This window comes from Martes martes, assembly GCF_963455335.1.
Source record: "Martes martes genome assembly, chromosome: 9".
NCBI lineage: Eukaryota > Metazoa > Chordata > Mammalia > Carnivora > Mustelidae > Martes > Martes martes.
In genome coordinates, this window is record NC_137896.1 from 82,111,466 (window position 1) to 82,183,337 (window position 71,872).

At 42.2% G+C, this 71,872-nt stretch overlaps 2 protein-coding genes across 6 annotated transcripts; one reads left to right on the forward strand and one right to left on the reverse strand.

The window, feature by feature from the left end:
• The first annotated feature begins 745 nt into the window (after nucleotides 1–745).
• CEP68 (centrosomal protein 68) lies at nucleotides 746–26,841 on the forward strand. Of its 5 annotated transcripts, none has more exons than XR_013967384.1 (8): nucleotides 746–903; nucleotides 11,681–12,068; nucleotides 13,742–15,256; nucleotides 16,640–16,762; nucleotides 19,389–19,485; nucleotides 22,700–22,872; nucleotides 22,965–23,074; nucleotides 23,826–25,572. XR_013967384.1 is itself a non-coding variant. In XM_080813025.1 (8 exons), exons 2-7 carry the CDS (start codon nucleotides 11,724–11,726, stop codon nucleotides 23,844–23,846), a joined length of 2,274 nt encoding a protein of 757 aa, XP_080669151.1. In that variant the 5' UTR covers nucleotides 746–903; nucleotides 11,681–11,723; the 3' UTR covers nucleotides 23,847–23,892; nucleotides 26,540–26,841. The 5 variants fall into 5 exon arrangements, 2 of the variants coding, with proteins under 2 accessions (XP_080669151.1, XP_080669150.1); XM_080813025.1 differs by lacking the exon at nucleotides 22,965–23,074 and adding an exon at nucleotides 26,540–26,841 and having other exon boundaries at nucleotides 23,826–23,892; XR_013967385.1 differs by lacking the exon at nucleotides 11,681–12,068.
• Nucleotides 26,842–26,959: 118 nt separating this feature from the next.
• RAB1A (RAB1A, member RAS oncogene family) lies at nucleotides 26,960–58,752 on the reverse strand. The gene is made up of 6 exons (XM_080813029.1): nucleotides 58,353–58,752; nucleotides 41,746–41,818; nucleotides 35,864–35,959; nucleotides 31,181–31,276; nucleotides 29,022–29,153; nucleotides 26,960–28,789 (listed from the first exon to the last, which is right to left on the reverse strand). Exons 1-6 carry the CDS (start codon nucleotides 58,373–58,375, stop codon nucleotides 28,592–28,594), a joined length of 618 nt encoding a protein of 205 aa, XP_080669155.1. The 5' UTR covers nucleotides 58,376–58,752; the 3' UTR covers nucleotides 26,960–28,591.
• Between the last annotated feature and the right edge of the window lie 13,120 nt (nucleotides 58,753–71,872).

A 71,872-nucleotide genomic window follows, 5' to 3' on the forward strand; every position in this document is an offset into this window, starting at 1 on the left:
ACATTGTGACTCCCCTCCCCCACACCCAGACCAAAGGTAGTTCTCTATGCTCCAGGATTCCACAGGGCAGTGAACGCTAAAGAGCTGGGTCATTACGGGCTTCTACGTATCACTGCTGGCGGGGGTGATGGTGGAAAGGGACAAGCATCAGAGCCGTCCACCCTCGGACTCCACCGCAGATTCCCCACCAGACCGGGCTGCTCACAGAGCCTCTAAGCGGCTCCCGGCTCATGTATCCACACGCCTCCCATCCTTTACGACACTGCGTAAGTCCCACCTCACCCCTTAAGTTTTCCCCAACCACTCCTGCGCTTATGCCGGCTGGCACAAGTCGCGCCTCGGTCACACGCCTGCGTGTTTAGATGCGAATGCGGACGCGAATACGCAAAGACCGTGGGACCGCCTCCCGCGTGGCGGCGCTCCTCGAACGCTACCGCGTGCCCTGCGCAAAATGAATGAACGAATGCATGACTCAGCGCGCGATCTAACACGCGAGGAGAGAGCGCCCTTTCGCACTGCTCCGGGACACGCCCTCGCAGGACCCCGCTCTTCCGAAACAGACAAACGTGAGCCGCGAGCGCGGAAGGCGAGGACGGACGGCCGAAGAAGATCCGGCCTCCTATAGGCCAGAACGGCACGAGGGGTGGGCTCTTTGGGGGCACCGGTCGTATATTGGTCGAGCCTCCAGTCTTAGGGCTGGGACTGGCCGCGCAGCTCCAAAAGCCGCCTCCGCGCGGAGGAGGGCGGGCCCTAGGGGCGTGACCGGCGCTCGGTTCCGCCCCCGGCGTAGCGGGCTCCGGCGTGAAGGCCGCGGTCTTCACCTGGGACCCCCGTGTCGGGGCCGCCGCGTCGGTGTGCTGTCGCCGCAGGCCTGGTCGGGGCCTTCAGAGGGCTTGAGGCGAGGTAGGTAGCCTCCGGCGCGCGGGCGCGGAAGTCGAGGCTTTGCAACCCCCGCCCGCACGGCCCGTTCCCCCTGCCCAGCAGCCTCTCCGGGTCTACGAACGGGGCGCGTCGTCGGGCCCCGCGTACCCCGCCGGGAAGGGCACAAAGGGCTCCTGGGGGCAGGGGGGCCTCGTGCCTTCGCCTCCATTTTGCAGGCGGAACGGCGGGGGCCGGGCGCGGAAGTGAGAGGCCGGGGTTGGAAGAGCCTGAGCGCGGGGAGGCCGGGCCGAGGGGGGCGCGCGTGTCCACGTATCCTCCTGCCGGAGCAGCTGCGCGGCTCCGGCCGCGGACGAACTCACTTTCCCTCGCGGCCTGTCCTCGGGCGTGTGCTGTTTACCCTGCGCTCTCGCCGGGGGCCAAGTGGCCCCGGGAGTCAGGCACTGGCGCTGCTTGTGGTCGGTGCTAACGTGGAGACCCTCTCTCGCCAGCTCAGGGTCATTTCCACGGGGAAGATGGAGAAGAATGATGCTTTCTTGGTGCCGTGAATGCAGCAGCTGCCGAGGGGGAAAAAGCACAATGTCTTGCTTTTTTGTCTGAAAGAGCCACCCTTTCCAGCTCTCATCACCGGATCTGTTCTCAGCAGCCTAGGGGTACATGCTCTGGTCCTTTGTAATTATTTGGTTGGGCTCCGTGTATTGTTTGTAATAATGAGCGGAAACCTGCCAGTGCCTCAGCAGATTGAACCTCACTGGGAATTCAGTGGGGAATGGGGCCTGCGCGAATGTTGGTAGTATTCATAAATACTCTAACAGCTCCTAGATCTAGGGTGGGAAGGATGTTGCTAAGATGCATGACAAAATCTATAGGTCATTTTGCCTAGGGCTTGGTTAAAAGAAGTAGAGGTCACCACTTAATCCTCATTCCTTGCGGCACCTGGATCAATTCTAGGCTATTCAATACTGAAGAGTAAAGAACTCAGTTTCACCTCTCCTGAAAAACTTTTAAAGCTCTCCCCCACCCCACAGCTAATTAATCGCGTCTTCCTTCAGGTTAGTTTAGGTTAGTTTCTACTGCCTCTGCTTTAAACATCACATTGTAGTTTCCCCAGCTCCTAGCACAGTGCTTGGAACATAGTAGACACTTGATGACTAAAGCCAAAACAAAACAAAAAAACCAGCAGTGTAGCCAAAACTTGACAAAACAAAAATTTTCATTCCTTTAAAAAAAATTTTATTTATTTATTTATTTATTTGACAGAGAGAGAGAGAGAGAGAGAGAGAGATCACAAGTAGGCAGAGAGGCAGGCAGAGAGAGGGGGGGAAGCAGGCTCCCAGAGACCATGACCTGAGCTGAAGGCAGAGGTTTAACCCACTGAGCCACCCAGGCACCCCTCATTCCTTTAAATTTGTTGGGCCAATTATTTTTACAGATTAGGGATGCAGTTTACTTCTGGCTCTTAGGTTAAATCGAGCTTTATCTGTCATGTTACTAACTCTGGATAAGTTATTTAATTTCTCTGTGCCTCAGTTTCCTTATCTGTAAAATGGGAGTTACAGTAGTACCTACTCCACGGGTTCTGAGGATTAAATAAGATATTGATATAAAGTGCTTAGATAGTTCGTGGCTCAAAGAAAATGTTTAGGAGCTGTTAGCAGTTATTAGGATAAAAATAAACAGATACTTGAATAGATTTACTCATGTTAAGTATCTGTGTATACTTGACCCTTCAGGGTCTCTCTGCCTGTTAGTCCTTACCTGTTGCTTGATTTACAAAGTCCTTAAGCCTCTTTTTTTTTTTTTTAAGATTTTATTTATTTATTTGACAGATAGCGATCACAAGTAGGCAGAGAGAGAGAGGAGGAAGCAGGCTCCCTGCTGAGCAGAGAGCCCGATGTGGGGCTCGATCCCAGGACCCTAGGATCATGACCTGAGCTGAAGGCAGAGGCTTTAACCCACTGAGCCATCCAGGTGCCCCCTTAAGCCTCTTCTGACTCCCCCACAGCGAAAATATTCCATTGATTATCTGTTATTCATTTAGAGTCTCACCACCTACTATAAATTAAGTGCCAGATAATAATTTGGCCAAGTATTATAGTAGTAGTTGATACACTATTAGTGTGGTCTGATACTCAGAATGGTCCTGCAAGAGCAGAGAAACAGATGGGGCCTATTGTGGCTAATAAGAAATCTTCAGGATGATTGGTTCAGCCAGAAAGGCGGAGGTTGTGGAGATGAACTTGGAGTGGCTTTTCTCCTTATAACTTAACTGTATTCTCATGAAGAAACTGTCTCCTATCTTTGAAGTTATTCACAGACATTGTGTAAAGTGGAAGAAGTCTTCTCGTTGGCTTTAGACCTGTTGGCTTGACCTAGAGGTGGCAGATAGAACCTGTAGGGGATGTTGCCTCACTTCCAGGTTTTCCTGTACCACTTTCTGGGGGCAGGAAGCAGGCTAAGTTGTACATTTCCTTCCAGCTGTAGGCCCCCTTGACACGTCAGTTTCTCTGAAATTATTTGGAGTCTCCAAAAACAAATACCTTCTCCTTTTCACTTGTAACTGTCACAAGAATTCTGGTCTCTGATTCTGTTTTTAATGTAGCCATAATGAATCCTGAATCCTTTCTAGGGAATACGGTTCTTTCTGGGGTCTCCTTTCCAGATCTGATATACTATAATTAGCTATTAAAAACCTGTTACAGGGTGTGAACTTTCTCTGGTGTCCTGTTGCAAAGACTTTAAGGGCAAGGACCATAAATTTCCTTCTCAAGTGTGCCTGGCATAGGATAGGCACGCAGTGGAGTGTGCCGTTGGCTCAGTCTGTAGAGCGTGCAACTCTTGACCTTGGGGTTGTAAGTTTAAGTCCCACATTGGCTGTAGGGATTACTTTTTAAAGATAAAATCTTAAAAAAAAAAGGGGCACCTGGGTGGCTCAGTGGGTTAAAGCCTCTGCCTTCGGCTCAGGTCATGGTCCCAGGGTCCTGGGATTGAGCCCCGCATCGGGCTTTCTGCTCAGCGGGGAGCCTGCTTCCCTTCCTCTGTCTCTGCCTGCCTCTCTGCCTGCTTGTGATCTCTGTCTATCCAATAAATAAATAAAATCTTTAAAACAAAACAAAACAAAACAGTGAATGGTTGTAAAGCCATTGTAGTAGTTATTTCCAGTATGCCAAAACAGACTTACTGACTAACCTGGTGCTTCTGAAACATTACCAGTCACTTGGAAGTCTTGCTCAAATGTAAATTCTGATTCCAAGACTCTGGTAGGGCCGGAGAATCTACATTCCCAGCAGGCTCTGAGGTGATGCCCATGTTGCTGGTCTTCAGACCACACTTTGAGTAGAAACGTGCTAACATAAGTATCTGCATTTGGTTTTTACTTTTTTTTTTTCTAAAGATTTTATTTATTTGAGAGAGAGAAAGCACAAGCAGAAGGAGCAGCCAGCAGAGGGAAGGGGGACAAGCAGGCTCCCCACTGAGCAGAGAGCCTGATATGGAGCTTTACCCCAGACCCTGGGATCATGGCCTGAGCCAGAGGCAGAACACTTAGTGACTGAGCCACCCAGGTGCCCCTGCATTTGGTTTTTAGAAGTACTGCTAAAAACAGGTTTTGTTTTCTTATGGTTTTGAGATAAAGTCTTGAATTTATGATCTTTTTAAATTTATTATGTTATTCTATTTTTAACAATCTTATATTTTGTTCCAAAAAACTATTTGTGAAATCATTCCAAGATACTTTCCATATAACAAGATTTTTAATAGAAGAAATTGAGGCAGATAGTTTGAAAGAAAAGTAAGATGAAGTCAAGGTTAAGATTAGTATAAAAAGGTGAGTGCCTTTCAGTCGTAAGCTTTTTGCTTGGATAGGATTGCAGATTTATTGCTGAGTTTCCTAGTAGTCAAAGCAAAGAGGAAAATTTTACCAGTTTCGCCAGTACCTTTCAAGTAAAAACAAACTGGCTGTTCAGTGAAACACTTGTTTTTGTTATGGAGACCAGAGAATTCTCTGGTGCCTTCTCCAAAAGAGGATCCTTTGGTACCGTGAGCAGCGTTCTTATCAGTAAGATTCTTATCGGTCTTCATACATGTAACCCGACTGCCTCATAGAAAACACTCAGTACTGTAGTACAAGCAGTGGCTTGTGGAACAGCAGTCATGGTTCCAGGACGGGCTTGCTCAGACAATAGGAGAGATTTTTGTTACAGGAAAGCTGTTTTTCTGCCTTGCTCTTTGGTGGGAACAGACGGTATGGTTATTAACGTCGAGTCCTGAGCATCCTCGTGGTTTGAGTTTTGTTGGATGGGGACAATCTGCTACGGAGACCAGAGAGCTCGTGGTTAAGTGGACAGGGGGCTGGAAGCTCAGCCAAGCTCCTTGTAGATATGGCAGTGGCATCTCTTTAAAGGCCTTTCATAGACCTGCGTGATGAGTTAGAAGACCAGCCTTCCTGCGAGGCTGTCTGGGGGGTCCCAGTCAGTTGCCAGCCAGCCTGTGAGTGAGTGAGTGAATGAGAAAGCAAGAGAAGCAGCCTGGCCACAGCCTTCTCACCATATTGATTTAGAGGGAGCCAGTGGCTCCTTCCCAGGTGCTGGAGGATTCCTTCTGACTCTAAGCAAAACATAGGGGAGTAGCCCGAGGGGAAGGAAAGGGGCTGCTGGTGCCAGAGCTTTCTGAGGATGGCATTGGCCTGTTACCAAGCCATGGGAAACATGTCTACCCTCTGCAGCTTTGAACCTCTTCTTCCTTTTCACTTGGCTTTGACCTTCCTTTTTACTTGGCTTATTCCTTTTACTTGGCTTTGACCTTCAAATAAAAAGGTGGACACAGCACCCAGTGTGACCTGCCCCACAGGAAAAGACAGGGTCAATGTGGAAGACTAAGGGACTTGGGGGCTTCAGTAGCCAGGGAGGGAGCAGGTAGAATGGTGGTCGCTCTTGGCTATTGACCTCCCAGTCTCAAACTTCCAGCCACAGTATTCCTGACACCCACCCAGCTCTGAGGCAGGCCCTGGCCTCTTGTGACTGTCCCTTTTGTTAGCTTCCCCTGCGTATGTATTTACCCCCTATCACGCTGCCTCCCACGCCTGGATTGGCTTCTGCCTTAAGTTCTTTCCCACAAATATCGTTCCCCGCCGAAGCTTTCCAGGAACCTGAAAATGTTGGGTCCTACCCCGCCCCCTCTCCTTTTCCTTTGGGCAGTTTCATGTTTTTAGAGAAAGAGCAGTACTGAGAGCCTCTTTGTCTGGTTCTCTGGTCAGATTCCGCCACTATGTGTGAATGGCATTCACCACCCATACCTGTGGCCTCCTGTGATACTCAACCCGGGGAGTCTGAGGCATTTGGCCCCTGCAGTGGTAAGGCTTGCTCTGTGAAGTGACACCTGCCCTGTGTAGCTGGTATAGGTGGCTGGCTGTGTGCTTGGGGACAGAGATGGGCCTTGCCCCAGCACAGCTTCCCTGACAAAGTTGGTATAAATCAGATTATTTTGTACGGAGGTGGTGATTTAACAGATCCTGGAGATAGTGCTCAGTTTGATTAGAGGAGGATTGCTCGCTGGTTGGTCATTCATTCCTCTATCCGAACGGTTTATTATTTATTTATTTATTTTTTGAAGATGTATTTATTTATTTATTTGACAGAGAGACAGATCACAAGCAGGCAGAGAGGCAGGCAGAGAGGGGGAAGCAGGCTCCCTGCTGCGCAGAGAGCCGATGCGGGACTCCATCCTAGGATCCTGAGATCATGACCTGAGCCGAAGGCAGAGGCTTAACCCACTGAACCACCCAGGTGCCCCCATCCGAATGGTTTAGTTAGAGGAATATCCTCTCTCTCCTAACGCAGCCCTCCTTTCCCCCTCCTGGATAGGAGTGAGTGGGAGGAAGTGCCGGCAGCTGTGATGGGGCTGCACTAGGCGGGGGCAGCTAATACCACGAAGGGTCAGGTGTCCAGGCCTGCAGAGTCAGCGTTGCCACATAGGTGACGTGGGAGCATATTTTTACTGTAGGGCAAGCGGATACCAACCCTCCCTCACTCCTAATTATATGTATCTGGTAGGTCATATGGCCTCTGCGGGAGACTGATAGAGAATTTTAATAGCAAAGTCCAGGTGGTTGCTAGAATATCCTGAAGCTTATGTGGCTTGTGTCTTGGTTTGGCCAAGGACAGGGCAGTTCTGGTGCGTATAGACATTTTCCAGATGGAGGGTGGAATTTACTGTTTGTTTTCTGCGCTCCGAGACCTTCAGGCCCTCACTTCAACCTTGCGGTACTTCCCTGTTACAGAGGAGGCCTCTGCTCATCCCAGAGCCGCTAGCCTGTAGGAACATTGTGAGGTCTGTGATCTCTGAGCAGGAAGGCCCCACATAGAGTTATAGGTTCTGTAAAGCTGTTTGGCCTGGGAGGCAGTGTTGGTCCAACATCACAAGTCCTTTTCATCATCAGGAGCTATCCATTGGAAGAGGAGTAAGTTGCTTCTCATTTAAAGTGTCTAAGCGGGATCTGCAGCTCCACCCTCACCTCAGAAGGTTAGAAGGGATGATGTGTAAGATCTAGAACCTACGGAAATTAGGGCTGGACCTTCATGCCGATGCCCGCCTGGCAAGGGCAGACGGGATTGAACTTCAGAAATCTAAAACTTGTGCATTTGCTGGGCCACTTCATCAAGACTGAAGTTTTAAAAATGCTTTTTTGCCTTCAGCAGTCACTACTTCGAGGAGTTTTCCCTGCTTTTTTCTATCCTTCGTGCTCTGTAGCATCTTATATACAACTTGGAACTACCCTCATGGACTTCTTTTCATTGTCTTCCTTCACATGTGTCTGTCTTCCCATAACTTGTGTAGTTGGAGGGGCATGATTCGTCAGGCAGATTAACAAGTAAGATTGTGAAGAGACTGTTTATCCACACAGAGAAAATAAACCTGCCTTTTCCAAAGCACTGTTTCCATGAAAATCATAATTTCAGACCATCTTAACCTGTTGCTGAAGGGCCTCTGGGGACAGTGTTAACCTAGTTCCTAGTGTTAACCTTGTATGCACACTTGAAAATTACCTAGAGGTGTGTCCTGAATAAGTTATAATTCTAGCTCACTACTGCCTACCCCCCAGGATAAATGGGTACCTTCTTTTTTGAATGAGTCCAGACAAGATATAAAAATTACATCATCAAAACAAAGTGATCATTTGTTTGCACCCTCTTCTTGTCCCAGCATCATCATCTTCCTGCTAGGTCACAAGACCACACCCTTTAGTGGATGGGGAAAGCGGGTAGAAGGGGAATTAGCCACCCATCATGGCATGACTGTAGCCATTGAGAGAGTTTCTAGGACTGGAGCAAGAAGTCGAAATTGGGGTCTGCAGGTTACACTCTTCCAGCTCACAGGCTCAGCTTACACACATTTTTGTGTGTAGCTTTTTAAACAGCCACAAGGTGAGGCTGTGGCTCCATGGAAGCCTGTTTCAGCAGGCCTTGGTCACTCATCTGTCTGTCCTGTCTCTTCCCTCTTCTCCATGTGCTGATCTGCTCTGTAACTTGTTCCCTTGATGGTTCATAAAGAGCTTGGGTTCTGGAGTCACAGCGTCCAGGATTTGAATCTCTCTCAGCCTTGGTTTCCCCCTCTGAAGGTAGATAAGGGACCTGCCTCCCTTGGGAAAACAGCTCGCAGACTGCTGGGGGGGTGGCTTGTAAATCGCTGCCACCCTTAGAGGCCACTTGGTAACACAGGCGAAGGACGTGCGGGTGCATTCCCCTCAGCTGCTGAGCTTCTGGACGCCGGTGCTGTGTGCTCTGCCCGCTTCTGCCTGGTCGGTGGTGGTTCCTGGCTGCCTTGCTTGTAGTGAGGAAAGATGGGGAGTAACCACAGGATCCCCCCATAAGGGACCCGTGAAATAAACCAAAAGGCACCCTTCCAGCAGAATACAGTGCTGGGCAGTGATATGAAAGAAAGGAAACTCTCTCTGTGTATTGCTGAGGAAAGGTCTCTGAGATAATTGTTTTTTTAAAAAAAGGAAAGAAAACGTTCTGAAAACAGTGCGCTGCTTTCATGTAAAGAGGGAGAAGGATGAAAGATTTTTGTGTTTATTTGCATATGCATCAAGAGGTGAGAGACATACACACAAATTACTGAGACTCTTCACCTGTTTTTATGGGAATATCTAATAATAAATATTCTGCCTTTGTTCTCTGAAACATTGGCTGTTTTTTCTCCCTCTGTTGGATTCCTTTGTGGCTTGCAAGGTGACTTGTTGGCACTGATTCGGTGCCCCACACCCCCCACGACGCTGATGACCCCTGCTGCCACTCAGTATTCACTGGGTGTGGGCCAATGTCAGCTCGCCCTATGTGCAGTAGCTGGTTTTAGTGAGGGATGGAGACAAGGGCAGAGGGAGACTTCTGCAGTGCATTTTATATTACAACTACCTGTTACCTGTCCAGAAACATTGTTCTTTTGCCCCACCCGGTGGTTGTGAGAAGTAAGAGAGTCCGTGTGAAGTGTGTGTGCTCTTCTGGGGTCGCCTCAGATTGGACCTGGAGCCTCACGTGCCCAGGCGGACAGAGCACTCTCAAGGGGCAGCTGTGCCCACCCAGTTTCCCAGTGTGCGAGCTGAGCCCTTTCCATGGCCAACCCCACTTTCTCAGCTTCCCCTTTGCTCCCAGCACCTCCTCTTGCTATCCCTCCAGCCTCTGGTCTCTGCAGAAGCAGGACTATTTTTGTCCAGGTTCTAACTTTGAGGTTGGTCCAGTGCATTCCGGGTGGCCTCTGAAATCCCAGGCACTTAGGCTTCCGTTGTGCCCCTTGCAAATCCTCCAGGAGCTGTTCCCCTCCCACCAGCCCCAGCCCCATCCACCAGTGCTCCCAGCCTGGACTTGTTGCCTGTACCCTTAGGCTCAGGGGAGGGGGTCTCTGTTATCCTTGCAACTCTTAAAGGAATGGTTGTTATTTTTAGGTCCAGTTCCCACATTGTTCCTTCTTCCCCCACCAAGTGCTCACCCTGGTCTCCCTTGCTTGCCTGCCAACACGTGCATGTGCATGCATGCTCGTTCGCGTGTGCTCTCTCTCACTGTCACTGTCACATGCATACATGCTATGTGGCCATTGTCCTTGTTACCCACCTGCATTTCCCCACCTTCCCTCAGGTGCCAGTTCATCATACCCCAAGCTAGTGGGAGAAGAGTTGCTGCTTGCCCTCTCTCTGGTTGCTGGCCATCCTCGGAATGAGAGGTGGCCACCTGCCTCACAGCCCGAGGTGGGGTCTCTGTGTTTTGAGAGGATCCTTCCCCCTCCGCTGGGTACAGTGTGCACTGGGGGAACACCCCAGGCACAGCCACGGCTGGAGCCCTGACCTGCTGTTCCCTGGAGCAGAGCGGCCAGAACCAGGCCAGAGCAGCCTGCCGACAGGAGCATTGCAGCAAAGGAACTGTGGCTGGCCTGGCATAGGGAGGGCCCCAGCCAGGCCCCATACCCACTGGGGCCCAGACGAAAGGGGGGGTGTAAGCCTTGGCTCTGATTGGGACCTGCATTCACCCGCCTGGGCACCTGCTGCTGGGGCTGGTGCTGGCCATGTAAAAGCAGAGGACATAATGGTCTGCTTGTCTGTCCCCTTCAGAAAACTCCAGGGCCAGGGAAAAGCCAGACCTGTGTTCTCTTCTGAGGAAGTAAACACCATTTATTCTTTATTTTCTTAACAACAACAACAACAAAAAAAAGTCTTTTTTTTTGGACATATTGGTTTCATAAGTACGACATAGTGGTTCCACAGTTATACGTGTCACAAAATGCTAACCACTGTAAGTGGGTAAGTATAGTCACTATCTGTCAGCGTACAGTGTTATTCCAATATTATAGATCATATTCCCCATACTGTGCTTGTTTACTTTATACATCCCTGTGACTTATTTACTTTATAACTGGAAGTTTGTACCTCTTAATCCCCTTCACCCACTTCACCCATTCCCCACCCGTTCCCTTCCGGCAACCACTAAGTTTGTTCTCTCTGAGTCTGTTTCTTTTTGTTGTTCTCTGTTTTGATTTTTAGACTCCATGTGTAAATGAAAACATATGGTATTTGTCTTTCTCTGATTTATTTCACTTAGCCTAATACCCTCTAGATCCATCCGTATTGTCAGAAATGGCCAGATTTCATTCTTTGTTTCCATATTCTTCAGCTGTTTCCGTATCTTGGCTGTGGTCAGTAATGCTGCGGTGAACAGGGTGGCATAGATCTGATCAGATTACTGTTTCCCTTCTCCTCCGGGGACGGTCCACGAGTGGGCGAGCCAGAGCACACGGCACTGCCAGTTCCCCTGTTCCTCCATACCGTGTGCCATGGCGGCTGCTCCGGTTTCGGGAATTTACCAGCACTCTGTGGGGCTCCCTTTTCTTTACCTTGTCGCCAACACTTCCCATGTCTTGTCTTTTTTATTTTGGCCATTCCGACAGATGTGAGGTGAGCTCTCATTGTGGTTTTGTTTGCATTTCCCTGATGATGAGTGATGTGGAACATCTTTTCATGTGTCTCTTGGCCCATCTGTGTTTCTTTTTTGGAAAAACGTCTATTCAGGCCCTCTACCCATTTTTAAAAATCAGATTTTTTTTTGGTGTTGAGTTATATGAGTTCTTTATATATTTGGATAGTAAACCCTTATTGGATACATGATTTGCAGGTATCTTCTCCCATTCAGTAGGTTACCTTTTCTTTCTGTTGCTGGTTTCCTTCATTGCAGATGTCTGTCTTAATCATTAAAAAGCAAGGTTTCCTGGACACAGATGCAGAGAATATATCTTTTTCTTTTCCTTTCCCATTTTGTAGAGAGCTGAAGGCTTCAGGGGAACCCTGACCTAGGGACATCTCCATGGCCTTGGGAGAAGAAAAGGCAGAGGTGGAAGCATCCGTGGACACAAATGGGCAGTGGAGCTGCAGGGAGCAGGAGGTGGACATCCTGGGGCTCGTGAGCAGGGAACAGGAGCCACCACTCTGCCTGGAAGCTGAGGCAGGGCCTGCCTCCCCTGTATGGGGAACAGAGGGGCTGTCTGCCCCTGCCTGCTGTGATGGGGCTGACCCCAGCCCCTCTGCAGCCTGCCAGCCACAGGCCAACACCAGCAGCAGGGAGCCAGTGGCTGGTAGACTTGCTCTTGGTTGCCTGCCTCCTCCTGCTGGCACGGGGACTAGAGACCTTTTGCACTCTGTGGGAAGCCAGGTAGGTAATAAGGCAAATGGGACTGTAGGTTTAACTAATGTGGTCCTTTGGGATTAAGTTCTAGCACTTTCTTACCATCTTACCTGCTTTCCCAGCCCCTGTACAAGGTGGGGAATTGGTGGGCGGAGGGGGGATGTCTGGGTGTGATGATTTCTGTTTAATAGGCTCACTTGGAGAGCTGGGCCTTGGAACCTGTGGAGGACTCTGTCCACACATGTCCTGTTCCTTAAGAGTGTGACTGGTGACCTTCTGAAGACTGGGGATTCTCTGGCCAGGACCTAGTGCCCAGAGGACTGGGCCAGAGGGAGCCGGGTCCTATTTCTGCCTTGGTGATCTGAACTCTTCCGGGGGGGGGGGGGCCTGAAGAGACTTGGGGAGGGAGGGTCCGGGGTTGTGGGCTCCTTGAGGTTCTGAGACTGTATCCCCTTGGGACCCAGGGAACCTGGCAGAGCCCTGGAGCTGCCCTGGAGCCCCTGTAGTGAGCGGCACTGTCCCTGGGTAAGAAGAATTTCTTGGGCCTTGCTGACTGCAGGGAAGCCTTGCCTTGTCAAGTCACAGGGAGCAAGCAGTCCTGCTTGGCTCTGTGAATTCAGGCATATCACCAAATCTTTCAGGCCCTCAGTATAATTGGAAAGGTGACCTGAATGATACTTCCCAGATCATGAATGTCCTTCCCAGCTCTGACATCCTGTTATCTTCTGCTTGCCAAGGCCTCCCACAGGAATGGCTTTGGTCTCTTCAGTATTTCTGTGGCCTTGGCTGCTGCAGGCTGCCCCCATGTGGTTCTGTCCTGTGAGGATGGGCTCAGCATGACTGTCTGGGAGGAAACAGCAGCCGGGCCTATCTGCCTGGGAGCCGGGGGTGGTGGGAAGCCCAGGGCACCTGTGAGTCAGAGGTTTGGTGAGGTAGGAAGCAAATACGCAAACCTGGAAGTAGCTGTTTCATGAGCTTACTACAAATGGACTTATTATTGTGGTACCTGTTGTTCATCGAGCTCTTACCCTGTGCTTCTCACACCTGAGTTCCTGTAATCTTCGTGTCCTGAGGAAGAGGTACTATTACTATCACCATTTGACAGACCAGGGAAGGGAAGCCCAGAGTCCTCTGTCTGGAAGGTGGCAGTTGGGTTGGCATAAGTCTGTCTGGTTCCAAAGCCCATGCCCCTAACCACTGGGTTGTCCTCCCTTCCTTGGGGGCAAGTTCTTCATCAAACAGACTGGAAACTCAGTTGAAGAGGCTGAGATGAGGGACTCACTGTGTTCGTTTATAAGAGGCATGAGCTGCGCAGGTGGGGCTGGTGGGTCCCCTGCCTCTTGGGTGTGGATATATCTCAGGGCAGGGGTTTCTGCTGCCCAGGAGATGCTTCTCCGCCGTTAGGTGGTATGCCCCAGCATGACAGCCAAGCGAGCTGTGCCTGCTGTCTGCTTGCATGAAGACTGGAGGGTAGGAGTGGTTTGGGGACCATGGTTGGCTTCCCAGAGCACGCGGAGCTTCCATGCTGGCCACTTGCCACACGCTGTCCAGTTCTCGCATCAGATGGCAGACTCTGCTTGCGAGAGCTCTCCTGAGTATCATCTGGGTCCCCAAGGAAAATTCCACAGCTGTCCTCTGAGAAAGACACTTAGTTTACTTATTTTCACCCGAGTGCTTTTTCTTCCCTCTTCTCATTGCAGATGGAGGAGACCAGGCTTTCTGCCTCAGAGGATCTACCTCAGACTCTCAGTGTTCCCAGAGCCACAGGCCTTTGCTCAGGACACGACGCAGATAGCGAAGATGACTCGTCCCCGGTTGAGTCGCCGCGAGCGCCAGACCTCAGCCAGCAGCCCCACTACTCAGGTTTCCCTTTCCCACCAAGGTGGAGGCCACTGGCGAACCAAGCTGCCCCTGCTCCTCAGTTCTCCAGCTGCAGCGTCTCTGCCTCCTCCCTGGGTAGCAGTCTCCAGGGTCACCGAGAGAAGGCAGAGCCTCCAGGTTGCTCCATTGCCAAGGTCTCCTCCTCCCTGCAGCTGATCGTCCCCCCGCTGGCCCCCTCTGTGGTGGGGCCAGGGCTCCAGTGGTCACCACAGCCCGCGTCTTCCGGGGTTGATGCTCCTGGGCTGGGCAGGAGACGCCTCTCCTTCCAGGCCGAGTACTGGGCCTGTGTGCTGCCAGACTCCCTGCCTCCTTCCCCCGACCGCCACTCCCCGCTCTGGAACCCGAATAAAGAGTATGAAGATCTGCTGGACTATACGTATCCACTTAGGCCCAAGCCTCAGCTCCCAAAGCACCTTGACAGCCACACGCTGGCTGACCCTGTTCTGCAGGACTCAGGTGTAGACCTGGATAGCTTTTCTGTTTCCCCAGCAAGTACCCTGAAGTCCCCCACTAATGGCTCCCAGAATTGCCCATTAGCAGAGGCTTCCCTGCCATTCTCTAGGCCCAGAGAGCCAAGCCTTATGCGGTGGCCCTCTGGAGTACCCCAGAAGCAGGGCAGCCTGGGACTGGCATCTTGTAACCAACTCGCATCTACCCCCAGAGACCCAGGCCGTAGGGACGCTCCTTGGGAGAGCAGAGAGCCAGCCCTGAGGGGTGTGAAGGACTGGCTCCCTGTGGACAGGCACCTTGAGGTGGGATCTCCCCAGCTGAAGACATGGGACAGAGGGTGGCCCTTGCCCAGGACGGAGAGAGAGAAGGGGGCCAGCCACGGTGTCTGGCACCCTGCCTGCACAGAGTCCAGATGGAAATCAGAAGAGGAGGTAGAAAGTGATGACGAGTATCTTGCCCTGCCCACTCGGCTGACGCAGGTTTCTAGTTTGGTTTCACATCTAGGTTCCATTCCCACCTTGGTGACCCTGCCCACCGGGGCTGCCAAAGGGCAGACCTCCCTGGACGCGTCAGACAGTGATGGGCCAGCTTCCCTCCCATCAGACTCGAGCCAAAGCCAGCTTCCTTTGGGGACTGTCTTCAGAGGGCCCAGGGGCCCCGAGGGTCAGAACCACTGTTTGCTGCACTCCTTCGTCCAGGCAAGGGGCCCGGCAGGAGACGGCAGTCTGGGGAGCAGCCAGGCGCTGGGGGTCTCCGGACTGCTGAGAGCACGCTCTTCCTTGCCAGCTGTGTGGGACCAGCGCACGTGCTTGGACCCAGATGCTACAGGGCAGCCTCCCGGGAAGGGAGAGCAGAGAAAAGAATCGCTCGTGCAGTGTGTGAAGGTAAACAACGTTCAAGGGGCTTTGCCTAGAGGTGTGTGTTCTGCCAGTGCATGGAATCAAACGTAGTAACCTGGAGCACTTCTTACGGGCCAGGCACTGTGCTGTGCCTTCTCTTACTGGATTCTCACAACTGGGCCCAATAAGGACTCCTTTGGTCTTTTCACATGTGGAGAAAAGGCAGTGAGGGGTTAGGTAAGCTGCCCACCCGAGGCGGGAGCCTGACTTAACCACCACTCCAGGCTGCTTCCTAGGGCTCTCGACCTTGAGGATTGAGAGTTATTCTGCACAAGAAACGTCCGTGCTCACGTGCCCTTAGGAAATACTGAACTGAACGAAGGTAAATGGTTTTCTTTCTGTAGATCTTCTGAGAGCTTCAGTTTGATAAAGTGGTGGAGCTGCTGAGTTGAAGTCATGGAGGCACTGTGTCCTGGCCATCTTGGCCACCAGACCTCTCGTAGACTCGGGGCTGTCTGGAGGTAGAATTCACAGTCTGTGGAACGGGGTCGCAAGCATCAGACAGGTCTGAATTTGAATCATGGCACTGCCATATTTGGAATTCTGGCTCAGTCTTGAGTTTGCTCATTTGTGAAGTGTGGAGCCTTGCCTCCTCGGGATGGTGTGTGGATCACATGAAATAATTCATGCTGAGGGCTTTGCATAGTCCCTGACACAAGGATGTTCGGGAACGTGGCTCTCCGCACACACAGAATCCACACGTGGCCTCGGGCCCTGGGTGGGTGCACGGACACTGCACACACGCAGTAGTAGGCTGGGTGGCGAGACCCAGAGCCAGCACAGCAGACATTTCCTAGCATATGAGGGCTTGAATCAGCCCTGTGATGTCCACGTATGATTCTGTTTGTCCTGGGAAACAGAAGGACAAATGTTAGCATGTGCCTCTTCTGTGGTAAAATACTGAAGGCAGTCTTTGAGGCAAATGCAAAACAGGGACACACAGTTTTGATTCACTTGTTTCCTGCCATGGGTTCCAATTTGTCACAATTATAGTCATTTATTTTGTTTTCCTCAGGGACAGAAAGTTAGCAGTGGTGCTCACCCAAGAATCGGTTCGCATGGCAGGCGTGCCTGGTCTGGGCTGGTCCCTGTTCTCCCGTCAGCTGTTCTCCCCTCATGCAGGGCAGGCTTCTCTCAGCCTGTCATTTTTGGTGTCACAAAGGCTGAGGGGAGACCGAAACCATATTGCCCTCACGGAGGTCTGGAGTCATGGGGTGGGGACAGGCATGGGAGGAGGAAGAGACTGACTCCTCAAGGGAGGGAACGCTCAGGAAGGGTGCACTGTCTGTCTCCCACAATGCCCTGGCTTGAACACGTAACCCGCAGTTTGGTCAGTAACACCAAACTTGTGTTCTTTTGTCTACACAGACATTCTGCTGTCAGCTGGAAGAGCTGATCCGCTGGCTGTATAATGTAGCGGACGTTACCGACCACTTGATTCCATCCAAGTCCAATCTTACAGGTCTCAAGTCTTCTCTGCAGCTTTACCGGGTAATATGTGGTCCTGGCTTCTGGCTGTTCACTCACCAGAGTGGTGGCTAAGTACTTGATTACAAAGTAAAAGCTCAAATAACTGATACCCGGTATGTGATGGCGCAATTGACTGTTTTACCTGAAATCTAATCAGAGGCCCTTTTCAGATTTTTACTGCTGAGAAACTAAAATGTAGGAGCTATTTCCCAGGCCAAGCAGAGTTTGGAGAAAATATATTGATCCTCAATCAGATCTACTTAAGGGAATTTGCCATGTAATTTTGCAGATGTCTCGGGGTTAAATGTAGAACTGCACTACTACGAGTCACTAGTCACATATGGCTATTTAAATTAAGTACAATTAAAGATTCCTATTTTCCAGTTATACTAGCTACATTCCAAGTGTCCAGGCATCATATTTGTCTAGTGGCTACCATACTGAACAGTGCAGATAGTACATTTCCATCATCATGAAAAGTTCTGTTGGACAGCCCTAACTGGAACCTGCTTCTCAGTGTATTTGGTTTTGGGTTGGGGGGTGTTTGGGTGTGGGTTGTTTTTGTTTTTGTTTTTTGTGGGGTTTTTTGCCTCTTTTTCATTAAGGTTTTATTATTTTTAAAATCTCTTTAATTATGAGTTCTGGTTAATTTGACTTTAGGTGTTTGGTGTGATAGTGTGTGCCTGCTGTTCTGGAATAGTTGTCGATAGGTCCCCCTTCATTTTCAGAAGTGTTCTGAGATGTATGATAAATTGTACAATTACCCTAAGTATAACATTAACCTTGACTGAACTACCCACAGACCTCTAGCATGTTTGGTTGGCCAAGCATTTCTAACCTCTTTTGAAGGAGCACAGGTAGTGTGTGGGGTCTGAGCCCGTGAGGCTAGTCTAGAAAGGGTTTTCTGAGACAGTTCTTTGGATTTCTGTCACCTAATCAGTTGCCTTTAGAGGCACCTTAGCAGAGCAGCACACCCCAGCACCCCCCCACACCCTGGCAAGAGAGCGAGCCTTTGTTTTCCAACGTGGCACCAACTGAAATGTTAGGGCAGGGCCTTCCCTGAATGGGCCAGCTGTTGTACTTTAGTGGGAGTGCTGTTTACTGCTGTGTGGAGAGGTTGCCCTGAGTTCCCTGCCCAGAGTATGCTTGAGGAAAGAGAAGGTTGAGTGGGACAGGGTCCTCCGTGTGTAGCTTCCGAGTGTGTGTGCAGAGCTGAGCAGGGCCCACTCCTTCAGGGCTCAGGGGCAGTACTGCTGTGGGGAGAGAAGAAACTGCCTGGAAGTTGCCCAGAAGTGTGGGCCCAGTGTCTGAGCTTCATCCGCATCAAGGCAGGTGCCAAGTAGAACAAGTCCAGTCCCTCCATTTTAAGTAGAACAAGTCCAGTCCCTCCATTTTATCCCTCACTCTGTCCTTCTCCCCATCACCGTGCAGGCTAGCCAGAGCAGCTTTCTTGCTTTGTGGGTAGAACTGAGATCTGAGCTGGGCGTTATCCTCACAAGTCAGTAAGACTAGCCCTCTTGTGTGTCACCCACACAGCTATGTCACAAAGTGGGACTGCTGTCGGCCCCTTCCCCACACAGACTGGTGCATGCCGCATGTGTGTGGGAGAGCTAACTTGACCCCTGCTGAGATGATAGCTCATACAAGCATGTCTCTGTGTGTGTTCACATATTGTCAACTCTTGACTCCATCTCATGTACTTTGTGTCCCATAAACACAGTCGGTTTATGGCAGCATATGAACTACAGAAAATACTAAAGAATAAAATAATAAGTACAGGTATTAGGGCAGAGGAAAACTAAAGATAGGAATATAGTTAAATCTACGATTAAGATTTTTTTTTAAAGATTTTATTTATTTATTTGACAGATCACAAGTAGGCAGAGAGGTAGGCAGAGAGAGAGAGGAGGAAGCAGGCTCCCTGCTGAGCAGAGAGCCTGATGCGGGGCTCGATCCCAGGACCCTGGGATCAAGACCTGAGCCAAAGGCAGAGGCTTTACCCCACTGAGCCACACAGGCGCCCCTAAGATTAAGATTCTAACTCCAGAATGTGAACCACCAAGTTCTGTTCCCTGTACTAAAGGTCGTCATGGATTTGACTTTACACATCTTAGCAGCTAGAGGAACGTCAAAAACAACTACAAGGCTTGGTACCCACAAGGGGAAAACAAATCAGCCATTTAGGAGACTCACAGCTTCCCTGATGCTTTCCCGAGGCCCAAGGTCTGCACAGAGTAGGACACTGAGGGAAGAAGTGGGTGGGGGTCCCTCTCTTGTGGGTCTTACTAGGTTCGTCAGAATAGAAGTGTTTTGAGAATCCGGTAGCCTCGTGAGTTTAAAGAAAACCCCGTGAGATACGACAGAAAGAAACCTGGACTCCCAAGCTGTTCATGAACCAGGCTCTGTCGGGGAGAAGAAAACTCTTATTTGGTCCGACTGTAAATGGAAAAAAGGATGGAGTATTTACTTTGGGCTCATAGTAGGTGAAGTTAAACTAATGCACTGCTTACTTGGGGAATTGCGATGATTGGGTGGGTTTGTCTTCAGGTTAGAGGGGAACTGAGCTACTACTCCACAAAGGATCATTTTGAGTAAGTTTTATCAAACAATAGTAACAAAACTTCTTTCTTTTCTGATATGCTTTAAGCAATTCAAGAAAGATATAGATGAACATCAGTCCCTGACGGAGAGTGTCTTACAGAAGGGGGAGATTCTTCTTCAGTGCCTGTTGGATAACACCCCAGGTGAGATGCTTGAAGTTTTGAATCGAGCCGGCACTCACTCCCTCTCAGCAGCAGGTCCAGGGGCCATAGGGTCACTGGTAAGGATCCAGCAGTGCAAGAGCACCACCCTCCCCCCACCCGCACCCCCCCCCGGCACCCACTGCCTTAGATGCTGATGGCTGCCCACCAGCCCTCACCTCATCACTGTCCCTGCAGCCCAGCAAGCCGGTCACCTAAAGGTAAGTGGAGTCAAGCCTGCGAGGAGGACATTCTTTTTTACCTTCCCCTGATACTGACCTGCATGGGAATGCTGGTTTTCATCCAGTCATCCTTGGTTCTTTAATAGGATGTTCACAGTAGGGGGCCCTCAGGGGTTCCCCTCCTTTCCCAGCACAGGCTGAACCCCTCTCTGGTTATCTGCTCTCTGGCATTCTGCTCTTCAGGAAGTATCCGTTTCCGTATTTGAAAGCAGTCCATTCTAAGGGAATGGGCTGAAGGAAGAAGTGCGCTGATGAGAGGGGACAGGCTCGAGTTCATTTTGCGGGGTGGCTTACCAATTTAGGAGAATGTAAAATCAGACTTTGATAGTACACCTAAGCATGCAGGGTGCAAGATCGGTGTTGCACCCTCCAGATCGGTGTTGCCCTTGCTGTGGACAGATGGGACATGGAGGATGAGCTCGGAGAATGCTCGGCTAAAGCAAAGAATGATGGATTGCCAAAAGCAGCCCCTGATTTCCCGTAAGACTAAAAAGCAAGAGCGAAAAGATCCCCTTTATATTCTGCCTCTGTCTGGAGTGAGGTGGGACTTCTGCTGGAAACAAACCACAGAAGCAAAGCTGGGCCGGACCCTTGGGCTTGGGAGGCGGTGAGGTGGCGCTGACCTGACCAGGTGGGCGCGTGCGAGCGAGGTGGCCTAGAGCAGTTTCTCAGCCTGGGCAGTATCCGCATTTGGGGCCATATCAAGCCGTGTGAGGAGAGCGGCCCTACACAGTGCAGGAAGTTCAGCAACATCCCTGGCCTTCACCCATTAGATGCCAGTGGTACCTCCACCTCCTTTCCAGTAGGGACAGCCCCACCTCCCTCCAGATGTTGCCAGATATCCCCTGGGAAGATGGATGACCAGGGTTGAGAACTGTGAACAGGCAGAGGGGTTTCAGTGGGACGGGGAGCCACCGAAGGACTTTTTAGCAGGGCAGTTATGCAGTGTGAATTGTGGGAGTTCTTTGTTTTGGTTCCTGCACTAGGGTTTTTGGGTTTTATTGGGGCAGAAACAGTCCTTCAGGCTCCTGTGCTACTTGTTCTCCTGAACGCCATGCCCGGACACTGCGCTGCAGCAGTTGACGTATCAGGGTTTTCCTCCTGTTTAGTCAGTGTGAGATGGATGGTGTTATTACTCATCTCAGAGTTGTGAACCTGCCTTGGAACGCACAAGCAGGGACAGCCTGCCTCAAGCCCCCTTGATGCTGACTGCCCTGCTGCTGCGCCTTGTCTGGAGGTGTGGGGGCCTGAGCAGGAAGGGAGAGAGCTCCATAGTAGGAAACTCTGCCCAGAGGCCGCTTTTGACAGTAGGCCTCTTAAAAGCTACGGATTCTTTGACCTTCATTCAAAAACCAACCCAATAATACTTCTCAGTGCTTAATCTGGAAAAAGAACATCCCCCTTTCCCTTGTCTCAAAAGGCATTTGGGGTTCCTGTGATTTTCAAATATGTACCCAGGCTCTTTGAGATGGACACATTGCCCCTCCCATCCTCTGCTCAGACTAACCAGAAACTTGGGTGTTGCATGAAGACCACACGTTCCCCTTGACCTTCATAGAGTTGCTCCAGCTAGATGTATGCGTTTGACTCTCTCCAGGGTACATGCCAGCATGGGTAGAGCCTGAGTTCACACATCCCCTACCCAACTTCACAGCCCGGTTTCTTCCCCAGCTATATGCAGAACCACAGGGATAAGAACCAAATTCATTCCCCCTCCAAACTGTTTCTGCCTCTGCCTCCTCCCAGAGGCTTTTTTGCCTTATGTCGGCCCGGCTGCTTCGGTGCACATGTTCCTAGTCCTTTCTCATACCCAGACTCCACATTCAGCTGGATCACACGGCTGTAAACCTATTGGCGTGACGCTGAACCAGGCTCCTGTATGTCTGTATTCAATTGAAACACAAAAGCCTGGCTGGGAAAGATTGCATTCTCACTCCCAGCTTTCCTTTTATTTGGCCCCAACCAAATATTGTAACATCCTAAAATAAAAGTTCAGAACAAAAATAAAGGGTCTCTGAATTCCACACTAAGAAAAAAGATCTGGTGACTGTGGAGTGGAGAACAGCCGCTGCCCGCACGCCACCCGCACGCCTGGGCTCCTCCCGCATGACACGGCACTGCTCTGGCCTCCGTAGAGGCTGATTTCACCACCGCATGCCCTGGTTCCTCCTCATGCTGCATCCTCTGCAGATAGGCAGCTTCCCCTTTCCCTTCCGCTGCTGGCAGATGTTGCAGCTATAGCAGGAAACTGGAGGGAGTGTTAACATAGCTGATAAAGACTCAGGAAGCTAAGGCGGCCTTTGTGTTTAACAAAGGAAATAAAGTTTTTCAGAGAAAAGCAAGCCTGCTGTGTGTGATGCACTCTGAACCTAGTCCATCCCTTCCTCACATGAACACTTGGCCTGTTGGAGGAAATCTTGGCTTCACTAACCTTGTCAGCCTGCTTTCAGATCATTTTCTTTTGAAGTCTCTTCCTTGAGGACCCACAAAAAAGGGTTCACAAGTGTTCCTGAATATATTACGAGGCTAGCTGTATACATGTTAAGTACCAGTTCCCCAGCCAACAGAAGCTGTTAGGACCTGATAGCAGGACCCAATGTCCTAATCTTGGCATCTTGTTTTATCTAAGTCTGCCTCATAGGATCTGGGTGTGCCCTGTGTCTTAACTCTAAAAGCCAGATAACACCAGTCACCAGAGAACCATGCTTATGTGCCTGTTTGTGAATTATGTAAATCCAGAGTGGAGCCAGTGAAACTCTTCTCAGCTCCAGTCAGAAGTTAACATAGATCCTCCAGTGCAGCAGCAGTCCCTGGAGTCACTGTTAAAAAGTGTAGACATCCTGAAACTATGGCCCTGTTTCTACTCTGAGTAAAATGCTGTAGCCTTCTGTGATTCTTTAGAAAATGTAATTACATGTTGTGTTTTTGTTTTGGGAGGGTTTTTTGGCCTAATTGCTTTGAACCTCATTTGTTAGTGTTAAAAGATGTCCTCGGGAGGATCTCGAAGCAGCCCGGTGAGCTGGAGAGCCATGCAGATCGCCTGTATGATGCTATCTTAGCTTCTCTGGACATGCTAGCTGGCTGCACCCTCATTCCTGACAACACGCCAGTGGCACCCAAGAGCACTGATGTAAAGGGGATGAGCCTGGTAAGTAGGCAGCTCAAGAGAAGAAAATCTGTCCTCGGACCCCAGTGCCCAATTAGGGTACAGAGCTCATCTAACAGTTGGCTATTTCTTAGAAGCTTGCTGAACCGAGTTACTGAAGTAAATGAGATGCTAGGAGGGGACCCTGACACTGAAAAAGGAAGATGCTACCATTGCCAGGAAGAAGGTTGGGCGTCTTCCTGTGGTGAGCTGGCTCACTGGTGCCACCTTCCATGACTTCCTTTCACCCTTGCTGCCTGCTTGAGGACTAGGGTGCCCCATGCTTGCACTTTTGTGGCAGTCCCTCCACCCCTTCAAGACAACATTTGCAAAACTCCTCTATCCCTAAACTTTGTCTGGATATGTAAGCTTCTCCAGTATAGGGCCACTGTCAGGCTGCCTGTTCTATAGGCTCTTCCTGCCCAGCTCCTTTGGTGCTCAGTCTTCAAGCAACTTGACAGCACCAAGTGCCCACAGAGACTGTTACTGATAGGTCCCCCTCCCTCCCTTCCCAACAGTGATCTCTGCAAACGCCCAAAAAGGGCTAGAGGGATAGGCGGGATGTAACCTGCCTTAGAGACTTAACAGTACATCTTTCTTTAGATCTTTGGGAAAGATGAACAGGGAATGATAGGGAAGAGGGGTTGGTGCCCAGTGTGGGGTCGCCACTGCCTAACATTCTGTATGATTCCACAACTGGACCACACTTTTTCTGAAACTTCCTCTCCCCCAGCCAAAAAATGTAGTACTTAATTCACAGACTTTCTAGGTTCACTGTAGCCAAGAGAACATAAAGGATAAAATCAAGGTATGTCAAGACAAGGGAGTCCCTATACTTGCCTCAGAAATTTGAGCAAGAGTCATTTTAGTTCTAAAATGAATACAGTGATTATTGTCATTTCTTCCTCTGCAGCATTTTGCCTGTAAAAAAAAAAAAGTTTCTTTTTCTCTTTCAGGCATCTCAAGCAGATATGTAACCTGTCGACTAAAATCTGGCTGGTGGGAAACTTTCAGGAAGCCCTTGTAAGAGCTATTTAACAGTGAAATCAAGGGGGGAAACTTAACTGTAATGTATTAGCTTTAAAATGCCTTTCTTGTCCCTGAAGTATAAGGGCTGTTGAGTTACTCTTCTTTATTTAAAATGAATCCTTCCAAACTGAGGTTTTCTTTTTGGTGCTTCTCTATAAAAGCATGTAATTTTGCAGTTTTTGATCAAATAAGGCTGATAAAGCTTACTGGTCTTTCACTGCCCTGCCCCGCCCCAATCCATTTAAAAAGACCAGAGCTCCTAAAATAGTCCACCTGCTGAGAGAGCCTTTGAAGAAGGTTCACATGAGAGAGAAGGTACCAAATACTTGGTATTCTCCAGTATACCAGAAGACCCAAGAAACTGAAAAAAATGAATCATTGGCCAAGAACTTGGGGGTCTTTTTATAAAATTAACTTAGGTTTATAAATCCCTCTTGAAGATTTTAGAAGAGACTTTAAATCTCCAAATTAATAGAAAGTTCTGAATGAATTATTTTTGGCTGTTAGGACATCTTTTAGGTTATCTTTGGGGTTCAGTAGGGCTCCATCTGCCTGCCTAACTAATATGGTAAAGGAAAATGTGTCAGGGACTTAGGGAACTGCCATTGAGCTTCTGCAGGACTGGCCTGATTATCCACACCGTAAGGGGACCTCTAGAAGGACACCACCATGTATTCCTACTCTCCCTTAGAAGAGTAGTACAAGATCAGGGAGGAGAAGGGCATAGATAGGGTCGTGCAGTCTGGTTAACTACAGAAACTAAGGCTGTAGGTAGTGAAGGAAAAAAGGGAAATTCTTCATTGCTTGGGAGTGACATGTACCTTGATAAGAAAAAATATATAATCAACCATCAGTTCTGTACCTTTCTAAAGCAAAATGCTAAGATTTCAGAAGAGGATTCTTCACACTTAAATATGTGTGAGATAAGCACTTAAAGATCTTTTTTCAAACTCCTTCCAGATTCTCATTTGAGGAGGGTTCGTTCTTAAGGAAGATCTCATGTTTATAAAGAAAAATGAACAAGTCATCTTGAACCTAAAGAAGATGACTTTGGAACAGTTATTCTCATGAGCAGATATCCCCTTAGAACAAAACATTTAATACAAAATTACCTTCTTTAAATGTTTAGGACTTTAGTTTTGAGGCCATGTATGTAATCCTACCACCATCTCATCTACTTCCATATGAACTTAAAGTCCTATTACTAAATGTGACTTTTCTGCTTTAAAATCTCTGACTTTATCGTCACTGGGAAAAGTTGCTGTTAAATTTTAATATTTAAAGATTAACTGCAAAACTAAACTATGTAAAATGCACTATTTCAAGTGCCTGCTGCTATGGTATGATTTACCAATGAGCAAGGGCATGGAGCAAGGACATGATCAGAATTCAACTACGTGTTTTGATTCTGCCACCTCCATATTAATCTTGGTTCCATTGTGAAATTTAAAAAGGACAAAACAAAACACCTCCAGAGCAAATAATTACATGCGTAAAATATTCTTAAAAACCTACAAATGCTTTAAAAATATAATGGCCTCTGTTCTTAAATTGATCTATTTCACCTTCTCTTTGTTGTGGCTATAAATTGGTACATGCCTACTATTACAGGATAGCCCTAAGGTGTTAAACCCATTTATATTTGCCTAGTATCTGACAGACCTATTTGTATTTAAAAAAAAAAAAAAAAAGGAAAAAACCCCACAAAGATGACAACCCTAGACGAACTTGGCCAATGTTATAGCAAGTGAATGCTGAATACACCATTCTGTTCTCATCCAGCCTAATAATTACCAGTTTCAACAGACAGGAATTTTGAGAGTATTTTATTTCAGTGTACCCTGTTTCCCAAGAAATTATTACTTTACTCAGAGATGATCTAAGATATTTTTGTTTATCTCCTTTGAAATAAGGTGAGACTGAGGGCACTCTGGACCTAGCTATGAATGCCACGGAAGAGGTCTCAACACAGCTGTAATTTTTTTTTTTTTTTTTTAACACAGCTGTAATTCTAAGACCACCCTTAAAACTTCGGCTGAAATGGTTTCAGCCTAGGAAGATGCTGCCAGCAGCAGGTCCATGAGCAGACGTGGCTGGGTTAGAAGCAGACAGCCGGGCCGGCCACTGTACTGTGGTTGGTGCACATTTGCCTTAAGGACAGCAGTGGCTTATACAGACATAACAGTAGTTATGAGATCCCAAGTTTACCTGTAGTAAAAGCTGCTAGTAGTCCCTATAAATAAATAGAATCGAAGTCCACAGGGAAATGGTAGTACTAAGATCTGGGTTTGGGTTGCAGCTCCACGGCTAGGCTCATCTGCAAATAGGAGACAATATCAATACAGGGCTATTTTGAAGCTTCAGTGGGAACATAAGGGATGATGTCAAGTATGCTGCAATGGCAACACATATGCTAAAGGAAATTTCAGTCAAAGAAGAAGTTCCTGCTCAGACCAGAGTGCCTATCATTCTACTAGGATTTCCCAGAGATTGCGACCCCTCAGGCTTAGGACACTTCACTTACATAACACTAATTCATGGCAGCCAGGGACATTAAAATATGACAAGTGGGAATTCCCCTTATTAAGGAACAAGTTATTAAAGCCCTTAGTAGCTTGAAGTGTTTGTATATTTTTTTCAGAACTGCATTTATTGTCCTACGCGAAAAAGCAAATAGGGAAGCATGCTGAAACATTTTGCGGTAAGCCCCAGTCTTGACTGCCACGGGGGAAAGAACACTAGATTTTCAAAACTAAATAAGTATGTAAATATGCTTACATCTTAAATTCATGTAATGTTTGTTCTTGTTAACTCACCAATAAGCTGCCAGTTTGAATAGCATCACGCTAACATTTGTAGCATTCATCTACTTTAGAAAAGTTTCTGAATTCTTTCCCCCTTTATACTGTATCATTAAGGCAAAAACCAAACCTTTGAAGCACTAAAAAAAAAAAAAAAAAAAAAAAAAAAAAAACTTTACCCAAATAACTATTGGTAAAACTTGAGGGATTTTTCAGTTGCCTTATGCGAGGATGAATAGATCCAACAAGCACATCTATAATACAAAGTAAACTATGATTTTATTGTGAAATTCTCATAGATGGAAAAATTAAATTGAATATTTATTCTGTCCATTTCATTTTACAATAATCTTACCACTTATTTTTGTACCATGTATTTCAGTTGCCTGTTTAGTGAAAATAAAGAAACCTATCATTTTTGGCTTGGTTTTAGTTTAAATTTTATCACTGGATTAAAGATCCCACCATAAAAAGTGTTGCCAACAGCCACATCCCAAGTGCCTAAGTAGAGAATGTTTTGGCTGCTGTTTCAACCCCAAGGAAACAATCTCTGACTTCTATCACCTCAAAAATGTCATCGTTAGCAAAAGGTTTTTGTTTCCCACAATAAAAACAAACCTTAGGATCTTTAAGGTCCTATTTAACAAAATTTCACTTGTGCAAAATTCCACTGAAATAAATACATTTTTCTCATTTATCATTCCCACCTAGCATTTGTGTTTTCAGTTAATTTTTAGGGATATAATTCCTAAAATTAGGGCCATCAATAGTAAATTTCCTGCTTCTACTTTAATGCTTTAACTCTCCTCCAACCTAAATTATGTAATTCTGGAGGATAAAATAGTTTGACGTGTGACTCAGAGCATGGAAGAAACAGTATCAGCACACACACAATTTAGTCTGATCACTTGCCAATTAAGAGAGGTGTGCTGCTTTCCACCTCTACCACAGAACAAAATGTTGATTGATGAAGCCATTTCAAATGGTTTTAGAGAAGGAGCAGAGATAACAGACTAGGTAGCATACATTCTAAACTTGTTTACCATTCAACTTAGTCTCCCTGAACCACTAGGCTTGGTTAAATCCCTATACAACACAGAAGCCACCCTAGGTCATATACTGGGTATATTATCTGGAAAGCATATTGGATGCTGCTCTAAGATAGGTCTATAGTGCCCTGGTTGCACACACAAATGGCTGTTTTGAGTATAATGCAAGGCTCTATTTCCCTTTAACCATAAGAATTAAAACAATACTTATCACCATACAGTTTGATATTACTTCCAATAAGTACAATATTTATTAAACATATCTTCAGTTGTTTTGTTACATAGTGTGCAACAAATTACAATATTCTGCAGCCACAAATTATATGCAGAGTATGAAGAAACTATTAATCAGATAGTGTAATCTTTCCGTTTATAACTCTACAAGGAAGAACTAGCAAATCAGATCTTACATATAACATCTCACTAAACTTTATGCATGGAAAGTGACAGACACTGGTTGTGCTGTTTGATACAAAATGGCTGAACTTCATCTTCAGAAGACTAAACCTGACATCTAAACATGCCAATATAAACATCAAAACAAAATATATTCTAACCAACCACGGGAAACAGTCTGGTATCAGGAAAGCAACAAGGATTACACACATTATTTTATAAACCAGCACACAAAGGTTTAAAACAGTTCTGAAAATGAAGTTAGCTGTCTTGAGTCAAGGGAATAAAAAAAAAGTCAGTATTGACCATTTACAATCTCTGACCTTTGTGGAGACGGTAAGAATCTGTTGTAGTGCAGCTACATACAGTACAATTCAGGCAATTTTGTTTTTTCACTTGGGTTCAGATTGCAAATTCATTGCTGTGAGAGAAGGACGGAGGCAAATTTTAGCAGCAACCTCCACCTGACTGCTTGACTGGAGTGCTCTGAATTTTCACATTGGACTTCTCTGCACCACCAGCTGTTGCTCCAGGACCCATTCGCTTTTTAATCTCAGCTGCCATCGTCATGAAAGACTGTTCTACATTCGTTGCGTTCTTAGCACTGGTTTCCAAAAATGGAATTCCAAGGGAATCAGCAAATTCCTAAGAGAATAGTAAGGCTTAATTAACACTGAAATTTTTTTCCCACTTAGTACTTTCCTAGCATCTGAAATGGGGACTGAGGACAGACTGAAGTTTACAGAATCCAGACAGACACTGCCCTGACTGTAAAGGCTGTCAGCTGGTTGCGGCTGTTGGGTGACTCCATACCCACACATCATCCCAATTGAACACCCAGTTCACATTCAGTTTGAAAATCAAAGCTGAAACATACCTTTGCTGTTGTGTAGTCTACTACTTTCTTTGTGGTCAGATCGCATTTGTTCCCTACCAACAACTTGTTGACGTTTTCACTGGCATAACGGTCTATTTCCTGCAGCCACTGTTTAACATTATTGAAGGACTCCTAAGAAGACAGATGTTTTTAAGAATGATCATACAATTCTAAACACAACCACTCTAAATAAGCAAGTAAAAACCAAGGGTCTTTTCCTGGCCTATGAAGAACTAGTGAGACAGCTCTAGCTACAAAATAACAACTGCAGTGCTGGGAAGGAAGTGAAGTGATACATTAAAATGACTATCAGTACCTATATGAAAAGAGATTAGAATGTGAAGGCTTAAAGAGAGAAATACAGTTCAATAAGCTACAGCTCAAATTAAAGATTTTAGCTATTTGAAAGAGCAAGCACCAGAGAGCACAAGAGCAGCAGGCAGAAGGAGAGGGAGAAGGACTATGACCTGAGCCAAAGGCAGATGCTTAACTGACTAGCCACTCAGGCACCCTAGAATATGCAATTTAAGCACACCTATAAACAGCTGGTTTTTGAAATCTAATAAAATGTTGGTTCATGAACAAGAGCACCTAGTGTTAGAATACTAGATATTATAAAATTAATTAAAGATGCTTGTTTTCTTTTCCAAGACACATTTAATGGAGGAAAATTTTCATACTTAAGTATCTCATGATAATGATTTGAGATTTTTAAAATTAGCATCACTTTTTTCTCCTCCTGACATCACTCATCCAGTACTTTTTTTTAAAAGATTTTATTTATTTGACAGAGAGATCACAAGTAGGCAGAGAGAGAGGGAAGCAGGCTCCCTGCTGAGCAGAGAGCCTGATATGGGGCTCGATCCCAAGACCCTGGGATCATGACCTGAGCCGAAGGCAGAGGCTTAACCCACTGAGCCACCCAGGTGCCCCTCATCCAATACTTCTAATGGCACTGACCAAAGCCTATGATTCTAGTTATCTCCTAATTAGCTACTTCAGAGTTGAGGTAAAATTTAACATTTGCCACGAGAAAAATAAATTCTAATATTCAAAGTTTACCTTCATTCTTTGATAGAAAAAAAGGACCCTGAAATTTTCTTTCTGATCAAAAGAACACTCATGGCCCCTGGACCACCATCTTTACACTATCTCTATACCCCCTACATTATTTCAACAGCTAAACTTAAATACTCATATTTTTTTTTTCTTTTAAAGATTATTTTAGAAAGAGCATGCTCACGTGGGAGGAGGGCTCATGCAGGAGGAGGGATGGGAGGATAGACGGAGGGAGAGAGGACACAAGACATTCTGCTGAGCATGGAACTCCATTTAGGGCTTGATCCCAGAACCCCAAGATCATGACCTGAAACCAAGAGTCGGCTGCTCAAGAGACAGCCATCTAGGTGCCCCCTCACTGTCCTCTTAAAAATCCTCCAGGGTACCTGGGTGGCTCAGTTATTAAGCATCTGCCTCCAGCTCGGGTCATGATCCCAGGGTCCCGGGTTCGAGCCCCACATCAGACTCTCTGCTCAGCAGGAAGAATGCTTCTCCCTCTGCCACTCCCCCTGCTTGTGTTCCCTCTCTCGCTGTGTCTCTGTCAAATAAATAAAATCTTTAAAAAAAAATCTTCCTCCAGCTCATGCCATTTCTGAACTGTATCCTCCACAGGCAAAGACCTTTAATCTCACTTTTGGGAACTAAGAGGTTTAATTACTAACAAGTAAGTTCCTGCTAATACTTTGCACCAAGAACACAGTATACACTGAACAATCCACAGCTCCCTACAAACTCTTGCCAAAATGATCAAAAAGTTAGTTGGTAGTAAATATAAGGAGAGTCCCTTGAAAGCAAACATAAAACCAATTACTAAATTTCCTATTTACTAAATGAAAAAATAAAGGAAAATATAAAATTTTGGTTGGCCAATTTATTAGATATTCAAATAATGGAGGGAAGAAAAATACCAATGTACCTGTTTTAAAAAGAGTACTGCTTTAAATGTTTTTCAATGTGACTCATTTATATCTGGGAGTAGACAAAGTATTGTGCCATGTAAATAACACTGATGCCATATGTACAAAGTGAAAGAATCTGAAATTTATCAAGTAGGAACTTTTTACTTTGTCACAGCAGCACGGTTTCCTCCTGGAACTTACCTGATCTGTCACATCATACACAACTATGATGCCATGGGCTCCTCTGTAATAACTGGAGGTGATTGTTCGAAATCTTTCTTGGCCTGCTGTGTCCCACTGTTAACAAAATAATCAAGAAATCAAAACAATTACATTAAACAAGAGTTGGGGGAAAGGGCAGGAAGAGGGAGGAGAGTTTAAAATTTACATAGTTTTGGAGATTATCAAGATTTGACATGGAAACATTAACCCTCAATACTCACACTCCTAAACTGCATGCCAAATACCTGAAGATTCAGAAAAGAAGGTAATGCCTTAATTTAGCTTGCTGTAATGCTCCCAGTAAACTTATTCAAAAACTGTATCAGGGACACCTGGGTGGCTCAGTGGGTTAAAGCCTCTGCCTTCGGCTCAGGTCATGATGTCAGGGTCCTAGGATTGAGCCCCGCATTGGGCTTTCTGCTCAGCGGGGAGCCTGCTGCTCTGCCTACTTGTGATGTCTCTCTGTGTCAAATAAATAAATAAAATCTTAAAACAAAACAAAAACTATATCATACTTTTCATATTCCCTATAGCCCTTAGCACTGTGCAAGGCATTCAGTATGAATGCAGAGACAGGTTGACTCAATTAGGAAAGCTGCTGGCCTCACACCCGGTTAACACTGTATCCTTTCACAAATAAGAGAGAATCACTTGTTAGCACATGCACTGAAAGGACCTACTTCGGATAACTACTAGTCAAGATAGCACTTTGACTATCTCAGTAAGATACTATCTCATTGCTAGGAAAAACAATGTAAGATGATTCCATATCTTATAAAACTCATTTTAAGATCCATTTACCACACTTCAACCATATAGGCTCAAGCAATGAAAACAAATGCTTATGTTGTTACATTAAAATTCTGGGTTTAAAAAACTAATTGTTAAAAACATCAAGAGGCAAACTCAACTGTTTAAAAGCCTTGGTTTTAAGGACAGCAATGAGAATTTTGTTTGAATTACTCCTAGTCAATGGACTTTTTTTTTTTTTTAGATTTATTTATTTGATAGAGATCACAAGTAGATGGGGGGGGGAGCAGGCCCCCCTGCTGAGCAGAGAGCCCGAAGTGGGGATCAATGCCAGGACCCCGGAATCATGACCTGAGCTGAAGGCAGAGGCTTTAACCCACTGAGCCACCCAGGTGCCCCTAGTCAATGACTTCTTAAAATATTTGTGTAATCAGAATAGCTAACTACCCCACTAAAAGAAATTGGTTAAAGATAATACTGATGGGGAAATAGCACAATGGTTACTTAATGGTTACCATTTTAAAAAATGGACTCGATGCCTAAGACAAATAGAGATTAAAAAGCAACAGCCCCCTTTTAAAAAAATTAAATATTTTATTTTTAAGCGATCTCCACATCCAGTGTGTGGCTCAAACCTCACAACCATGAGATCAACAGTCCATCAACCCAGCCAGCAAGAAACCCCAATAGCCTTTAAAGGGAGGAACTGTAAAGTTTTGGAATATATCCATCAACCTGACATTGATGCCCCTAACATCTTAAATGGCAAAACTAAAGGTTCAGGAACACTCAGTGAAACCACTTCCTTTTTTTTTTTTTTTTAAAGACCCAGCCCACACAGGGGTATTAAAAACAAGTTGCAATTTGGGGAAAATGTGAATACAGACTGGATATTAAGAGTACATTATGGCATTAGTGTCAATTTTTTTAGATGTGAAAATGGCATTACATAGTAAAATAGAGATGCACAGTCAAGTATTTTTGGAGTAAATGTAATGTCTGTAATTCAGCATGCTCCAGGAAAAAAAAGAATGAAGCAAATAAGGTAAAATGTTAACAACTGTTAATCTAAAGCAAACAAACAAGTCACCACAGCTTCATTACCTCTACTGTCCAAAGTGCTAAGCTTGAGAGCACAGAAGACTATTTACATGTACAGTTTAAGTGAGGAGCCTCAAATTCTTTCAGGACATCCATGGAGAAGCATAAGCTTTGGAGTCAAGGCAACCTGACTTCAAAACATCAAACCTACATTCCTAGTTATTTAACACGAGGGAAAGTCACCTAACAGTTGTCCTCAACTACAGATCCTAGGTATCACTCACCTTATAGAACTGCTAAAGGGGTTTAAATGAACTAATGTTTGTAAAATGCCTAGCCTGATTACAGAAGCTGCTCCATAAAAAAATATTAGTTCCCTTCTCCACCCACCAACCCTTTCACAAAGAGAGCAAAGTTAGACAAGAAAAGGAAGACACTATTTCTGAACAAACACTAACGTAAATAATTGTCTCCTTGCCACTGTGAAAACTCCTGTGACTTCTCATCCTAACAGTACTTTCCTCTCCAACTGGTCACTCCTTGTATCTAATTCTCATTAACCCTTGTAATCACAGGGTAACTGATTTTTCCATATTTATCTCTCCCACTGAAATGGCATCTCTTCCTGCGGGGGCTCTGTTTCCTTCATGTCTGTAATCTTGCATCTATCTTTGAATGGATTAATTATGAGAAAAGGGCATGAATCCTGAAGTGCAGGGGAGAAAAAAATTCAAAGTCCAAATCAAGAGAAAATTTACTCCATGTAGTCCACACTGGGGGAATCTATCTCATATTTGATTTTAGGAATTACATTTTAATGAAAGGCACTCCTATAATGTGCAAGAGTGACCCAAATTGTAAAAAGTTCTGGAAGCATGCTTCCAGAAAGGAATGACTGACTTCAGAGGTAGAAGTCTGTGATAAGATCAACCTAAAGGGCAGGCTGCCAATAGAAAATGAATTAATCATGTTTAGGTGGCCCCGAAAGGCAGAGGAATGAGAAATTAAAGGAAACTGGCTTCAGCTCAATATAAAGAATTAACAATCAGAAGTTATTTATAAATGGAACCAGCTGCTTTGAAAAATGGTGAACTTACCAGAAGTATTAAAAAAAAGGCACCAGATAGGAAAAGGAAATTCCTACTGAAGATGAAAGGCAGACTGAGCGACTGACCTGTAAGATGCCTTCTAGCCACAGGAAAGGAGCAATAAATGGATGTTTCACAAATACACACTCAAACCCCTTATGAGCTCAATGATCACACATAATATAATCATTTCACACCAGTAACTAAGTTAGACAGCTGGGTACATCTTTTTTTGCAATATTCTTTGTGGTACGAAGTATAAAGTTGGCACTCTACATAAAATGGGAAAAATCAATATGGAAGGTTATCTGTTCACTGGTTCAGAGTAAGCTCTCTGATAACCATATCCTTGCAAGTCCTATTTTGTAGTATTAAGTATGCTCCTTTTATCGAAATCCAGTTCTTTTGTAATGTACCTTCTTTTTTCTTATCAAAGGCAGATGAAAAAAGGGAACAACTAAAAAACAAACTGTCAAACATCCATTTATTTGAGTATGTCACATAACCAGTGACATTTATGTAATGCCCAAAAGTTTACAACAGGCTTTTACACACACATTATTGTATCCACAGACACAGAGCTACTGGATTTGGTTCTCACAACTACCTTGTAAGTTAGTAAATCAAGTATCATCATGGTCATTTTAGAGCTAAGAAATGGAGTCCCAAGAAAAAAGCTCAACTAAGTTAAACACACGACTCTTTGACAATATATACCAGAGTGAGGATAATATATTCAAGTTTTCCAACTCCAAATCCAAAACTCCTTTTGGCAGTCAGTGGTTCTCTATGTTACCTTGTATGAAGAGTCAATACCAAAAGAGACCCAGAAATTAATGCTTTTGAAGACCAATGATATGCCCACAGTTGTAATGCCCAAACCCTATATAAAGGTGATACAACTGAACTACTACCATTGCCTGTTTTTTTTTCTTTTTAAGATTTTATTTATTTATTTGACAGAGATCACAAATAGAGAAGCAGGCAGAGAGAGAGGAGGAAGCAGGCTCCCTGCAGAGCAGAGAGCCCGATGCAGGACTCGATCCCAGGACCCTGGGATCATGACCTGAGCTGAAGGCAGAGGCTTTAACCCACTGAGCCACCCAGGCGCCCCTACCACTGCCTGTTTTTAGTTCAGGGTTGGGGATGGAATGAATGATAAGGGGGCTAGGATGGCACAGAGACACAAAATACTGAGGAAAGCCAGCTGTAAGTCACTTGGTTCTACCAGTAACTGCGGGCAAGTCATTACATCTCTTGGCATTAGTTTTCTAAGCTGTAAAACTATTTCTGAACAAACACTAACATAAATGTTAAAAAGCTAAATTCCTTTCCAATAATTCTTGTTTCTACAGAGTTGGTACATACAGTCTAATAAATAAAAAAGAACTAAATAAAACTCTCCAACTAACCACATATGAAAACCCTTTCCTAAGGTTTCTTTTACTGTTCCAGGGTATTCAGCACAGTAAAAGACATCAGGAAAAGCTCAATCTACTTTGACTATTAAGACAAGGTAAACTTCAACTGAGAGCCCCACTCCCCCCACTGATAAAAGCACAAGAAAAAACTAGGACCAAGTATAACTTACAACATGTATTTCTTTATGAACATAAAATTCAACGAGAGAAGTCATTTTTAATCTAAACAATTCTTATTCTACCATTCTATCACAGGTGCATGATTAAGATCCTTTATATTTTAGCATATTAAAAAGTGACAATACATTTTAAATTTACCAAAATGATTTCCCGAAACAAATTCTAGTTTAAAAATGACTTACTATTTGAAGCTTGATTGTTTTCCCATCTAACTCTATAGTTCTTATTTTGAAATCCACACCAATTGTGCTGATGTAGCTTTCTGTATATGTATCATCCTGAAGGGAAAAAAAGTCAACAAATAAAATTAATGTTCAATAGAGGAAATAAGAAAATATAATGTCAACTTATATCTACAAAGTTTGATAAAGTTTATAAGCCGTAACATGTTGAGAACAGCTACTTCATCCCACTCCAGTACTCAGCTCATGTTCTGACTACAATACACTATTTAATAGCAGTTTCTTCTTAGGATTTTCTCAATAGCTGTTCTTTAATTTTACCAAACATCTCTAGGCAAATTCTTTACATACATCATATCAAAAAAGGTTTTATTTTATTTTTTTCCCCAAGGAGGTTTTTTTTTTTCCTTAAGCTTGTATTTATGTATTTGGTAGAGAGAGCGATCTCAAGTAGGTGGAGAGGCAGGCAGAGAGAGAGGGGGAAGCAGGCTGAGCCGAAGGCAGAGGTTTTAACCCACTGAGCCACCCAGGCGCCCCTCAAAAAAGGTTTTATATTTTCAATGATTACAAATGACTTTTCTAATTGCTAATCAGCAAAATTCTTGCTCCCCTGACCCTCCACCCAATATATTCACCACAAAGAAATGCTCACGTCATTCTCTTCCAGTTTTTTTTAAGAAGTCAATTTTACTTCCTAGCTATGACTTAGATATAATAAAATTGATCAATAAAAATTGAGATATAATACACATACCATAAAATTCATTTTAAAGTGCACAACTCAGTAGTTTTTAGTATATTCCCAAAGTTATATAATCATTACCATAAATTTAACTGCAGAATGTTGTTACCACCCTGAAAGCAAACCCTGTTCCTGGTAGCAGTCACTCTCCATTTCCTCATCTCCCCTTTGACCCCAGAAACCACTACTGATGTAATTTTTGTCCCTGTGGCTTTGCATATTCTGGGCATTTCATGTGAATGGATGTGGCCTCTTATGTGTGGCTTCTTTCACTCAGCATAAAGTTTTCAAGGCTCATTCATGTTACAGCATGTACCAGTACTTTGTTCCTTTTTATGGCTGAATAACATTTTGTTATCCATCAGCTGATGGACATTTGGGTTGTTTCCACTTTTTGGCTACTGTGAATAATACTGCTATGAACATTTGTGCACAAGTTTTTGTGTGAATAATGTTTAACCCAATAATAAACTTTTAAAATTATACCTGTTTTCCTCAAGTATCTGTTATGACATTCAGAATGGAAACAAAACAACTTTTTTCTTTAAAGTGAAAATGTGGGATGCCTGGGTGGCTTAGTCTAAGCGTTTGCCTTTGGCTCAGGTCATGATCCCAGAGTCCTGGGTTCAAGTCCCATATCAGGCTCCTTGCTTGGTGGGGAGCCTGCCTCTTCCTCTTTCCTCTGCCTGCCACTCTCCCTGCTTGTGCCCTCTCTCTCTGACAAATAAATAAAATCTTTAAAAAAAAAGTGAAAATGTTTGTGAAAAGATATGTGAATGGAGAGATCAGGCTATCACCACCTAAACCCACTGAATAATCTAAGCCAGCACAAAGCAACACTTAGCAGGTACTCTGCCAACAAAGATGGGCCTAAATCTATTAAGAGCAGCCCTACTGGGGCGCCTGGGTGGCTCAGTGGGTTAAAGCCTCTGCCTTCGGCTCAGGTCATGATCTCAGGGTCCTGGGATCGAGCCCCACGGCGGGCTGTCTGCTCAGCGGGGAGCCTGCTTCCTCCTCTCTGCCTGCCTCTCTGCTTGCCTCTCTGCCTACTTGTGTCTGTCAAATAAATAAATAAAATCTTTAAAAAAAAAAAAGGCAGCCCTATCAAACAGAACTCTGATGATGAAAAGGTTTTATAAACTGTGCTAGTCAATATAGTAACCACTAGCTAGTGAGAATAAGGAACCGAATTTTAAATTTAATTAATTTAAATGTAAAAAGCCACAGGGCTAGTAGCTACCATAAGAGCACAGTTCTGGGGCTTCCAATTACAGTAACAGGAGTGATAAAGGAACAAGTTTAAAGTCACCACAAAGAAGCAAAGTGACAAATCTAAAATGTTGGATAATCTATATGAGGAACTGCACAGGTTCCGCCAAAAGTAAAAGACATGAAAAATACCTAAATAAAAAAGGGGGTTGGAAAAACTCTAAAAAATTGAGCAGCAAACAACCAAATGGGATGTATAGACCATGTCTGAATCCTGATTCAAAGCAACTGTGATACCACACTTCTGAGACAATCAGCGAAATTTATTTTGTAAGCTGACAATGACATTGTTATAAGAAAATATCCAGTTTTTATTCATTTTTAAAAAGATTTTAAGTAATTAAAGCAGCGTGGGCCTTGAACTCACAACCCCAAGATCAAAGGTCACATACTCCACTAACTGAGCCAGCCAGGTACCCTCAAAATGTCCAATTTTTAGAAATGCATTGTGAAAAGTATAAAGGAGTGAAATGACATATTTGGGATTCGCATTACAACACTCCAAAAAAGAGTAAAGGAAGAAATGAAAACAGTGTGGGCAAGTCTCCATAATGTTGAATGTAGTATGTCCATGGAATGAAAACAAAACAGATCTCTTAGGAAAAACTGTAAAATGTGGGGTGCCTGGGTGGCTCAGTGGGTTAAGCCTCTGCCTTCAGCTCAGGTCATGATCTCAGGGTCCTGGAATTGAGCCCCACCAGGGGCTCTGCTCAGCAGGCAGCCTGCTTCCCCCTCTCTCTCTGCCTGCTTCTCTGCCTACTTGTGATCTCTGTCAAATAAATAAATAAAATCTTAAAAAAAAAAACAAACTGTAAAATGTGTCAGAGTTCCAAGTGGCTAGAGGTAGCCATGTTGACTTCCTCATATATTCACATTTATACACATGCAAAAATCACTGGGTAAAAGGATATTTTTAAAGCATTGAATGAAATTTGACAAAATGCTGGTTACCATTACTAGGTATTCATTTTTTAAAAAATCTTACTTCTTTCTAAATGAGTGCCTAATAAGTATCAGGTATGACAGAAAGTGAACGAAGAACAAAGTGAGTGCAATAAATATTCACTTAGCACTCCAACATGACATGTATTTTGCTGTAAATACTATTAATGCTTTGTTAGAATTCTTACTTACGTCCCTAAAATTTGCCTTACTTGCATGCCTCTGAGCCACTGCACATTCTCTTCTGTCCAAATTTTCAACATTTCTTTATGCATACCTCCTAATCCCCAGCCCCTAGGTCACAATTTTTATTTATTCTTGGATTTTGAGCTCAGGAAATACTGACTGTCCAAACATTCTTTTTTTTTTTTTTTTTTTTTAAGATTTTATTTATTTATTTGACAGACAGAGATCACAAGTAGGCAGAGAGGAGGAAGCAGGCTCCCTGCTGAGCAGAGAGCCCGATGCGGGGCTCGATCCCAGGACCCCGGGATCATGACCTGAGCCAAAGGCAGAGGCTTTAACCCACTGAGCCACCCAGGCGCCCCTGTCCAAACATTCTTTAACTCCTTGGCCAATAGTGCTCTCGTAGCTTATATATTTCTGTGCTTTCATAGCTTATATATTTATTATACTTTGTGCAGCTCATCTCTATTCTAGGGACCGGGGAATCAGTACTTTTTAAATGTTTCCCAGGCAATTCTGTGTGTAGGTAGGCAATACTGAAAACGTATGACTTAGATCAATAACCATCCCAAAGAGGATTTTCTTTGAAATACAGACACCTCAGGCTATAACCATTTTCATCAAGAGACTCCAGATTCTTCCCACATACCCAGCATTGCTGATCTAATACAGGGATGATTCCTGATTTTAATATTTGCTAACTTAATAAAAATTAAGTACCTCCTAGTTTTAAAGTACTTTAATTACAAATAAAACTGAGCTTTTCGTATTTACTGTCAACTTGTATTTCTTCTTTGGTGAACTGCCCATTCGTGTATTTACCCGTATTTCCATCAGGACAAACATCCTTTTCTTATTTAGTATGTAAGTGTGCTTTATATATTGAGAATGTCATCCCTTCCTCATATATGTATTTTTTGCTAGTATCACGTTTTCTACATTTTCATGTGCTTGATGTTTATTTTAATGCAAATTTAACAATCCTTTCCTGATATGTTTCCATGTTAGAAAGTATTTTCACACAAGATTATGAGCCGCCTATGTTTCATTCTAGTAGTTCCTTGGTTTCACTAGCTGTTACATATGATACAATTATATATATTTTTAGGGGGGCCTGGGTGGCTCAGCCAGTTAAGTAACTGCCTTCGACTCAGGTCATGATCCCAGGGTCCTGGGATCAAAGCTGCATTAGGCCCCCGCTAAGCAGAGAGCCTGCTTCTCCCTCTCCCTCTGCTGCTCTCCCTGCTTGTGCTCTCTGTCAAATAAATAAATAAAATCTTTTTTAAAAATTAGGTATTTTTAATTTCATTTTTTAATAAAGATTTTATTTATTTATTTGATAGATCACAAGTAGGTGGGGGGGGAGGGGGCTGCTGAGCAGACAGCCTAATGCGGGGCTTGATCCCAGGACCCTGAGATCATGACCTGAGCCAAAGGCAGAGGTTTAACCCACTGAGCCACCCAGGCGCCCCAGAATTATGTATATTTTTAATGATATTCATTAATATGGTCACTCATCAGAAAAGTCACAATAAGTATCTGACATGCTATCAAGCTCACAGTGGTGAATTTTAAGTTTTCTAAACTTCTAATCTTCCCTTGAAAGCTTCAATTTTATTACTGGCAGCAAATGCTATCAGATTTTTTCCTTGAAATGAGTCTCAGTTCATTTGAGAAAATATCTGCCCAATGCCACCAAATTCTACATAACTACAGTTTGTCAGTTGTTCTTTCAAATAAAACAAAAAAGAAACAAATTTAAAAAATGGAAAAAGCAGCTAGTTCGGCTCACTCAGGGATGTAAGTGCTTTTACTTTCCTCAAGGCAATCAACATACTTCAGTGTGCAGTACAAGTGCTTTATACGCACTCCTCATTTTTTTCACACAGAACATGTTAAAAAGAACACTCAAGGATCAAGATGTTTAAAAATTAATCATTTTTACTGTTCTCATCAGACACTCTGAAGTGAAAACACCCGCCCGCCCCATGAATAAATACAGGTAAGTACGGTGCCTACACATACAGTTCAGCACTTAGCGCTGCCTTACCGTGGTGCTGAGACACCAGCAGTTTTACCCACCACTGCACCTGCAGCATCAGAGCAGATATCAACAGTGACAGAGGCAAACATCTTTGTCTTAGTACTAAGTAAGTACTTAGTAAATGCTAATGGCTTAGTATTATTAAGATATAAGTTTTAATCTCACGGACCCTCTGAGAAAGTCTTGATTATCCCCAAGGGTCCATACTCTGAGAACCAATAACCTAGACAGTGAGAAGGAAAACAGGCTAAATTTGAAGGCAGCTATGAAGGCGGCTGTGGAGTCTATTCAGTAGGTTTAAAGTTATACACCTGTTTGTAAACTGTAGCATATAAAACACTACGCCACTGTCAGGGAAAAAAAAAGTCTACCAGGCCCTGCTTTTTCTTTTATTCTACTAAAATTTTACTTGACAATTCATTTTTCATCCAGTCACTTAAATACAGGGCAACTAACTGAACTCTACCAAGAGTATCAGACATTGTAACTTTATAATCATGCTTTGCTGAACTTCTTTTTAAAAGCAACAGCATTTCTTCTACTTAAGAGTCCAAGATATTATTGGGAACATACACTTGGAGGCTTTTAAATATATAAATTCTGGAAGAACTACTTAATTCTGAATAAAATGGTTTGATGATCTACCTAGAAAACACACACAGCATTAATTTCTTTAAAGGCATTTCAATTTCAACTTACTGCAAACCTAAGAAGGAGGCAAGACTTTCCAACCCCAGAGTCGCCAATCAGAAGTAACTTGAATAAATAATCACTGCAAAAAGAAAAAGAAGATCACATTAATAAAAAGCATACTACACTGTAAGTTCTACAACAAAAATATGGCCGGTAACAGATCACTTGAGGACCTCTAAAAGGCCCATGAATGCCTTTAGAAGCCCAAACTGCAACCAACAGCAGAAGCCCTTTTCATGAATCACTGAACATGACAGAATTTTTGCAAAAGTAAGATAAGCAATGCCACCCATGATCTCTTGAGATCAATGAACTTCTACTTCCAAGGAGAGAATGAGAGAAAATACAAGTAATGCATATGCCTGGAGAGCCCAAGAGACTTATGCTAAATAAAGTCCACTCCTCTGCAGTATTAGAATATAGGGAGTTAACTTTCCATTGTTCTTGTCAATGAAACATAAATTCCAAAAATTTATGGAATTTCAAATTCCATAGACCAGATCATTATTTCATGGTAATCCTATGTAGGGGCTTTTAATGATCCTTTCCTAGCATGTACCTGGAATTCTCCCCATTAAAAAAAAGAAGAAAAAAAAGGATCTTTTAACTTCTGAAAACCTGTATTAAAAATATTTTAGACTTGAGATGTGGTAAAATCAAATGCTGTTTACATAAACATACAACTTTACCAACTTTCTAAGTCTGTATTAAAGCTTTCTTCTGAAAACTAGGCTCTATTTATGTACATTAACCTCCCAGGCCTAACTCAAAAACCAGCCCCAGGGATTCCTTCCAGGAGCAGGACTGCTTCCTGGACCTAAAGACAACATACTGCCCACAGCCTCCCAAGGAGTCCCTCAGAGATCCTTTTCAACTTGGACCACTGCTATGTATTCTTTTAAGTAATTTCAAAAGGACCCAAAGCCCCAGAATTTACAGATTTTTAAAGGAAACCTGTTCATGATTTTCAGTTTTGTCCTTTGCCATTAAAAAAAAAAAAAGATACTTTAACTTAAGATGAAACCTAAATATCACTCACAATTTAAATTTAGATGACAATTATCACTATTTAAATGTAAGCAAGATATAAAACTTTCATCAGTGATTATCTCTGTGGATATTCATCAACTGCTACCTAAGTTTACACAGAGATACATATTACTTAAAAATTTCTAGGGTTACCAAGTTATTTTAATACACTTATTACGCCTAATTATATCTGGGAGAAAAAAAAAGAATTAAAAAAAATCCAAAGTGCCCTTGTCAGCAACAAAATAAGTCACAGAAGGAAATAAGAAGCTTTTAAACAAGTCATTAGGAAGGGGAGTGAAGCACAGGATGAACTAAATAACTAACATCCTTTCCAGTTTGAGATCCTAAAGAAAAAAGGAGGGGAAGCAGATAATAATTATAAAATTTACCCTTAATAAATACCTAATACCAAACAACTTTTATTGGCCAATAAAGCTGCTGACTTTAGTACTATTGACACACTCCTTAGACTAAATAAATTCTTAAGAATGATGAACACTGAACACTGGCAATGAGTACACGGTACATGTTAACAAATTACATTTCATGTTAGCAAGACTGATCTCACCATTAATACTACTATAGTTACTTCATTTTTAACAGAAATTTAGAAAGAACTAATGCCCTGAATTAACCAATCTCCCAGAGCACTGTGCCAGACATCCAAAAAACACCCCCTGAATCGGCCATACTGTAACCCATTACAATAAAGGACAGCACTGGGCCACAAATGTGCCTGAGGTATCATTCATTACCTTAAAGATCAACTTCTCTATTTCAGAGTAACCATGAGGCTGGGAAACAACAACAGGAATGCTTCCTAGTAAGTGTGTTACAAATTACATTATGGTTAAATTAATAGTCAATTTTCTAAAAATCAACTTTTTCAATTATCACATTCTTTTTAACTTTAATGATGTTATTATAAATTATTTATGAATTTCTGATAATTTAAGGTTCACAACTATTATAAGTAATATGAAGAGTTGTGCCCTCTTCTTTGCAATGAGATAATTATTGCTAAAGACTACTTTGTTCTCTCCCAAACAATCAGCTTTACTAACATAAGAGACACGAAGGGGAATGGGAAACAAAATCAGTCTCACAGACTTCTTCCTCTTGTTGAATAAACATACCTGGAAACTGTGATCAAGAGCATGTAACTTGTATTGGGACATTTAAAATTACCCACCACCAAAAAAATAGTAATAAAATACAATTACCTATTACTGTAGTACCTTATTTCTAAGTTATTAATATTCTGAATGTTCAAGAGAATTCAGAGATTTGAGACTGCTTAATAATATTCTCTAACTATAATTTATAAAATAACACAGTAAAAATGTTGACAAAAATATGCAAACCTAAAAATAGAGAGCACAAGGTGAGAATTCCGGTATAGAGTCAAGAATAATTTAGCAAATGGTGAGACTTTAAATGTATTCTTCCTCTATTCCCCAAGATCTTGGATTAGTCTACAATATAATTTGACCTAAATGAAAAAACTGGATTATTCCAGTTTAGAAATATATAGTCACAATTTTAATAACACTCTTCTACTTTAGATTTTCTAGTAAATCCTACTCACTGTTCTCAAATGAGAACTTCCTCTAGTCTTTTTCTTTTCTTTCCTTTAAGATTTTATTTATTTATTTGACAGAGAAATCACAAGTAGGCAAAGAGGCAGGCAGAGAGAGAGGAGGAAGCAGGCTCCCCGCTGAGCAGAGAGCCCAATACAGGGCTCGACCCCTGGACCCTGAGATCATGACCTGAGCCAAAGGCAGAGGCTTAACCCACTGAGCCACCCAGGCGCCACCTCCTCTAGTCTTTTTCATGTCTAATTTACTATGACAGTGAATATTTTCTCCCCCTCAGTATTCTGGAATCTACTTTTCCCCACTTTCATGGCTGACATATCTGTCTATGAGTGTGAAGATAAACTGACTTATTCTGTGTATCCAAAATCAAGCATTGTGCCTTTTACAAAGCACATGCTAACAGATCAGAGAAATTTTAATTTTGCATTTTTAATCAGGTCTCTTTCATTGTGAAATATAACTAAAGAAGATCTACAGCCATCACTGATTAACATTTTGGATAAAACTAGGTGAAAAAAATAGATGGGGACATAGCATGTCAAAAAGACACAGAAGCCAACATGAAAGTTCTATCATTGGTCAAGGCAGAATAACTAGAGCCACAAAATAAACAACCATGTACTGGGTTATAAGCCAAAGAATAAAATAAACATCCATGAATTCACACTGCTATCAATTATTAAATAAATAAATGGGAGAAGAGACCGATCTTCCTTACAGGAGTCTAAATAACATGTGTAGAGAAGTAGAAACTCATCTCAATAGATCACCACAGTAAGAACTGCTGAAGGCAAAATCCACTGGTGAATGCTGAAAGTTGTGAATGAAACTTTAAGGAAAAACAGGATATTTACATGGCCTCAAAGTATGTCCCCCCAAATATTTACTGCAGTGGTGGCTTTAATGTATGCCCACCAATTGTTTGAACTGGACTTAATTCCATTTTGTTGAGTGTGGGCTCTTAATGACTGCTTTCTAAGCATACGGAAAGGGAAATACGGTAACTTTACAATGGAGAAACCTGACAGATACCACCTTAACTAAGTGATTAAGGTATCACCAAGAATAAGTCATATTGATATCATGTACACTCTGATATGATGTAGTGAGTAGAGTGCTTCACCTCTACAGTATCTTTCCCAAAGTCCATAACCCCAGTCCAATTATGAGAAAACATCAGACAAATCCAAATTGAAGGACATTCTGCAAAATACCTAAAGGACGCTTCAGAAGTGTCAAGACCATGAAAAACAGACTGAGAAACTCACAGACTGATGGACACTAACACATAGGACAACTAAATACAATATGGCATCCTGGACTAGATTCTGCAAACGAAAATCGACATTAAAAAAAAAAAAAAACTGAAGAAACTGTAATAAAAGTCTATAGTTTAGTTAATAATGTATCGATGTTAATTTCTTAATTTTGATAAATGTACCTTGGTATGAAAGATGTTAATATTAGAGGAAGCTAGGTAAAGGGTATACAGGAATTCTCTGTATTATTTTTACAACTCTTCTATAAATCTATTTCAAAATAAAAAGGTTTTAAAAAAACAAAGTATGAGGACATTAGTTAAATGGGTACAAAACAAAAATCTCTTTGAAAAGTTAGCTCCTGATCTTTTTTAAAGAGACACGTATTTTGTGTTTTCTCAAGTTAAATCAACAAATCATAAATCTGCAATAATCCATAAAGTAAAATCTTAACAGCTGCTTTTGAGGAACATGTATTTTTATTTTCAGAGAAAATTCTTATGAGCTGCTTGAACCTGGAACAACACAAGTAAATAATACATTTTAATTTAAAGAGGAAACGATTAGTGAGAAAGCTAAGAAAGTTAAGGTAAGACTAACATAGATTAAGGCTAGACAGAAAGGGGTAGATTTGGGGAAATTAACAGCCTTTAACAACTAGATTGTGGGGCATCAAAAATAAACCAAGTGAAAAATTTTTTGCTATCAGTTTCTCCTGTAATTCAATTCATGGTCTATTTTAGCAACATTGGAGATTCTTTATTTCCATTATGTAAGATCTGGACATAATCTTGATACCTCTATCATTTTTGCATGCAAGCACTAACAGAAAATTTTCTGTACCTTTAAAAAAGACGCTACTGCGGGAGTATGAAGCATTGTACTTTTAAAAAGTTACTAAAATAGGGGCGCCTGGGTGGCTCAGTGGGTTAAGCCTCTGCCTTCAGCTCAGGTCATGATCTCAGGGTCCTGGTATCGAGCCCCGCATCGGGCTCTCTGCTCCACAGGGAGCCTGCTTCCTCCTCTCTCTCTCTGCCTGCCTCTCTGCCTACTTGTAATCTCTCTCTGTCAAATAAATAAATAAAATCTTTAAAAAAAAAAAGTTACTAAAATAAACTTTGGTTCAAAACTGTACTTAGGTAAAATGGTTTCCTTCTCATGAAGTTACCAAACTGCATACATAAAATATGTAGTAAGGCATTAATCTGCTTATGTCTGAATCTAAAATGCTACTGGTGGGGCACCTGGGTGGTTCAGCTCAGGTCACGATTCCAGAGTCCTGGGATTGAGCCCCGCATCAGGCTCCCTGCTCAGCGGAGAGCCTGCGTCTCTTTCTCCCTCTGCCTGCTGCTCTGCTTACTTGTGCTCTCTGTCTCTCCGGCAAATAAATAATATCTTAAAAAAATAAAGTAAAATAAAATGCTACTGGAAATTCTAAAATCTTTAAAAAGACTTTATGTGAAACACTCTGATGTGAAATAATTACATTTTATTTAGTATAACCCATTTCACATGTTTATTTTTTTTTATTTTCACATACATAAAAAATATGGGGGGGAAATGGATACTTCTAAATTTTAGGATTACAATTGATATTTTCTTTTTTATACTTTTTTCAAAGTCTGCAGTAAGCTCTTATTACTCCTATAACAAAAAAATTGTTGAGGAGGAAAAAGTGTTAATTAGAGGGCTTTTCAAAGACTTAACACCTTTGCAAATTTGTTCAGTGTAACTGTCATAACAGAAATGATTTCTAAGTAGGTAGAGAGTAGGATTGAGGTTATAAGCAGATAGCACTGGCACATTCCCAATACAGTCAAAAGTATATGAAATCAACTTTCTGGGTTAAATGAAAAACATTTTTTCCTTCTTTTATGAAATAAAATTTATCAGATACAGTTCACTTGTTAGTGGATATTTTATAAAGGAAAACTGACTGACATTAACAAACTTTCATCACCCCAACCTTTGGAAGGAAGAAAAGACAAAAGTAAAACAGGACTATAACATAAAGTTGTTTTTATCCACACAGTACTCTCAAAATACAAATTTCATAACATCACCTATAATATACCTTAGAAAAGGCCTACTATTTTCAAAAGTTCAGTGGAAAGTAAATTTGTTTTTTATCTGCAAATTCACTTGCATGATGGGAATCATGTTATTTTTACCTTTTTATAAATATCATACTTGAGAATAGCCTAAAACTAAGTTCACATATAAAATTTAAAAGAGGGCGCCTGTGTGGCTCACTGGTTAAGCGTCTGCCTTCAGCTCAGGTCATGGTCCCAGAGTACTGGGATTGAGCCCCGCATTAGGCTTCCCGCAGTTCTCCCTCTTCCACTCCCCCTGCTTGTGTTCCCTTTCTCGCTGTCATTCTCTCTGTCAAACAAATAAAATCTAAAACAAAATTATGACTATGATATCATGACACAGTGGCCAAATTTTAATTCACTATTAAACTATACACTATTAGACTTTGGGGTATAGAATGATTAATTAAAATTTTGGGCTGCAGTTAATTGTGACTAACACCCACTTTTCTTACTCACTCATTTTAAGTATGCTCCACAGAAAAGAATTCAAAACTGACCATCAGGCTGGAGAAAAGAGGTAAGAACTTTTCGTTCCTTCACATGTTTCTACGTTGTTTGAATTTTATAAAGCACGTATTAATTACTTTGAGGGTTACACTAAATAAAATAAACCTCCAGCTATGGACAAAAGCAGTCTGTTAGTCAAAACAAACAGTCAAAATAATCAATTATCAAGAATCTGAGAATCTGAATCAAGAGCCATTCCTCCAAATTTAAGGAAATAGCCAAGCAATTCTTTAAAAACTGTCCCCATAACCTACTCCTAAAGGTTACACATTTTTGATATTTAGAGACAATCACTTTTTCCAGGTTCCATTTTAGCTCTGTTTAGAACAGTGTTCTAAAAATTTGAAGCAGGAATTCAGAAAGTGAAGGAAAGTTTGGTAGTGCTAAAGAAGTCCCAAGTCATTCAAGTGGACAAGAAAGTAGATAGATGGTCTCACAACCTATGTAACAAGTATTTGCTGAAAACTACGGCAGGGAGGAGGTGTGTTATCCTCTACCTCTTCTATCTCTCAAAGCCTGTGTGGGTTTTAGAGCTGGGAAGACCTGTATTTGAATCCAGACTCCATCACATACTGGCTGTCAGATCTTGAGGCAAGGTACTCATTCCCCACCATGAGCCTCAATTTCCTCATCTGTAAGAAATTCCATTAGTACCCTCTATCATCCAGTTAAGCTTCTTGTCAGGAATAGAAGTAATAAGAAATAATCAGGCATTAGAAATATTTAGGAATAATGCCTCTAAAACCTATAGCACGATATCTGTCACAATACAGGAGCACAATAAGTAGCTATTATTATTATTATTCTTCCCTTCTCCAAACTGCAAGGTAACTTGATGAAAACCTTCAAGTGCTTTGACAAAAACTTTGAAGCTATTTATCCAAGCTTCTATTCAAATAGCTGACAAAATATCATGAGTTCACTACTGAAATCTAAAGCGAAAGTTTAAAAATTATGCAACTAACAGTTGTTAAGTACTATGATCACACCAGTCACAACTCCCAAAGCCTAGTAACACATAAAAGAGTAACAGGGTCTGCAGCAATTGTTCCCTCTCCAGCAAAAGAAAGAAAGTTCTCTGCTTCACCTGCTTTTATTCACAGAAAGATATCCATGACTTCTTAGGCCCCAAGTGTCAATATTCAAGAACAGGCAGGAGGGTAGAAAAACTGAGAGTGGATGCAATAATAACTTCAAGCCTAAAGAAGCTTTAAATATCAACCCAGCACAAGATGTGAAGAAAATCAAAGACCATAATATGTACCTTATAGCATGTACTTCACAAACCCTTAACATTTCTAAAAAGATCTCTCTAATCATGAATTTTAAAACAAACTGACCACAGAAATGTTAGTCACTTAATTAACTGGCTCAAATTTTAAATTCCTGGAGTTAAGCACACACACTAAATTAGAAACAACATACTACGACTGTGAAATCACAGGCCCTTGAGTTAAAATTCCAATTCTGCTATTTACTCTGAAAGCCCTTAGGCAAGCCATTTAACTCTTCTCTGCCTCTGTTTCCCCATCTGTAAAACTAGGACACTATTTCTTCATGGGACTGAGAGAAAGAATATACATACATAAAATTTATGGCTGGTGGTAACAACTCAAATTCTTAGTTGTTGACCACATCCCACTACTAGCACCAAGGGTTCTGGAAAATCCTGCTGCTCAACAGTGCTCTGTTACTCTCCAGCTAAATCAAACCTTCCGTTAATAATAGAAATCACAGGCCTTTTCTCTGAATCTTTTGCACTATTTTGCCACTCTGTTCTTTCAAAGTATCACAAGATTTAGTCTGTGCTAATGCTATGATACTGATTATACTTGTCTGAGCATGAGTCATGTTCTTAACTAATTGGTAAGGACCTGGGAGCAGAGTCCATGTTTCATAATCAAAAAAACACAACAAAACCCCCCAACCCTTAGCATAATCTTTACTGGTGACAGGGAAAGGGTTGGCTGTTTTCTTTATCAAGCTTTCTTCTAAGATTAAATTAACTCTGAGTGTGTGTGCATGTGTGTGCAGTGTGTATACACACATATATATATGCATTTACTGGAAGATTTTTTAAAAATCTGTATTGAAAAAACTGTTAGACAAAAACAGACATAATTGTGTGATGATTAATCATGTGTGAGAAAAGCTTTAAAACTGAAACCACTGGCCATTTACATATATTCTAACATCCTTTATTAGATTATACATGTCAAATAACATCTGCATAGTACTGTACAGTTTACTCTGGAGACTCAGAACTGAAGTGGTACTAATCACATGTTTTGGATAAAGAAACAGGCTCAAAAATCACAAATAACTTGCAGAGGTAAGTGGCGGTCTGAACTTAAACCTAGGGTTTGTAACTCCAAATGCTGTTTTTTATCACACCACTTTCCTTCAATGATTTATTTTATATACTTAGACGATAAAAATGTCAGTAAGTTAAATCATACATATAAAAACCTATCAGAATGAAATCAAACCATCTACGAACTGGCACACAGGACCTGACCAAATATAAAGAAAAGTGTGATTTACTGTTTAAATTAACTTAGAACATTTGCATTAGTAGAGAATAAGTTAGCTCAGCTCAAAAAGCATGGTAAATTTTAGAGTTCAGACTTCATTACCTTTTAGTAAGCGATGAACCAACTGCTCCTCATGAAGACAGGTGCTACCAATCTACAAATAGAGCACTAAATAACTACCCACAGCATGTATTTCACAAAGCTGCTTCAAATGTCCTTTCGTAAACCTAGCTATTCAACTATTTTTATAAGTTCCATCAAAAGCTCAAGACTGTATTAAACTTGGTTAGGCATTTATTCTAACTACATCCATATGCATTCTGAGGTAGCAAAGATACTAAAGAGATGACCTATTATTGCTCTTCATGAAACGCTAATGGTCTGTGAAGTTAGTATGCCTCCGTTTCAAGGCTCTTGGAGAACTTGGAAAACAAGGTACTTGGAAAACAAGGTTCATATATTAAAAACTTAATGAGAAACAGAAAGGTAGCATTTTAAAAAAAGAAAGAATAGGTCATCAAAATAAAGCATGCCCAAACACATCTCACATTTTAAAACTAGTTAGTTCAGAATACCAGATTTTGAATTAAATTGTCATTTTCAGGTTTGCACTTTTATGCAAAATGTATGAGCATGTATGCATAAAAGGAACAGGTTGACAGAGTTTATCAAATGCTCCTAGGAGTACATAACCATAAATGGGTTAAGAGTAACTGCCCTATATATCCAAAGAATACAAGAACACTAATTCAAAGGGATACATGCACCCCTATGTTTATAGCAGTATTTGTAATAGCCAAGATAAGGAAGCAGCCCAAGTGATCATCGATTGATGAATGGACAAAAGATATATAAAATATGAATTTATATGTAATGGAATTTTATTCAGCCATAAAAAAAGAATGAAACCTTGCCATTTGCAACAACATGGATGGAGCTAAAGTATAATGCTAAGCAAAGTAAGTCAATCAGAGAAAGACAAATACCATATGATTTCATTCATGTGGAATGTAAAAACAAAACAAACAAGCAAAGGAAAAAAAATAAGAAACAAATCAAGAAAGGGTTCTTAAATATAGAAATATATTTAAATATAGAAAACAAACTGATGGTTACCAGAAGGGAGGGGAGTGGGGGATGGGTGAGATAGGTGATGGGGATTAAGGAGTGAATTTGTTGTGATGAGCACCAGGTGATGTATGAAAGTGTTGAATTACCATATTGTACACCTGAAACTAATATAACACTGTTAAGAAACTAGCATTAAAATAAAAACTTTAAAAAAGAATAATTACCCTCAATCAAGTTGTTGGAAAATATCTATAGGCAGAGTGGAAATGACAATAATTCCATTTAAGTGCTATTGTTATTCAAAGGAAATACATTCAGACAAGCTGAATCCATCACTGTTCTTGGAAAACTTCAATTACATCATTCATTCAACTTCATTTGTAAAGCTCACTAGTTTGAAGGGCAGACTGCATTAAATACCCTATGTAAAGACCTTATGCCAAGCAGCTAGCACACAGAGTAAGCACTCGTTAAATACTAGCTACTATTAAAAAATGGTGTTTCCACATGTGAGCAAAGGCACTTACTTATAACACTTCTTGTCATAATTAGGAGTCCACAAACAGGAACAGAGTAAACTTAATCAGAACCTATCACAACCTTGGATTTAATGAAGCTGAGTGTTCTGGCCACCTGAGCCAACCAGTCACAAAATTACCAAGGAAAGCTTCATTTCCTACTTCTCCTTTGTACCCCCATTTCTTTAATTTCTTTAATTATTAAAGTCAGTCAACACACCAACACTTGTTCTCTTGCTCCTCAAGACTATTATTTTTTTTTTTTTTCAAATATCACCCCACCATTACCATTTTATAAACTGAAACACAGAGCAGTTCCAAAGAAAAGCGAAGACCTAGGGGTTCTTCCCTAAATTCTATTGTAGACATCAAAGAAGCAGTATCAGCTCCACCTTCTACAGGAAAACAGTGGAATAGTCTGACCACTCCCTTCTCCCTGCAAGATTTAAAAAAAAAAAAAAAAAAAAAAAAGGCTTTTTGCCTAACTCTATTACTAAAACTCCAAAATTGAGTTCAGACAGAGTGGTAAAAAAACTGTAAGTGACACATCTAAAATATCTCTTGCGCTGGCATCCTATACCCATTTTTTGTTTATTTTCATCTTGAAACAAAGTATTTTTTAGCAAATCTTAAAAAAATCTCCGGGCCCCTGGGTGGCTCAGTGGGTTAAAGCCTCTGCCTTCCGCTCAGGTCATGATCCCAGGGTTCTGGGATCAAGCCCCACATCGGGCTCTCTGCTCAGCAGGAAGCTGGCTTCCTCCTCTCTCTCTGCCTGCCTCTCTGCCTACTTGTGATCTCTTGTCAAATAAATAAATAAAAATCTTTAAAACTCAAAACTCAAAAACTTTAAAAAGGATTTTATTAGACCTTAAATATTTTCATATATTAGAGACAAAAGTAGATAACATTAGCAAAAAGAATCTATTAATTATTAAAAATGAAATTATTACAACTACAAATAGCAAAACTATCCTAAACTTATAGTCAAAAGTGGCCAAGAAAACACATGTACACAAGGGACTGCTAAAAGGATGTGAATATAACAAAATGTTAGACCACAAATTACTAAGATGCTTCCAAAATTAAAAAGACTGAACTAAGACATAAAATTACTTATAAAGCAAAATTCTCTTCAAAAGTCAAAGAGTTGTCAAGAGAACATCTGATTCTGAAGCTCTTCCATCTTTATTATTTTTTAAACATTAAAAATTTTATTTGGAATATGTAAGAAAGTGTCAAATCTCATTTTAACTTAATTATGAAAAAAGAAATTTTTAAATGCAAAATTTCCACCATCTTCAAATGATCTTACAAGATCGTCTATTCACACAAAGCTCTTTTAAGATTCATTCTGCAGATTCTATAGAGCTCCTAGAAACTTACACTACCCAAAGAATCATACCTGCTGATTCTCTACAGACATTAAAAAATCATATACCCTATGGTGAGAATACGGTTATTATTCTTCCTTAAAATTTTCTGGATTTTTCAAACCACTACCAACACCACCAAAACGTCATCAAGACAACCAACAAAAAGGCAACTTACTTTTAGTTGATTTATGCTTCTTTTCTTTTTTTTTTTTTTTTTTTTTTTTTTTTTTTTTAAAGATTTTATTTATTTATTTGACAGAGATCACAAGTAGGCAAAGAGGCAGGCAGAGAGAGAGGAGGAAGCAGGCTCCCTGCCGAGCAGAGAGCCCGATGCGGGACTCGATCCCGGGACCCTGGGATCATGACCTGAGCTGCACGCAGAGGCTTAACCCACTGAGCCAGCCAGGCGCCCTATGCTTCTTTTCTAATTAAAAAAGTTCTAAATAAAAATTCTATGACAGCCAATTATGACATACTTATTAATGAAATCATACTGACACATAGACAACAAAACTGATTAAGCTGCTTTTACATTCAAATCCTTACCTTAAAAAACAAATTAATTCAAAGCACACTGCTGGGGAGGGAAAAAGTCAAATGTTCCTGAGGTCTACTATGACAGAAGAGCAAAGTTTAAAAGACTTGACTAAATCTTGAGCCATAATCTTTTTTTTTTTTTTTAAAGATTTTACTTATTCATTTGCCAAAGAGAGAGAGAGAGAGAGAGAGATCACAAGTAGGCAGAGAGGCAGGCAGAGAGAGAGGTGGAAGCGAGCTCTCCCCTGAGCAGAGAGCCCGATGTGGGGCTCAATCCCAGGACCCTGAGATCATGACCTGAGCCAAAGGCAGAGGCCTAACCTACTGAGCCACCCAGGCGCCCCGAGCCATAATCTTAAACATCACTCCAGAGCCATATTAAAAAACAAAACAGGGGTGCCTGGGTGGCTCAGTGGGTTAAAGCCTCTGCCTTTGGCTCAGGTCATGATCCTAGGGTCCTGGGATCGAGCCCCCGCATCAGGCTCTCTGCTCAGCAGGGAGCCTGCTTCCTCCTCTCTCTGCCTGCCTCTCTGTCTTCTGCCTGCCTCTCTGTCTACTTGTGATCTCTGTCAAATAAATAAAATCTTAAAACAAAACAAAACAAAAACAACGCATTTACTATAAAATTTTTCTGCATTAAAGAACTACAGTTGATCCAAGTAGGCTACTACAGTCCTTCCTATTATAGTTAAATGGAATATCCATGATAGGTAAACGTACTTTATTAACACATTCCTTATAGATGAAGTAGCCAAAATGATTTCTTTGACACTAAAAAAATCCACTAAAAGCTTATGTATTAGAAAAAATGTTTCTGGAATGAGAATAATGTTAAGCATTTCTCAATCAGTGTGCTGAAATAATCACTGCCTGCTTCACCATCTAGCTCAGAAAATCAAAATCTTTCTTCAGATCTCCAGAAAAATGACAGCTCTGATCTTTTCCATCTTTCCACTATTCAGATTTCACTTTCAGTTGCTTCTTCTTTTTGTTTGTACTTGAAATTCAGACAAATCAGTCATTACCCTTAATTTCTACTATAAAGATAACTCAGGGTTGTCATTTCTCCCTATTAGCCAAATAACACAGAAAGTAGTCAAAGGGACAGCTTAAAATTTAACCTTTGACTGATGTATTTATCATCCTAACTCCAAAACAAGCTTACAATTTAAAGATCATAAAGTAAATTCAATAAAAAAGCTACCTATAAGTAATCCTATGTCAACCAATAATCTAAAATCCTGTTCCTTTTGAGAGAACCAAACCTCTTTTGTCAAGAACCCATTTTCATTACTAAATTCAGTGGCACCCATGAAGCAGTTTTAAATGTTTCTAAAAGGAATAAATTAGTAGATGATAACCAAGACCAATGAACATTCAGATTGGACTTTTAAACATTATCTAGTATACTACCCCCCCTTTCACATTAGCATATAAGCGTGTGATATAACACACATGTATTATAATATATAATATACCTAACATACACATAGCTATAAATGATAGGTATTAAGACAACATCATGGAATCATGAAAGGCACTCACCCATTGAAAGTTTGAATTTAAGAAAAAATTTAAGATTTTAAAGTTCAGAACAAGGTATTAAAGTAAATAGACCTGTATTCAATGATAAGACTCTAAGAATTTCTTTCCTTCTTTTCTCTATTTTCCAATTTTTCACTAATTACTTTTATGATGGTAACAAACTTCATTAAAGACAGAATGAAAAAACTGCTGAGGTCACATTGTTAAAAATCTGCCTGCTGATTGCCCTTGTGACCTTCTCCAATAAAATATCCAGCACCTTCCCTCCAAATAATTTTCAGTAATGCTCTCCCAAAGGTTTTTCCAAACTCCTATTTTATAGACACAGTCTGGAATTAGGCCTGGTACTGGCCTAGTCAATGGCAGAACAAGTACAAAAATGATTTCTGGGTTTGATTGTTAAGGTCATTAATCTAACCGATGGTTTGGCATGGTTTTATTTAAAAACTGCTATCACTGCCATTTATTAACAAGTCTTCCTTCCTCCCCCTTGAAAAATCCTCATTTCCCTACTACTTCTCTAAACCTATGGCTAATAATTCTCTCAGAAGTTTCTTTTCTATAAATTTTTCCTGAACCTAACTGGCCAACCACAACCCTCCATCCTTCTCTGAAATCTTGTTGCTCCTATCCATCCCGCACATGTGGAACAAACTAGATCTACTGGTATCTGACATATATAACTATTTTCTATAGCCCATTTTAAACTCCCTGAGGGTAAGGATCATATTCCTAAATCCTAGCACTATAGGAATGTCACACATGATAACGACGTATACCACCTAGAGTGCTCTTGTGTTTTTTTTACCTATACTTGAATTTCACAACTACCCTGATAGGAGTAACGACTCCTACTATCCTATTTTACAAAAGGAGAAACAAATTCAGAGGCTAATTTGTCATGGTTCTGCTCAACTAATCCTAAAGATCTATTTATAGTACTATATATATGTAGCAAATATAAGAAACTCCCTGAAAAGAGGAGGTTTACAAGTCTCCGCAAGTGGCAAATCCATGTACTTTATTGCTGCCAGGAAAACCACCAAATTAGGGACCTCCCTGATCTCCCTAACCGTGCAAAACCAACTCTGTCCTCGGAGTCCTTGATAAAGAAATTAAAAAGGGCCAGCATAGCAAATATGGCACTATGAGAACACTCAACTTCTTAAAGTACATAAAATTTTAATGAAATACAGTGGCTTCTGTTTAGTGCAAAGGGGGACATTTCGGCATCAAACCACCATATTACAAAACTTGAAGACAGAATGCATTTTGCAAGAGCCATGTGACACACACATGACAGTCAGCTAAACTGATGGGTGGACCTTTTAGGGGAAATGTTTAGCAGTAACTGACCAAAGGAGCAAATATACTCAGCTTTTAAAATACTGATTTTTACTTTAAAAATAAGTATTCCCTCTTTCCCTCAAAGCCTTCTGATGCTGAAGAGGCATACTAATCAAATCTCCAATTATTCGTTAATTTATATACTAAACTGAAGGAGATTTTAAAGGGCCATTAAGGAGAGCCCAACGAAGTCTTCCCAAGGAAAGTGAACACCAATTCCCAGGAAAGGTGTCAGGTGTGTCACATATGCTGTGGTGACTTCTTGAGTAAGCAAGAAAAAGAAATGCATTAACTTTTCATGACACGTCATGGAACCTCACTCTCTATCTTTGAGCATTCAAGCAGGTAACCCAAAACCTAGAGATCATAGAGCCCATTCGTTTCTCTTTCAACTTGACAGCAGTCTTCCTTTAATTTGATAATATCAGAAAAATGTTCCTAAGTCTTAGTTGTTATTTCTCGACCTACAGAAAACAAAATGACTTCAGTGTCCTCTAAAAAAAAATTCTCACAAATGTCCAGGTTTTCAGGAAGGCAATGGGCCCCCTGAGTTCTTGAAGAACTCCAGGAAATAACTTAAAAAACACTAAAAATTTAAAATCTCTTCTCACCATCTACTCATTCCCCTCAATCCCACGCAGTCCTGAAAAGCATCCATATTACCTGCAACCTGGCCGGAAGGGTGAAAGAATAGAGCCAACAAGCTCAAGATTTACAAGTAAAGCTGGTTTCCATCCTGACGATTCTGACAGCTCCGCAGAGTGCGGGCGCAGGGTCTGACAGTGCCCTCTAGGAGAGCTCTCCCACCCTAGCCTCTCCCCTTAAAAACAAGTCTTCCTTCAAAAGTCACTGCCTCCGCGTGAAGCTACCCCTTCCCACCGCCCCACCACCGACTCCCAAACGCCCCAACACCCTCAAAAGACTGCTCGTCCGCACCCGCCCGGCACTCAAGGCCTTCAACCTGACCCGTCCAGGCCCGGGCGGCTCACCCCTCCGGCCCGACCCCTCCCCTCCCCCTGGTCGCCCCTTCTCCGTCAGACAATGGGGCCCGACTCCCGGCCGCCAGCATCTCCTGCCCTAAGACCCTCACCTCACCGCGGCCGAGGCTCCCACCCCTGCCTCAGCCCTCCTCGCCCCCCTTAAGCTTCTCCAAGCTGGCCCACGGACCCAGCCGACCGGTGCTCTCCTGCACTCACTATTCGGGATTCATGCTGGACATGTCACTGCAGCTGCCGCCGCCGCCACCGCCGCCCTTGCTGCTGCAGCCGCCGCCCTGACTCTTCACGCCACGGGTAATCGAGGGAGAGGAATGATATAGGCTGTTCCGGGAGAGCAAACGTCTTTCCCCACTCCGTCCCCTTAGAACACAATCAGCAGCCGCCGCCACTCAGCTATCGCTTCCACCCAAAATGGCCGCCGGCGAACCAGGAAATAGGAAAGCCTTAAACCAAGGGGTCTTTACACAGCACAGAGGGCGGCCGCACCGCGCGGCACGCCGGGAAAGAGAGTTCGAACACCCAGTGGGCGCTGAAGACCTACGGTGCGGCACGGCAGCCAGGACTCAACTTCCCGCCAAGCCCCGCACCCCTGGTGCATGCGTATTTGAGAGCTTGTCGCCCGCCCCATTCCCCACTCTCTCACCTCCCCCTCTTGCCCCTCCCTGCTCCCCGCCCCGCTGACTCGCTGGCTAGGACTTCGCTCGGACTCCCCCTAGCGGATTGGCTAAGATCGAGCGGCCTTGGTGATGTCATCAGTGAGACGTGGCAGCAGGGCGAGTCAGCGCCCCGAGGGGGAGGGGGAGGGGAGGGACAGAGGGCGGTGTCGGCCACGAACTGAGGTTGCGGCGGCGGGGGGGGGTGAGGGGGGGCGGGGGGTGATCTGGGGACTCCGAAGGGTGAGAAGAGATGGGTAGAAATCAAGGGACAGCCTGATAGCAGAGGCGGGGAAGGAAGGCCGGCTGGAGTATACGCCGGCGGGTCCTTCCGCCTGTGAGCCAGCCTGAAGCTTGAGCTTTCCTGCGGATCCCAGGACGTCGACGATAAGGACTAAGGACGGAAGAGGAGTCGAGGGGCCTCTGTGGAGAATTTCAGGCCTCTGGGGAACACGAAGCTGTTCTTGCAGTTCTCTTCCTTACTCACCCAACCCCACTGGATCTGGTCATCGTCCAGTGTTGGCCACAGACCACACTACCAATTTCTGTTTTCATTTTTTACCATTCCCTTTCCCACGCGGCTCTAATCACCTCAGCCTCGATATTACAGGAGCCTCCGAATGGAGGCTGCCTCTCTTCTCTGCCCCAGACCCTTTGCACACATAGCCAAATTTCTCTTCCTGAAAAAGCACTTCCATCATGAACCCACAGTTTTTAATGGCTCCACTTTTCGGGGAAGCGATGCAGTGCGAAGTCAGCCAGAAATTTAAGATCTTCCTGCCCTGGTCCCAGGCCTCAAGTTGAACTGTAATTTTAGTTATTTAATGCTGAGCTGTTCTGCAAGATTGAAAAATAATAAGCAAGGGAAAGAAGCAATTCATCACTACCTAGTGCCTAGAAACTACGGGAGCAATAACATGTATAAAACCAAATAGTGTTAACTCTCTTTAATCAGCTCAGGAATTTAAATCTCCACTAAACGTTAACATATTATCTTGGGTTATTTAATTGCAGAGGGCATAGTATAATACATTGTCCAAAGTTTATCTTCCAACTTATCCTAAGAACCAAGAAATTGTCTCCCAAGAGTGATTGCAAAATCACTTTAAATTCTCATGACACTATAATATAGAAAGAAAGCAGTTATTATTACCCACTTAGTAACTATACTCAACCCCCAAATTCCACCATGTGCCTTTGTTGACAACCTCATCAAACAGCACACTAGCATTCCTTCACATGATACTGGCTTCTGAAATGAATATGGTCACCACACCAGAAGTACTCTGAATGGATCAATGACAGACATCCCCCCCCCTCAAAAAAATTTATTACTCTGGACTCTTGTCCCTTCTTGCTTACTGTGATTTCACAGAAGAAAAACTCAGAATCTCCAAAGAACTTACCCTGAAATAAAAAATGGTTTGTTAACTTGTCTCTCCCTTTAGGAAGTACCCACTAAACCTTCTTTAATTATCTATTTCCTTTCCCAATAAAGAGTTACCTCCTAATTACTTTTAAGTTCAATGAGAGAGTAGTTGTAAGAATTAAATAAAACAGTACAAAGCATAAAACACCATTACTTTGGGGCACTTAACATTACCTTTCTCCTTCCCTTAACTCCCCTGGAAGTTTTAAATGCATGTGCTATGTACCAAGAACTGAACATTTCGTATCTTGGTAATGGTGGTGTGATATGTGAGGAGATCAGAGGCAGCTTAGCCTGGGAGTGGTGGATGGTCCTTTCCTACCTGCTAGTACAACTTATGTCATTCACATTAAGATTTCCTCCCCAAACCTAGTGTGTCAGTTTTGCTGATTCAAACTTCAATATATTTTATGTTTAGGTTTTTAAGAATAACTGTTTTTGTAGTTCAGATTAATAACTCAGAATAATTCATTAAACTAGCATTTATTCTGTTGGCTGCCCCATCGCTGAATCAGAATTTTCCTAGGGCTGTTTGTCTATTTATTCTTTGGCTCATTCTTTTCTTCATTTCTTTTTTCTTCTTTCCTTTCTTCTGGTCTGCCATTCTTCCTTTTCTTCCTTTTTTCATTTATCAATTATTTATGACCTGGTATGTAATAAGTGTGTCTGGAACTTGTACTTAGAACCATGAACAATACAAAGGTGAGTGATTACAGCTCTCTGTCTGCAAGGCCTGTAGGGGAAAATGCAAAAATACATTTAAATGATATGAAGTGTATAGGGACAAAAATCAGATTGGTGATTGCCAGGAACTAGGAATGGGAAGAGGGAATTGTCTACAAAGAGACACAATGGAACTTTTTGGTTTCTCTAAAATATTGTATAACTTCATTGTGGCGATGGCTAGTTACTCAACTACATATTTTGCTTATCAAAACTCATAGAACTATATACCTGAAAGGGGTGAATTTTGCTGTATATATATTATACCTCAATTATAAACCTGACTTTCAAATAAAAGATATGAGCTGATACAGAGGAATGAGACAATTCTAATTCAAACTATTAGGAATGTTGGAGAGGCTATGGAGAAACTATTGGTGGGAATATTACACTATTGGTGGGAATGCAAGTCGGTGCAGCCACTTTGGAAAACTGTGGAGATTTCCTTAAGAAATTAAAAATAGAGCTTCTCTATGACCCTGCAATTGTACTATTGGATATTTACCCCAAAGATACAGATGTAGTGAAAAGAAGGACCATCTGTACCCCAATATTCATAGCAGCAATGGCCACAGTTGCCAAACTGTGGAAAGAACCAAGATGCCCTTCAATGGACAAATGGATAAAGAAGATATGGTCCATATATACTATGGAGTATTTTTTTTTAATTTTTTTATTTTAATAAACATATAATGTATTTTTATCCCCAGGGGTACAGGTCTGTGAATCGTCAGGTTTACACATTTCACAGAACTCATCATAGCCCATACCCTCCCCAATGTCCATTTCCCCACCACCCTCTCCTGTCCCCCCTCCCCCCGCAACCCTCAGTCTGTTTCTTGAGATTGAGTCTTTTATGGTTTGTCTCCCTCCCAATCCCATCTTTTCATTTTTTCTTTTCCTACCTCCCCCCAACCCCCCCCGCCTTGCATCTCCACTTCCTCATATCAAAGAGATCATATGATAGTTGTCTTTCTCCGATTGACTTATTTCGTTAAGCATGATACCTTCTAGTTCCATCCACGTCGTCACAAATAGCAAGATTTCATGTCTTTTGATGGCTGCATAGTATTCCATTGTGTATATATACCACATCTTCTTTATCCATTCATCTTTCAGAAAGTGATCGATTTTCTGTTTCTGGAATTGTTGCTCTTCTTCTCTTCGATTTCCCGTTGGATTTGTAGGTGTTCACAATGGTTAGATAAGCTATCTAGCTGATCTCCTGCTACCCGATGTCGTCTCAGCCTGCTACTTCTCCGCCATCTTGACTCCTCCTCCTATACTATGGAGTATTATACCTCCATCAGAAAGGACGAATATTCAACTTTTGTATCAACATGGCTGGGACTGGAAGAGCTTATGCTAAGTGAAATAAGTCAAGCAGAGAGAGTCAGTTATCATATGGTTTTGCTTACTTGTGGAGCATAAGGAATAACACGGAGGACATGGGGAGATGGAGAAGAGAAGTGAGTTGGGGGAAATTGGAGGGGGAGATGAACCATGAGAGACTATGGACTCTGAGAAACAAACTGAGGGTTTGGGAGGGGAGGTGGGTGGGGGGTTGTGTGAGCCTGGTGGTGGGTATTATTAAGGAGGGCACACACTGGGTGTGGTGCATAAACAATGAATGCTGGAACACTGAAAAGAAATAAGAAAAAAACCTATTAGGAATGCTTTCATGAAGGAAGTGATATTTGAATTAGGCCTTGAAAAAAGTAAAATATTGGTCATTGGCAGAAATGGGGAAAAGGGAGCCTTACATCCCAGAATGATAAAACAACGTGAGCATAACCCTAGAAGTGTGGATACACATGTATTTAAGGAACAGAGATCACAGGTTCCATGGTAGATAAAGTAGGAGATGTTTAGGTTAAGGTAAGGTAAGGAGGGCCCCAAATGCCTTCTAAGGAGTTTCAGCTTTGTTCAATAGGTCATGGAGAGAGCCAAGAAAAGTTCTGAGAAGGAAAGTGATCAGCTCAGTGTTTTGTGTTTGTATGTATGTATGTATGTATGTATGTCAGTGTTTTAAAAGAAGCACTTTGGAGTTCTCTGGTGACTGGAAGTAGGAAGATTAGTTAAAAGGTAATTAGATTCACTTAGGCAAGAGACCGATGTCCTGACGTAGAGTAGTTGCATCCAGAATGGAAAGGAAGGAAGATTCCAGAGAGCAAGATGTAGAACCTGAAGGTGTGGAGGGTAGAAGGGGGGTGCTAAAAGTGACCCAGAAACATCCAATTTACCTGCCAGCATGGAAACCAAGGCCCCAGTTAAAGTCAGAGAACAGAAGAGAAAGGCCTTGGAGAGAGGTACAGGTGGAAGACTGTGCAGTTTGAGGGCAGAGTTAAAGTTGCCCTGGTGTAGAAGTACTGGAAAGACCAGAAATTGCCCTCTTTCTGAAACAGCACACACACATACACAAACACACACACACACACACACAAACACACACACAAGACTGTCGAAGACAAATTCAGAAAACCCTAAAGGCGCCACCAAAAAATTATTAGAACTAAGAAATGAATTCAGTAAAGTTGCAGGATCCAAAATCAATCTACAGAAATCTGTTCCATTCATATACACCAATAATGAAGCAGCAGAAGGTGAAATTAAGAAAATAATCCCATTTACAATTGCAGCAAAAACAGTAAAATATCTAGGAATAAACCTAACAAAGAGGTGAAAGATTTATACTCTGAAAACCGTAAAACACTGATGAATGAAATTCAAGATGACACAAAGAAATGTAAAGACATTCCATGTTCATGGGTTGGAAGAACAAATACTGTTAAAATGTCTATCCTACCCAAAGCTATCTTCAGATTTAATGCAATCTCTATCAAAATACCAGCAGCATTTTTCACATAACCAAAGCAGTCTTAAATTTGTATGAAACCACAAAAGACCCCAAATAGCCAAGGCAATCTTGAAAAAGAAAGACAAAGCTGGCATTGTCACAATTTCAGACTTCAAGTTATATTCCAAAGCAGTAGTGAATTCCTTAAAGATTTTATTTTTAAGTAATCTCTATACTCAGCGTAGGGCTCAAGCACACAACTCCAAGATCAACAGTTGCATACTGTTCTGACTGAGCCAGCAAGATGTCCCACAAAGCAATAGTAATTAAAACAGTATGGTTCTGGCACAAAAAGTAACACATAGATCAATGGAACAGAATAGAAAACCCAGAAATAAACCCACAATTATACAGTCAATTAATCTTCAACAATGAATATACAATGGGAAGAAAACAGTCTCTTCAAAAATGGTGTTGGGAAAACTGGACAGCCATATGCCACAACAACAACAAAAAAATGGAACTGGACCACTCTCTTTCACCATACACAAAAATAAACTCAAAATGGACTAAGGACCTAAATGTGGGAACTGAAACTATAAAAACCCAAGAAGAGGGCACAGGCAGTAAATTCTCTGACATTGGCTATAAGCAACATTTTTTCTGGTTATGTCTCCTGAGGCAAGGGAAACAAAAGCAAAAATAAACTTTTGGGACTACATCAACATGAAAAGCTTCTCCACAGCAAGGGAAGCAATCAACAAAACTAGTAAACAATGTACTGAATGGGAGAAGATATTTGCAAATGATATATCCGATAAAGTGTTAGTATCCAAAATATATACAGAACTAATACAGCTCAACATCCAAAAAACAAATAATCCAATTTAAGAACAGATAGAAGACAAGAATAGATATTTCTCCAGATGACCAACAGACATATGAAAAGATGCTTAACATCACTCATCATCAGGGAAATGCAAATCAAAACCACAATGAGATACCACCTCACACCTGTCAGAATGGCTAAAATAAAAAAGACAAGAAACAGTAAGTATTGGCAAGAATGTGGAGAAAAAGGAACCCTCTTACACTGTTTGTGGGATAGTAAACTGGTGCAGTCACTGTAGGAAACAGTATGGAGGGCCCTCAAGTAAAAATAGAACTACCATATTATTTGGTAATTCCACTACTGGGTACTTACCCTAAAAATACAGAAATGCTAATTCAAAGGGATACGTGCACCCCTATATTTATTGCAGCATTATTTACAATAGTCAAACTATGGAAGTAACCCAAGTGTTCACTGATAGATGAATGGATAAAGAAGAGGTGGAATAAAAACACAATGGAATATTATTCAGCCATAAAAAAGAATGAAATCTTGCCATTTGCAACAACATGAATGGAGCTAGAGAGTATAATGCTAAGCGAAATAAGTGGTCAGAGAAAGACAAATACCATATGATTTCACTCATATGAAATTTTAAAAACAAAACAAATGAGCAGGGGGAAGATAGAGAGATCGAAACAAAGAAACAGACTAACTCTAGAGAACAAACAAACAGCCACCAGAGGGGAGGTGGGTGGGGGGATGGGTGAAATAAGTGATGGGGATTAAAGAGTACATTTATCATCACGAGCACTGAGTAATGTATAGACTTAAAAAAAAAAAGAAAAGAAAGATGGGGCACCTGGGTGGCTCCGTCATTAAGCATCTGCCTTTAGCTCAGGTCATGATCCCAGGGTCCTGGGATTGAGCCAGGCGTTGGGCTCCTTGCTCTACAGGAAGACTGCTTCTCCCTCTCCCACTTCCCCTGCTTGTGTTCCCTCTCTCACTCTCTCTCTCTCTCTCTCTGTCAAATAAATAAGTAAAATCTTAAAAAAGAAAGAAAGAAAGAAAGAAAGAAAGAAAGACAGACAAAACTAGACATTTGTTAAAGCGGTAAGAAGAACAGACTTCACTCAGTAACAACCTTCGAGAATATTTGCTAAAGAACCCTTGATCCTTTTTAGACAAAACAAAACTAAACAACAGCAACAACAACAAAACCCTAACTAAGCCTGTGTGTGAGTTAATGACACAGTAAGAATAGAATATTATGTCTCCTGACTCCCAGTCTAGTGCTCTTCCCATTGCCATTAAGAGTATTTGCTGAGACCCCTGGAGAGGAAGTGTCAGAGCACTAAAGAGAGATAATTGCCTCATCAAATCCAGTCATCTTTTTAACACAACAGATTAATGACACCCAAGATAAGACTCTACTCTGTTCAATAGTTACTCTCTGGTACCCTCAACAGTGTTCTCTGAAAGTTCCCAGAAGCTAGTGCTATCCTCCACATACTCTCCTCTCAGAACGCTATAATCACGCCCCTTTCTGGAAGCCTTCCCCATCTACATCAACCTGAAGTGGATGCTCTTTGTCCTCTCTTATCTACCTCAGCCCTTTTGTTAGTGTTTATGTAATGCCTCACACGAAGCTGTCCAGTTCAGAAGCCTTGGTCCACATGTGGCTATTTAAATAAGTCAGTTTAGTTCCTCAGTTGCACTGCTTGTATTTCAAGGGCTCAACAGCCATAAGTGGCTAGTGGCTACCATATTAGACATGCACATTAAAGAACATTTCCTTCATTGCAGAAAGTTCTATTAGCACTACATATTATTTGTTAAAATTTTTTGTGTATATGTTTTAATTTTCTAGCTAGACTATGAGCTCCTTGAGGGCAGGGACCACATCTTACCAATTCTATATCCCTCCCCCACTTAGCACAGTGCTTTGTACCTAATAAACATCCAACATATTCATTGATTGGATCCTCAAGAAAGAATTGCCACATTAGTAAGATCTAAGATTACTTAAACCTTTTCCCTATATTCTCAGCCAAAAATAAAGTTCAGCCCACCTTCCCAGAAAGAAGAACAATGTGTTAAAGTGTAATTGATAAGAAACTCCTGTCCATCTAGGCATGGTCAGTGGAAAGAAATGGCAAAGGAAAGGATTGGCTAAAATATGCTATGCCTACCATAGATATCAAACTCCAGACCCTCAATATGCTGAAAAGAACCTCTGTCTGAACACCTGGTTCCCTGACTTCTACTTCCCATGGAGTTGTCCCCAGTTTGGAATATTTTTGAGGTCAGGGTACTGCCAAGGTCATCACAGTGTTCGGCAAATGGCAGGGCAAGGCCACAGATGCATCAAATAAAATCAGATAAAAAATTACCCAGCTGTCTCTTTAAAAGAAAAAAAAAAAAAGATTCCCTAAGTAGGTCTCAGAACCATCACAGAGGAGTATAACACCTGTGACTATAAGGGATCCGCAAAATAATAAATCGTCCTTATGTCAAAGTGGCATATTTTAGGGTAGCATATTCTGCTACCCTTCACTCTTCAATTAGCCAAGACACACCAACACTATTATATGCTGCTAGGAACTCATTTTCATTCACTTCTAAAACAATGGCAACCCTGTGGACAACTTCTATTTCACCTAATGGCAGTATTACATAACTTGGCTGGGCAATCCATCCATCTTGGTCTGTCATCTACTCATTGATCCACTCATTCATTCAACAATTATGTATTAAGCACCTGTTTTGTTCTGATATGGAGATAAACCAATGGGAAAAACTGAGTGGGTCTGTGCCCTTATGAAAAATGTAAAATCTCATAAGTGATATAGCTGTTAACTACTACATTTCCTCAAATCTAAGACATCATTGTTTTCCATCATGGACTTAATAACAGCTTTTCAGGAGGAAAAGCAAGTGCTACCACACTAAATACACATATTGATTTGATGTCGCCATCACACATTCCTTCCAAAAATATCACTAAAGCAATGTGTTGATAAGACAAAACCCAGTTTATTGTTTACCTATGTAAGGGAAAGCATTATCTAGATAGCCTCTGTAGCATCTCAAAGGAAGTTAAGGACAAAATTGGGCTATTTTTGAACTTCAAAAGTCTGGTTTAAGGTGGGTCTTTCACTGAGGGGAGAGGAAAGTCTCGGTTAGCATTGGATAAGGATAGCGATATAATAGTTTAGGGTTGATAGACACAGCAATTGAGGCAAGGGGCTCAAAGAGTCTTGAAATAAAAATTGTTATTTGATGCTTTATTTGAAGAGTAGATGTGTCTTTCAGGCAGGTCCTGAAATCAACAATAAAGTCATTTATAACGTTTACCTTCCTGATAAAGAGTTGCCTGGAATGGTGAAGTCATGTTGATGTAGACTGTGCTACTTAGATGGTGCCATCGACATGTGAAAAATACACCCCTTCAAAGAAATAAAGTAATTACACAACTAAAAATATGTAATTATAATTGCAAAATATGCTCTGATGGATAAATATAGGGTACGATGGAAGCATGTAACTGGGGCAGAGGTCAGAAAAAGCATCTTTGAGGAACTTGTGCTTGAATTGAAGCAAAAATGATGAATTCAGCAAGATGAAGAAATGGAGAGGAAGGGGGGGTAGGAGATAAGATAGCATGTGCAAAGGTCCTGTGGCAGGGAGGAATATGTAGTATGAAAGATTAGCAAGGCTGGAGCACAGGAATGAGAGAAAGAGGCACACAGTTTAGGCCAATTGGCTGGGAGTGGGCAAGAGATTGCTGTCCTCTGTTATGCTTCAGAGTGACTTTTTATTTTTGAGACCAAAAAAACCCAAAAAACCCCAAAACAAAAATCACACTTAATGCTCTGAGATCTGAAGACAGTATCCCCAGAGCCAAAAATCTAACATTCTCAAAGTTTTAAAAAGAGTGATGAATGAGCCTCCATGATAGTCTACCATAACAACATAAGATTCAAATTGTTGCCCAACAACAGCAAAACCAGTTCTAGAATCCTCCTACTTGTGCTTAGACTTGTGATCAAACAGGTTAACTTGATTCTGGTCTGGAGATTTGGCCATGCCCAGGAGGCCAGATAAATTTAAATTAAGGAAGAAGAGTTGTTTTTTTTTCCCAAGTGTTTAATTTATGAGTGGGCAAATCAACATTTTTAAAAAAGCTCTGGGATCACTGCTTTGTAGTGATTTTTGTTTTAAATACAATCATTCATTAATTCATAAGAATACTTCAGTAATGTCTATGGGGTACAAGCTGCCACACTGAATCTTGAGTGAAAGTTGCTTTCTGTTTTTAAGGATTCTAAGCAGTTGGGGATGGGTTTAGAACCACATGGTCAAACGAAATTCCTTATTCAGGGGCCTCTTTGCTCTGGTTCTCTATGGCTGTGTACAACAATTTGTTATTATCTGCCATGGGTTGCCTGGGTTCAACTCAGCAGTTTTTGCGTGATGTCTCTCATGCAGTTCCAGTCTGAAGGGTCAACTAGGGGAGACAGCCGAGAGGGCTCACTTACCTGGCTGGCAACTGATGCTAAATGTTGGTCAGAAGCACAGCTGAGGCTGTCACCCAGAACACCTGCATTTGTTTTCTCCACGTGGCCCCTGCTTCTCTCAACATGAAGGCTGAGTCATGACAGGAAGCGGTCGAAGAACAAGGATCCCAAGAAGCAGGAGCAGAAGCTGCTGGGTCAGTCGAGGACTAAGCTAGGACTTCCCCTGTGTTACTTCTGCCTTATTCTATTAGAGCAGTCACAGGGCCTTCCCAGATTCAAGGGGATGCAGAAATTGATGCCACTTCTTGATGAAGGAGTGACAAGCTAACTTGGCACAAGAGCAATGCAGGAGAGGTGGGAGATATTGCAGCAATGTTTGGAAAGAATAATCTACCGTGTTGGAATGATGAGAATATTTGGACCAGAAGCGTGTACCAAAACCTTACAAGGAGGAGAAGGATACAAAAGAGTAACAAGCATGACTCTTGTCTCTGAGGTAGTGCTTAGCAATGCTAAACTCACATTGAAGAGAGTATGTGAAGGCACTTCCAAAACCACATACCAATAAGTATGGACAAATGCACAGGCATCCCCCATGCAATAGCAAAAAAGCTCTTCTGAAAAGTAGAAACTCTGTGTGCAAACCCAAACGGGGAGCCTATTTTGTGTAATTTAAAGGGAGAAAAGTATACCCGGTTATACATTAACCCCAGACTCTCAATCAATTTTCTAAGTCCTAACTAAAATACTGTAAAGCACCTATATATAAGTGATAATCAGCTATACTGGGTTGTAAAAGGCTTAAAACATTCGCCACCTGATACCAAACAATTAATATGAATGTCTATAAATCGCTGCTTTGTGTCAAGAACCATGAATGATTTGAGATCTTTTTCCCACTTGCAAGCTAACAAGTTAGTCTGCCACAGTTTTGTGGATGCTAACCGGAGGCAAATCTGGGATAGTGACAGAAAGAACAGTTTATTACTCACAGCAATAGAAATAGACAGAGAACGATTATTTTCTGGCCTTAGTTCCCCAACTCCAGTTTCTACAGGTGACAGAATGAGGGCCAGGTGGTGCCAGCTAATCACATTCCAGGAGAAGAACCCCAAGATTAGGAAACCTCAGTTTTGTATAATGGACTGGACGCAAACCCATTGTTCAACCTTTGCTCCAGAGGGAGACATTATCTTTAGTGCACTGCATAGCAAACAAACCTACCTTCTGCTCTGGAGAAAAACACTATCTCCTTCTTCGTAGGCTATACTGTCCTAGAAAAGATAGTGCAGAACAAAAGACTGTTGGTGCCTCTACTCACAAGATCCGAAGAAAGAAGAGAGACACATGGAGACTTGTCTCCCAACACTTCGTGGGTGGTAAAGGCTACATCCGAGATCAAGCAATAGCTGAATAGTGTGCCCCATTTGTTGACATTTGGCATTTTGAAACATCTACATGGAATTCTGATGTTCTGACACTTGTTTATAATATAACAAGAGACTTTCTCTGAATATCATTCTCTTATTGAGTTTCAAAAGAGAAAGAGACTTGGTAATACATGATTTTTCACTCACCAATACACTGAAAACCAAGACCATGGAAATGGATGATGATATCATGTAACCATACATTTATTTTTCCATTCATGCACTCATTCATTTATTCAACAAATAATTATTTCGGCCTCTGAATTATAGAAATGAAAAAGACAGTCATGTTCCCTGCTGTCATCGAGCTTATGGTCTAGTGGAAGAGGTAGACATGAAACAACTAATTACACAATGGATTGTTTATTAGAATGGTGATAAGTGCTCTGAAAGAGGGAAAGCCGATATTACTTGGGGAGTCTGGGAGGCTTATTTGAGAGGCAGGTTGAGGGATGAATAATAGTTAATCAGACAGTAAAGGAGAAATATGGGGAGGAGTGAAAAGGAAGAGAGCCTGGAACAGTCCCTGAAGATAAAACCTTGTCGAAGACCATTATTCAAGGGAAGGTAAAGGAAAAGAAGTCTACAAAGAAGATTGAAAAGGAGGAGCTAGAGAAGTTGGAGGAAAATTAGTATTAAGAAAAATTGTTCAGGGCGCCTGGGTGGCTCAGTGGGTTAAAGCCTCTGCCTTCCGCTCAGGTCATGATCCCAGGGTGCTGGGATCAAGCCCCACATCGGGCTCTCTGCTCAGCGGGGAGCCTGCTTCCCCATCTCTCTCTCTCTGCCTGCCTCTCTGCCTACTTGTGATCTTTCTCTGTCAAATAAATAAATAAAATCTTTTAAAAAATAAAAAAATAAAAACGAAAAATTGTTCAAGGGCACCTAGGTGGCCCAGTAGGTTAATCATCCGACTCTTGATTTTGGCTCAGGTCGTGATTTCAGGATTGTGAGACCCAGTCCCATGTCCAGCTCTGTGCTCAGTGGGGAGTCTACTTGAGATAGCCTCTCTCTCTCTCACTCTCCTTTTGCCCCTCCCCCACACTCACTCTTGCTTTCTCCCTCTCTCTCTAAAATAAATAAGCAAATCTTTTTTAAAAAATCATGGTTAAAAAAAGGGTGGACATAAGCCAAATGCTATCAGCCAATGAATGGGTGGATAAACAAACCGTGGTATATCCATACAATGGGAGGTTATTCATCCATAAAAAGGAATGAAGTACCAATACATGTGTAACTTGGATGAACCTTGAAAACATTATGTTAAGTGAAGGTAGCCAATCACAAAAGTCAACATATTTATGTGATTTTATTCATATGAAAACTCGGAACAGGCA

Bases quoted from the DNA above. Each gene is read 5' to 3' on its own strand.
- RAB1A (XM_080813029.1), bottom strand. From the start codon at position 58,375: ATGTCCAGCATGAATCCCGAATA. The intron at 31,277-35,863 runs GTAAGTCATTTT...TTTTGTTAACAG, and splicing joins AAACAATCAAGCTTCAAATA to TGGGACACAGCAGGCCAAGA. The intron at 28,790-29,021 runs GTATGTTTCAGC...CTATTCTCTTAG, and splicing joins TAGACTACACAACAGCAAAG to GAATTTGCTGATTCCCTTGG.
- CEP68 (XM_080813025.1), top strand. From the start codon at position 11,724: ATGGCCTTGGGAGAAGAAAAGGCAGAGGTGGAAGCATCCGTGGACACA. The intron at 12,069-13,741 runs GTAGGTAATAAG...TTCTCATTGCAG, and splicing joins TGCACTCTGTGGGAAGCCAG to ATGGAGGAGACCAGGCTTTC. The intron at 16,763-19,388 runs GTAATATGTGGT...ATATGCTTTAAG, and splicing joins CTTCTCTGCAGCTTTACCGG to CAATTCAAGAAAGATATAGA.